Source organism: Pelecanus crispus, chromosome 8 (genome assembly GCF_030463565.1).
Source record: "Pelecanus crispus isolate bPelCri1 chromosome 8, bPelCri1.pri, whole genome shotgun sequence".
NCBI lineage: Eukaryota > Metazoa > Chordata > Aves > Pelecaniformes > Pelecanidae > Pelecanus > Pelecanus crispus.
Genome location: NC_134650.1, coordinates 45,117,298 through 45,188,387, shown reverse-complemented (window position 1 = coordinate 45,188,387; position 71,090 = coordinate 45,117,298). Strand labels below are relative to the sequence as shown.

The window sequence follows — 71,090 nt, the reverse complement described above, 5'->3', positions numbered from 1 at the left end:
TACACATCCCAAAGCAAAAGTGAAAGGCTCTTACTGGAAAGAGAATTTAACTGCTACAAGTTCGCCTTCCTCTTCACTCCACTGCTGTCGGTAGGGTCCTTTTCTGTAAGGTAAAGCACTACAATTTTGTACCACTCCTCAACAAAGAGCAAAATGTTTCTTACATGTTTGGAAGTGGATGCAGTAGGAGACACTGCAGAATAATGACGCTACTGTGTGCTAAAGTAGAACAGTAATGCTATTACAACTCCACACTGGACACAGATACTACTAGCTGTATTTTCATTCCATAAAAATCAATGTGTGCTACTGCTACCAAATAGCTTTCGGTTCAAGTCAGTTAAATGTATTTCCAGATAGTGTTCAAAAAGCCTTGGTCTTAAGTGTAGATAAATGAAACTATAGACTGCTGCAATACCTGAGTAATCCATTGAAACTTATTTTCCAGCGTCTTTGGGGCTCTACATATTCAATAGTGAGTCCTCCTCCACTCCAAATCTCTTCAGATTCATCACTCACCATCATGTTTGGATGTTGTGGGTGCTAAAAAGACATTTAAGGAAAACATTTCCTTAATTCAATTATGGGGATGCAACATAGGTGAATTCCTGCTCTGATGGTCCTCTGCGGGAGGAACATTGGGTTGAATTAACTTTTCAGTTCTACCTGCTTCTGGTAATCAGATTATCAGAGAAGGAAAATTGCATCTAAAACACCCGAGTTGTAAGAGAATACATCATTGTTTCAGATAATACAACTGAATTACTTGTGAAGGGAGGTGACTGCAAGGGCTTAGCTCCTTAACCTAGTGACTCTGTCAAGTTTAAGGCCAAGCTGATGCCGGGCTTTGGGGGTAAATTTATTTTTAGACTGAATTTGATCAACCTCTAAAATGATTTAAATTTCTAGTGCATGCAAGCTCCGAAAACTCTTCAGCTGCCCTTTGAAAAATATGTCTTGTTTCCTAAAGCTGCCACCTTTCTGAAAGAGAGCTTATGCCTGTTGCTGTAGGGAAGGATCCAAGAAGGTCCTGAACTTGTCTGGCAGTTCGAAATGACAAAGCCACATACAAATACAAAGTAGTATTGTTATACTAAATATTGATATTGATATACTAAATATTTCTAGAAAACCAAATAATGCACATCAATCTTCTCTGGTTTGGTTTTCTGCAAATAGGACATCTCCTACTTTTTCTGGTCACGACTACTTAGCAAAACAAATTTGTGAACGTAAAGATAGTTGAGTGCAAAGGGATTTATGTCAGATTGTCCCTCCTTCTTTACTACATAGTCAGCTATTAACAAAAAAGAAAAACCACAGGCAAAATATATGACTATATAGAGCCACCCCAGACCCCCCAGACCCCCTATACTGACCCTATGACCCCCCAACACCCCCTATATCCCCCCCAGCCCCCCTACACGGCCCCTAATACTGTCTTCCTTTTAGCAAGAATGAAACAGATGTACATGTAACTCGCTAAAAGCTTTCCTGTCTCTTTGAAAAGAGACATTTCCACAACGTTTTTTATAGCATTCGCTCATTAAAAAAGAGGGAAAAAACCAACCTTAACCATGCAACATTAATTTATTAACCACATGCTGCACATTATCAGAAAGACTGAATGCTCAAATTCTTCCTGGGAGACTTACAAGACATTTTTTAGAAAAAACACTGTTTTATGCACATCATGAGAAAAAGGGAATGAGTGTCAGATACCTACTCAAAAAATTAGACATAACCAGTAAACTGGCCAGTTCTACCACTGTCTTTAGTCACAGCACCAATGTCTTACTGTTAGGATATTAATGTAGTGAAGATGCAGAAAACATTAATTTTTGCTTGGGGTCCTAACACAGGTTCAAGACAGGAGTTAAGCATTGCTTTTGAGTGTCACCCCACATCCACCACTTACTTCAAACTCTCCTATTCCATCCACCCTCAGGAAGAGCCACATCTCACAGATCCCATTAGGACGTTTGGCAAGACGAGCAATCACAAAGGTCTTGTTGGTCTCTGCAAAGCCGGTGAAGTAAACCGAATCAAGCGCCTAGGGAAAGGGAAATGGGTTTCAGCTCCAGCTAGAGGCAGGAAAGGAGGGGGAGAAGATGAGTAATCCTTGTTTTCCGTAGGTTTCTTCTCAGGAATGAAATTTTACTTTCACTTTGTATATTTAATAGCAGGCACCACAGCAAACAGCCAGAGAGTTTTGCTAGCAGCAGTGAAGCCTCATTCCTAAGACAGGACAGCTCATGTGCTCAGAAAACATTTAGTTAATGTGGCACACAACATTCACATCATTCATTGACACAAAAGCACTTTTCCTTTCTTGTTTGCCCATTTCCTCATCAGGGCAGACACAGAGAGGGAGCAGATGAGAAGCAGTTTTAGAGAGGGAACATAATTATTGCATGATAGCCATGGACAAGGTAAAATATTATCCTGAATTAAGATGATTATTTTGCAACGAGAAGTTCCCTTGACCAGAATACTTATGAAATGTTTCCTCAAAAAGAGTGCCTGCAAGGAACAAATGGAGCCACAAACATGCTGTTTCCCCATCTAGCTCCAAATTGTATGTAGGACAACTTATACTTAGGGGAAACATAGAACTGAAAAGGAAAAAGGAAGAGAAAGAAAGTAAGTCATAGGAAACCCAGCACTTTACTAACATGATTAGCAGCTGGACTGGTGCAGGGCCAGTTAACATCTCAAACCTAAAAAATTGTTAGGCACAAAAGTCCACAACTTCAAATCAGATGTATATTTTCACGTATTTGTGCAGAACTCACTCAAAGTGAAGTTTTAAAAGCTGGAAAGTAGAAATTAAGGTTTATGTATGCATTTCTGGGCAGCAATGAAGCTCTGCTTTTGAAAATTATTCATCGTAAAATGCAAAAAAATACTAAAATCAGATTATTATTGCCCTTGTGCATACAGATAAGGGGGGATTTTGAGGGCACAGAGTCTGGAAATGCACACAGAGTGTGCCTATTGGACGCCAATGCAAAAATTCAGAGACATCATTTCTGGAAGTATTTTCTAAATCTCTTTTCAGAGCTCTCTTGGAAGCGTTGCTCCAGTGCTGCTGCTTGAGGGAGCAGAGAGGAAACCACAGACCCCTTGGCTATATCTCAAGCCAGCGTGATGTGGATGTGAGTTTGATTTGGAAGATGGTGCCACTCCTGCCCTATCAAATTTGGGCAAGATTGGCAAAACACTTCAAAACGCTCCAAGCAGTAGCTTAATTAGTAGAAAGGAGATGCTAGGGAATACAGCCTCTTTTTTAAAAGGCTAAGCAGAAGCTTCAAAGCATTTGTTAAATAATATGACTTCAGGATTCCCAGAAGGCTCCAGGAAACGATAGCAAGAAGTTGATTTTTCAGAAAAATGACTTATGGTCCAAAATCTCAGTTGGCATCTGCAAGCCAAATCTTGATGAGGCAAGGAAAACCTAGGGAAATCCTGTCTCCTCAGCCTTTCTGCTCCTCCCTCTCACCACATAATACAGCAAAGCCCACCCAAACCTCCCTGCCAGGCACAGTATTTTGACAGGATGGTACATGAACGCAGGCAAGGTACAGGTTGTAGATGGAGGGTTTATTATTTATTAAGCAGACGAGTACACCTGGAAAACTAGATTCAATTCAGCAAGCGTGCGAAAATAAAAGTCTTGTGTGTCCCACAGTGCGTCTGCTTTTTCCCACTGCTATCAGCTGGTCTGATTTGGGGCAATCCCGCTCCCTGCAAGGGACAGCCGAGGCGACATCCATCCCCACCCTGCCCTCCCTGGGATGTGCTGAGGGTGGGGGGATGGATGCGGGTCCCGAGGCTTCGGGGCTCAGGCGGTGGGGGGGTGCCAGGGTGCAGGCGACGGGGGTTCCTAAGGGATGCAGGTCCCAGGGGGATGCAGGGTGCGGGGGTGCAGATCCCTGCGGGATGTGGGCTCTGCAGATGGAGGTGGTGTGGGTGCAGGGGGATACGGGTCCAAGGGGAATGGGAGTTGTGGGGGAACGTGGGTCCCAGGGGACGGGGGTTCCAGGGATAGGGAGGTGGGGGTGCTGCGGGTGGGGTGCCAGGGGAACAGGGGGGTGCCGGGGTGCAGGGAGTTGGGGTGCCAGGGGTGGGGGAGCCAGGGGTGCCGGGGAAGGAAGGGGGTGTCACGGAAGGGGGTCGCGGGGAAGGCGCCGCCGGGGAAGGCTGTGCCAGGATTTGGGGAGCCAGGGGCGCGCCGGGACACTCACGTGGGGGTCGGGACGGAGCGGTCGCGGCCGCCGTGTCTCGGCGGGCCCTCCGCCGGCCGCCCGCTGCCTCCAGGCGCCGTGCAAGAGCAGGAGGCAGCCCAGGGCCCAGCGCTTCAGCGGGGCCCAGGCGCCGGGCGCGGCCGCCCGCCGCCCCCCGAGCAGCGCCCGCAGCGCCGCCGCCAGCAGCCCCGGCAGCCCCAGGAGCCCCGGCGGCCCCGGCAGCGCCGGCAGCCCCGGCATCGCGGAGCGGGGCGGTGCGAGGGCCGCGGAGCTCGGCGCTGGCTCCGGCCGCCGCCAAACCCCGCCTCGGGGCCGCGGAGCGGGGCCGCCCGGCGCCGGGGCGGGCATTTCCGCGGGGGCTTTGCCCCGGCTGTCGGCGGGCTGGGGTCGCTCTGGGAAAGTTGCATTTGCTCCTTTTAAGTTTTCTTTTTTTCTTCTTTAATTTTTTTTTTTAACTTTTTCTCCCGAGAAACGCCGTCTCGGCGTTTCGCCCAGCTGGATGGACGCGCTCAAAGGGAAGTTCAGGCGGGTCCCCCGGAGAGGCGCAGCCGAGTTTCGAGGAAATCCTCCGGGATAAGTGCGGTGGGGCAGGAGAGGCGGGTTTGGGGGCCTCCCCCCCCGGGACTATCGGGGGGATACGGGAGCAACATCAGCGGCTCTTCCCCGCAGCTGAAAGTTGTGGGTGTTCATAGGATCATGGAATCGTTTAGGTTGGAAAAGCCCTTTCAGATCATCCAGTCCAACCATTAACTCAACACTGCCAATCCACCACTAAACCAGTTAAGGGCAGAGTAGCAATTTCATGTTTCCTGGCTTGGTGGCTGGAGTATTTTTAATGAAAGTAAAAACTGGGAATCATTAAGATTGGAAAGGATCTCTAAGACCATCAGTCCAACCATCAACCCAACACCCCCATGCCCACTAAACCATGTCCCAAAGTGCCACGTCTGCCCATTTTTTGAACCCCTCCAGGGATGGGGACTCCACCACCTCTCTGGGCAGCCTGTTCCAATGCTTGACTACCCTTTGCGTGAAGAAATTTTTCCTCACATCCAATCTAAATCTTGTTTAGGTTGGTAAAGCCCTTTAAGATCATCCAGTCCAACCATTAACCTAACACTACCAAGTCCACCACTAAACCAATTAAGGGGAGAGTAATTAATTTCATGGTTCCTGGCTTGGTGGCAAACCTGGCATGGTTCCCAGCGCTTCGATTTGGATCGCAGTCCCTATTGCAGATTTCTGACCCTGTTTCTTCGGGCTCTCAGCGTAAGCGGGTCCTTCACTTGCTCCCGCTGCCGGCTCCAGCCAACGGGCAGGGAAAAGGCTTGGCAGCACGTTTCACCCAAGGCACCAAAAAAAAAAAAAAAATTGCAGCAGGCATCCCATCAGCATCTCTTGTAGGTACTATTTCTGGAACCGTATTTTTGAAGGCTTCTGGCTGGCTGCACAATGGATCTTTTTATTCCTTTTGCAATTAGCAAGCATTTAGTCTCATTTCCCTACACTAAAATAAACCCAGCCTCTCAGGAGTGGTTGAAGTCTAGCTGATCTCACTTTGGAGAAAGATGGGGCTCTCGGAACCTATGTTTGCTTTTGTTTTCTGAGCTTTTTGACTCCCTGTTAGCTCTACAGACTTCTCAGTGGACTTCCTGTTCCTCGAAAAAGCATTTATTGTTCATTTTTATGCCTGATCTCAATCGTCCCTCAGTTTGGTTATAAAACCACCTCTGCTGCGGTTTGTGTGTAATGGATCAGTGCTTATGGTTCTTTCGATTTTCTTCTTTGAATACAACTTAGTTTTAACAATCTTTTTGGCTCTGCTGCTTCTTTTTGCCCTTTGTCGAGTCTTTTCTGATACTGATATGCACTTACTCTGCCTCTGTGATCATGTTTCTGTCTATCCTTCAAAGCCCTTCAGTGTCTTAGATGTTCCTTTTACCTTCTTCCCAAAAGGCTTCCTTATTTTTACGCAGTTCCCCTTTTCTGAGACCAGGCACAACTGTTCTGTATTGCTTTATTGCTACCCATAGACCACATCAAATCAAAAGTAGAAGGGCAGGAACTAAAAAGCAGAAGGCACCAGAGATTAAGACAATGAAGTTCAGAAATTTATTTCTGCAAATCGCCATTGCTTCAGTTAATATTCAAGGGGTACGTCTTAAAGTTAACCACATAGAGTAGGCAGAGAGCCAGAGAGCTAACATGGTTATTTTCTTGCTTCAGATTGTGTCGTGGAGGGACTGAAAACAGTCTAGAAAAAGGAGATGTGCCACAGTGTTATCACCCTGCACCTGCAGCACAGCAGATACGGTTCAGTACAGAGAAAGGCTGCAAAGGGAATGGATTATGAAAAACAGCTTTTATTTTTAGTTAAAATTTAAACACAGTATTGACATAAAGCAATACTCGATGTGAAGAATCCACACAAATGACAAGCCTTTGGGACTTCACAAGCATGCGCGTAATTAAACCCTCAGCAGCACTGGTCTGCTTGAGTTGTAAGGGCCTATGGCAAATGACATTCTTGTAAACTCTTCCTTTTTTCCTAATGCAATCCACGAGCAGCTTTACTGCACTTTGCCAAAGTGCTGGAGCCCTTATAGAAATCATTTGAATGTCAGTATTTGTATTTCTGAGGGCAGCATAAATGGGGCATGAATATTTCATATGTTCCTCTAATATGTGAAGTATTCAAAAACTCCCATAATCTGAACAACGCATCGGTTAAGGTATTGTGGCTGTCTCTATGCAATCTGTAACAAAGATAAGCTCCGTTCCTTCCTACGAGGACAGGAAGCATGGAAACAATTTGCTTCGTGCAGCATTATGTTTCAACGTTTCTTAGGTAATTTGTTTGAGGGCTTGAAGTTATCTCTGGCAAACAATTTATCTTGGCAATATTGCTTGCTGTGGAAATGGGTTCCAAACCAGCAGGGCTTGCAGGAGAACCAAAGTCCTGACATGCCCGGTAATGTTTTTAGCATGGCAAAAACAACACTGTGCATATTAAAACAAATCTCAGATCTGCTCCACACGCTTAGCAAAAAAGTGGGGAGGAAAACATTCAACTGATTTGTTTGGTTTTAAGTTCAGGAGGAAATGAGGAACCTGCGACTGATGCACTAAAAATACAGAGAACAAAGCAAGCTGAATTTCAGAGTTTCTGGTTAGCATAAATTTGCTAACTTGCTCTTAAGCATCTGCAACATTGACCATCAAACTTCTCATTGCGTAGTGAACACTTTAAAGAGCACTGCCTCTTTTAAATCCAGCTGCGTGGCAAAGGAAATTGGTATGCTAGGACTATATTCTGTCAGAAAAAATACTTCGGCACCCTGAGAAATCAAGGGCCTGCAAAATCAGGTGAAGTGTAGCTCTGAGGTCCAAAGTAGTTCTCAAGATCCTTGCACTGCAGTGAGCACTGACTGTATTTGCTGTGCAAAGCTATCCAGACTCTCTAGCAGTGTTTGAGCAGAAATCAAAGCCAAGAGAAAAAAAAAAAAAAAGCATCATGGCTTTTCCTCCTCAGAGAGCTGCAGATGTAACTGGATTTTCAGAACTACATCCAGAAATGATGGCTAGACTCACGTCTGTAGTATGAGACCTGGACATGCCTGTACTTCAAGAAAGCTCAGATCTGGGAGAGAATTTCCTCGTTTCAGTCTATATGTAAGTTACGTGTCATTATATGTGAGGTTTCTTTAAAAAATTGCCAGACAACTGCTTTGTCCATACACCTTTTCTCCCAGGATTTGCATCTGGAGATAACGCTGTTTGCCAATGTCATATGGCAAGCATGACTAACACTATGTAGGCTGCCCCAGGGCTGCAGAAATAAGCGATGCACCATCCAGTGGACAAATGCACTGTGGTGACAAGTTGTTAAACATCAGTTCCCCCGAAATCAATTGCAAAACTTCCACTGAGTTAGAAGCTCTCAGTGATAAAGCATGTGCGGGAAATGCTGGAGTGTAGAACCTCCTGGGCGTGACAACACACAGCGTCCCGTCTAGTTGAGCCTGTTAAAAAAACTCAACACGGTACCTAACTTCTTTGGAACTTCTGGGTAACTGTCACGTATCGGCCATCCTGAGATAAAAGCACAAGGCAGGCAATGTGTTCCAGTTTTCTCAAGGGTTAAGCTCACTATAGTCAGCGCTGCGCCACCGTAAGTATGTACCCAAGAAAAAAATGCTTTTCTTCCTTTAGTTTTTATTCCTGGATAAATGACATGTAAGTTATATTAAGGGAAAACATGGAGGGAGAAGGAAGTTTTGGAAAAAGATCAGCTCCAAGGATTTTTTTGTCTATAGATATTTACATACTTTCATTTGAATAGCAGAGAGATTGGCCTTAGATTAATTTCTGGTAGCATGTGAAACCCAGCTGTTGGGAAATAGAAGACTACACACAAAAGCAAGCTTTTCTGAAGTCGCTAATATTTCAGCACAGAAGCAGGAGGAAATGCAAAAAAGAAAAAAAGTAGAAACACACATAGACACGTGGGCAGCTGTATTTTATTGCACTTAGCATACCCAACGCCTTACGTGCTTGCTGCCCATGTCCCACTAGATGGTGATCATGCTCCAAGAAAAAAACAGGATGCAGGAGCGTGCCTGAGCTGTCATCATTTCTTTGTCACATCCTTCAGCTTTTTTACCTTTATGTGTTTTAAATGTATCATCAGCTCACACGCTGCAAGGTTTGCTATTTTGCGTCTCATTTTCAAAGCAACTGGGTATATATTTTTCCTAATACTCAGTGGAAAATTCTGAATGAGCATCATGCTGTAGCATTTCCATGTAAAACAATTTGTCTAATTTAACTACTGACACTGAAGCTTAGATTGACCAAATTTAGTAAACGGCCACAGAACAGCTTTTGACTTAGGTGCCAAATCGCCCTCCTGAGACTCCCTGAAGTAACGAGGGACCGTAATGAAGTAACATCACGAAAACGTGTGTAGACATAAAGCAAAACCCCTTCCTGGAAGAACTGAAATAAAACCCACTGGATCTGTGTTCAGTTATCACAGGCAGAAGTGCAGCTGCTGGATGGCCACGCTGCTGGTGGCAAAGACTTCAAAGGGATGGAGGCAGGACGGCGCCTGGGGTGCCCGCTCCCCGGGGGAAGCAGTGACACCATGGCTTCGGGCAGGCCACGGGCCGTGCTAAGGGCCCGGAGCATGGGGCCGAGGCCACCCTGTCAGCAGGCCGCACGTCTTCGCTCCGTGACCCCTTGTTACGATGGCGGTTATCACCTCAGGAGCCTATGAATCCAACTTTATCCTCAAACCATGATCATAGCATCATGGAATCGTTTAGGTTGGAAAAGCCCTTTCAGATCATCCAGTCCAACCATTAACCCAACACTGCCAATCCACCACTAAACCAATTAAGGGCAGAGTAGCAATTTCATGTTTCCTGGCTTGGTGGCTGGGTTATTTTTAATGAAAGTAAAAACTGGGAATCATTAAGATTGGAAAGGATCTCTAAGACCATCAGTCCAACCATCAACCCAACACCCCCATGCCCACTAAACCATGTCCCAAAGTGCCACGTCTGCCCATTTTTTGAACCCCTCCAGGGATGGGGACTCCACCACCTCTCTGGGCAGCCTGTTCCAATGCTTGACTACCCTTTGCGTGAAGAAATTTTTCCTCACATCCAATCTAAAGCTCCCCTGACGCAGCTTGAGGCCATTTCCTCTCATCCTATCACTTGCTACGTGAGAGATGATTATTTGAAAAACCTGAGGGGGAAAAACGTCTGGCTGAGGTGGCCGGAGGGGGCATGGTTAGGGGACGTTAGGGCAACGGAGCTGGGGCAGGGTCTGGAGCACAGGGCTGATGGGGAGCGGCTGAGGGGGCTGGGGGTGTTCAGCCTGGAGAAGAGGAGGCTGAGGGGAGACCTCATCGCTCTCTGCAGCTGCCTGACAGGAGGGTATAGCGAGGTGGCTGTTGATCTCCCAAATAGTTAGCGATAGGGCGAGAGGAAATGGCCTCAAGCTGCATCAGGGGAGGTTTAGATTGGATATTAGGAAAAATTTCTTCACAGAAAGGGTAGTCAAGCATTGGAACAGGCTGCCCAGAGAGGTGGGGGAGTCCCCATCCCTGGAGGGGTTCAAAAAATGGGCAGAGGTGGCACTTTGGGGCATGGTTCAGTGGGCACAGTGGTGTTGGGTTGATGGTTGGGCTGATGATCTTAGAGATCCTTTCCAACCTTAGTGATTCCCAGTTTTTACTTTCATTATAAATACTCCAGCCACCAAGCCAGGAAACACGAAATTGCTACTCTGCCCTTAACTGGTTTAGTGGTGGACTTGGCAGTGTTGGGTTGATGGTTGGACTGGATGATCTGAAAGGTCTTTTCCGACCTCAACGATTCTGTGAGTCTGTGACTCCATGGCGTGAGGCAGCTCCCGTCTCGGGACGCGAACCCGCGCACCCCGGCGGCGCCGCACGCACGCGCACCAGCGCACCCTCCCCGGCCGGGCCGCCGGCGCCAAGGGCGTCCCGCGCGGAGCGCGCATGCGCACAGCCGGCCCCCCGCCTCCCTCGGCGGGCGCCTGCGCAGCGCGCCCAGGGGCCGGCCCCGCCCGAGGCGGCGCCTGCGCAGTGCGGGGCGCTAGGCTTCCGCCTCCTGCGGCGCTGCCCTTCCCGCTTCCGGGAGTCCGAGGCTCCGCGGAGCGCCCGGCGACGGGCACGGTGGCGGCCACGGCGGACCAGCGGCGGGGGCTCGGCCCCGGCTCGCCCCACCGCGCCGCCGGCACGGCGCCAGCCGCAGCTCTGAGGGCAGCGGGGCCGCCGCCGCTAAGGTAAATCCACCCCCCGTTCCCTCCCCGGGCCACCTTCCCCTCACGGAGCCGGTTCCCCTCAGGGCGCCCGCCGCCGCTCCCCCGGGCCCGGCCGCCGAGGGCTTTCCCTGCGCTGCCCCTGGCCCTCGCGGAGGCCCGGTCCTGCGGGGAAAGCCCGCGGTGGCGCAGTGAACCCCGGCGAAGGACGAGGGGGGAAGGTTAGCGGGGCTCAGCCTCCTCTTCGGGGGCAGGGCGGGCTGGGCGCCCTGTCAGGCTCCGTCCCTGCTGCTGTGTGGTGTCAGTTCTTACTGGGGTGTTTCTAGGTCTTGGCTGTGCTCCCGCCTCTTTTCGGGTTAGTTAAACAAACAAACAAAAAAACCCTCATCTGTCAGCAGCCATGGAAATAAGCACAAGGAGGTGTCCCTGTGCCCCAGCACAGTTGTGTTGCAGAGTCTCAGTTGCCGCCGTGGGAAGCTGAAAGGGGAGGGAAGGGCACCCGTTTGACACGCCACGCTTTTCAGTAACGTCTTAGCACTTGCTCTAGGCAGTACTGCTGATTTATGTGGTGCTGGTTTTCCTCATTTCTAGGAGGGAAGAACAGCGCTTACAGGAAGTGGGAATGCAAATAGTTCCCACTCTGAAAAACGAGAGGGTAGGTTCGTACAGCACAGCACGTATGTGATCAGTGCCGTCAGAAAAGGGTTGGGAAATCATTGACCATTTTCTATACTACATATGCAGTTGTATAATGGTATCAGGATGCTGAATTACAGTGATGTAACTGTTCGCTTTGCTGAAGACATAATTAGGTTGAAGTCACTGTGGCTGTTCACATTAACAGACTTAAATTAGATCTTTTGAAGTGGACGCTCTCTGACTTTGAAAATGTACAGATAAAGTAAAGCTGTACTGATTCATTAGTAGATGAAAGTGATGTAAAATTTTAGCAGTTTTAGATTAAATAGATGAAAGCTATTTGTGGCTAAAAGAAATTGTTAATACTTTTCATCCCTCTCAAACTTCCTTGGTTTCGCTCTAAAGCAGTATATTTTGTATACATCTGATGGATTTCTTTTATGCCTTTTATGGAGACAGAACTTTTAAGGGAAGTAAATTGAAAGAATACTGTAGCAGTTGAAAGGCTGAAGATGAAGACTATAGAGGAAATGTGAGGCTTTATATGTGTCTGATATGAGGAATCATTGAAACAAAGGCTTTAACGCTCATTTAATTGATATTGAAAATTGCTAGTGAAAATAGTTCAGCTTTGGTCTATGACATTACTTTTTGGAACCTGGAAGGAAGAATTACATGTGGATATGGGTATATAACTGACAGAAGAATGTGCTTACCAGCTTGATATCACAGTGCAATCGGTAAATGCGATACCCAAGCTATCTTCAATGGAGTGTGAGGATATAGCGTATATTGATGAATACAAAAATCAGAATTAGAAATTATACTCGAAAGTAGAATGTGATTCATCCAGTTGCAGTGGGCAAAGGAGTAAAACTTTCGGTTTCCACATAACAATACTGATACTGGTTTAAGTGTCTAGCTTTCTGGAGTCTAATCTGAATTTGAGTTTGTGGCCCTGTTCCAAAAGGGGTAAGATACAAAGTCCAGCCATAGATTGTGTTCACGTCCTTCTCTCAAGTAAAGGTTGTTCTTTAATCCAGCAGTGTTCTGTCCTTGCTGTTGTTGCTCAGTGAACTCTTTGTGTATCGGATAGCGTGTATTTTTGCTGGGCACCGAAGTCTCATGAAATGTATTTTCTTTGACTTCCACATCTGCAGGGAAAAAAATCTGTTACCGAAAAGATACCTTGCTGACATCTCGGATGTTATTTTCGTGCTTATGGAAAAGTGACTTGGTATCGCAAATCTGTTGGGTTTATTGCTGATAGCAAAGCTTTTTAATACTTTTATAAATACATGTTCTGAAGAAATGTGTAGGTTTTTTTCTTTCATTGTGTAGTTTTTTCTCTTTCATTTTGCATAACTTGTTTTACCCTGAATTCTCATTGCTTGTTTTTGAGGATGTTTGTAAAGATGCCACTGGCGTAAAGATGTAAGTAATTAGATGACGAGCTTCCCAGCAAGACATCCATACTTACGCTTAAGTACTTCTTCTATATAACCTTTTTCTGAGATTATTTGGAAGAAGCATATCCCCTTTTCAGAGCTGAAAAGAAACAATTCCAGTGTCTTCCTGTGGCCTGGCACTTGCTGTTTAGTAAGAGACTGGCATAAGGAGAATCATTACAATGGCTTAAAACTTGACTATGTTAAATATGTACTTACTGAAGATTGTTTCTTGAATTTGTTGCCAGGTGTTTATACGTAAAAAGCATCACATTAATTACATGTTTCCAATGCACATTAATTATGTGCTTCCAATGTAAAAATGTTGCTGTGTGCCTGCAGTAGAGCAGATACGGCTCAGTACAAAGAAGGGCTACAAGGCCTAAGCAGGAAATTCATGAGATAAATATGGTACAGAACATATTAAGTTAGAGCAAAAGCAACAAGGATTTAGAGAGATGATGAGCTGTGTCACTGAGGGTGTGGGACAGATCTGGGGATAAGTTAATAATAATACTTTGGGGTTGTATCATGGGTTGCCGTCGCAAGCTATTTCAGCTGCTCTTTTCCAGAGTTGTGTGCGCTGTTACATGCGTTCCCAGGTTGTTGAAATTGGGCACATGTCTCTAATTACAGATAGCAAAAGTTGAGTCTGTCAGGGCTAAATTGGGATTGTAGTTGATGGACTGGTTCTTCTGAATACTTGCTACTCTAGCAGTTCTTTCGCGTGTTCTGGTTGCTGACAAAGTTCAGCCTTGAAGCCCTAGTACCTAGCAGAGTTTCTTTGTATGGAGCTAGGCTGTTGCTGGGGCTGAGCTAAGGGTTTTTCGGTACAGTTGCTGGATGATGTAGTTATTGGAGTAGTTCTATTTGTTTGCTAGACCAGTCACTGAGAAGTTGAAACAAGCCACAGTTTACTTATTAAATGGCTTTGCAGTTTGATTGCATGTATCTGTAATAAAAAATAGGTTACTCACCTAAATTAGGCATGATTATGTCTAGACGTTATCTGATGGGTATTTATCTGTCGGCAATGAATGGTCTGAATTGCCCATGGAATTGGATACAGTAGTAGGTTTGCCCACTTAAGGTTTACTTAAAATTTTTGCAGTTATTGAAGTTAATGGTTACACTGTAACCTTTTAGTGAGATTACAGTGCTGTGATTTTGATTTGCCATCGATGCTGTGCTTTCTAGGTAGGATTTAAATCCATCGTATGTAAGCGCTGCAGGATTATTACTCTAGCGTGCAATTTTTGTTAGTGTCCCTACAACTATTGACTTACCAGTGCGCATCACAAATCTTGAAATAAAAGTATTCTCTTTACTGTGTTGTAACTGAAATATGAGGAATCTTAGGAACTGTCTGTTGTATAGCTTGAAGGAAAAAGCGACCAAAAAAGATCTAGGCTTTGCCAGCTGATGGATTTTTAGCCTGTATATGAATTCTTATCTGTGTATCTGTTTAAAAAAAAAAAATAGAGAAACATTAGATTTTTTTTTTTCCCTACAACGTTTTCCCTTTCTTCCTCAAAAAATAGCACAGGAAGGGACTGTGCTTAACCCTGAAGTGCCCTTTTTTTTTTTTATTTAATTGACAGTGCAGGGGCCTCATGATACAATAGTTGTATCATTCATCTTCTAATGCCCTTGGTAACCTTCTTCCAGTAAACTTAGAGAAGGGAGATTTGCTGTTGCAGTGGAATTTCTTTAGCCCCATTAGAAAACTAAAAACATCTTAGGCACAATCATTTTACAAGATGATCTTTCCAGTGATCATGAGTTTGAAATGTAACTTCTTCAAAAGGTTTTGTTTTGTTTTGTTTTTTTTATTCCAATAATATAGCTGCATTTTGGGCCTACATTTCATTAACAATGAGGTGCAGGTCAGATGAGACACTCTCAACCTGGGAACTTCAAATAACACCTAAGAGTAGAACGGCATTGGATTAAGTGTAATATAATCACCTGTGCAAACATACGAGATTTTGCATGAAACATTGAATAATTTAGTTTTATCTTCCAGTGCTAGGTAAAGATTTTTAAACGGTCAAATGAAAAACTGTTGCTTGGCATGTTAGAGATTAAAGTGTCGTGCTTTTTGCAGGAGGCTTATGCTATAAGTATACAAGAAAGACTCAATGTAAATTTGGTTAGGACAGGCATTGAAGTAAATAAATTAATAGTCTAGAGGAAAGCTGTGAGCATCTCGGTGGGGGTGCTTAGCTCTTCATAAAGCCTAAGTGCTTTTCAAACATTGATCCTCTTCCCCTTGAAGGGGACCAAGGTCGGGGATAATGGTGTAGGCAGCTGGAGAGGAGAACAAGATAGAGAAGCAGGGGAGGTGGAAGGGGAGGGAGAAATCACATGAGAATGACTAAATCTATTATTCTCGCAAAAGCTGAACTGTGGTGGCACTTCCATGTAAACCAATAACTGATGAGGCTACAGTAAACACTGAAGTTTTGCACAGAATTGCGTTTAGGATTAGGGAACTGACTGAACACATCATGACCCTGTCTTGTCAATGAATTCTCTGTTAACACTTTCAAATGATTCCTCTGACTTTAATATTTCACCTGCAGAGGCTTAGCGTGTCTTCTATTGCTTGTCATCTTCGACTCAGGGAATGGGTGGGTGACATTGCAAATTAATGTGATACACTCAACCTGTCGTCTTCTTGTGTGTTTCTACTTAGCTTCCACAAAATGCCATGTCAATGACAACTTAATGATTGTGGATTTCACAATATTGTGAAAACTTGTTTAACAAAAGTATGAAAGCTTATTTATAAAGCAAAACAGAAAGCAATCAGTAGCTTCATGCATTTATATGTGCATAATAAGCATTTGCATTACAATTTAGGCTTGCAATAGAATATATGAGTTTGTTTGAATAAGACAAGAGGCTTCTTATTTTCAGGGGAAGTCTGCATTCATATGGTTTCCCCTGAATTGGGAACATTTGAAAATGTATACTGAAGAGCTCCATCAGTAATGTTGTATTTGGAATATTTTTTGGTAACAAAATAGTTTCAGAAGCTTTTCTTTAGAAGTAAGTGGCTTCATATTTTCTATAGCTATTAAATGTCAGAGTCCTTACATTACTCTCAAAATATGTTACTTTAAATTAGCCTTCCAAATAAGTGAAGCTTCCATGTCACAAAGCTTATATTAAGTACTAGAAAATAAAACAACTGAAGAAATAAACCTAGGTATTTCTTTAGCCAGCTTTAATCAGACACAAATTTGAAATTCCTACTCCAAGCTAGTCGTTTTATTCTGTAGTATATAAAACAAAGCCAGACAATCTTCCTTGATCTTGTATTGGGGATTTAATTGCCAGGCAGATGTTACAGTTTGCAGCAGTAGGACTGGGTGAGAGAACAGCAATGGCAGCCAGTGTTGTTGTGCAGAGCGGGGGTCCCAACTTAATTTGCCAGAAACCAGTGCAGCAGCACTTTCTGTGCAACGTGCATGTGGTCACTAACTTTTCCAGTCAGAAATTCAGGCCCACACCTCTTCTGTTCTCTTCCCCAAATAGAAATCTAATTCAAGGTTTTGTACTGCAATCCTGCTCCAAATGCCATGTGGTGATTTCCAAAAGTTAACTGCTAAAATTTTCAAGCTTTGAAGTACCTGGTTTTCTAAAAAAAATAAGTTCCTCCTCCTCTTCTTTCATTATGAAAAAGGAAATGTACACTGTTAAAGCTACTGATGCTGTCTTACTTTGCAGAATCTGTGTTGGATTTGAGTATTACGTCCTTGTGAAAAGGAAGGAATGTGACTCAAGATCGTGGAACATTTGTATTGTAAAATTAAGCATGGTTAGAACAGCTTATGCTAGCATTTCAGTCCTTACTGATTTGTGTATCATAAGTGGTATGGTAATTATTTGCCTATGTGGTGGAATTCTAGCAAGGAGAACTTTCTAAGTGCATATTCCCTTTGGATAGTTGTGGGCCATTTTCTTTTATATACAGATTCTGGAATGAGTAGCTTCTTTATTTTAAATTTGCCATAGCTTGGTCTAATTAGAGTTAAAACAATTTTTTTTCCTGTCTTACCTTACAATTATACAAATAGTGGTAGGCCTGCATGCTTGTTGTTAATATCCTGCTACCAAAAACCTTGCTGTAAGCTCTGAAGACAATCAAGTAAGATTATTATTTTTTGCATTCTCTCTCTCTTAGTCATAAAGGAGTGGCAAACAGGAAAAAGAAGTAGGTCTTTGGATACATTAGTTTGTAATGCTAAAATCTGCATAGCCAACTCAAAAAACAATGAACGAGACAGATATAATGTTACTTGAAACACTGTTTAGAGTTTTTTAGTTTGTTCTTTGATAGCTTAATCTAAAAGTTTTTTTCCTCTTGATTGGAAGCTTGTTTGCTGTAAGTACATGCGGCGTATTTCAAAGTACTACTATCTATGTATATTATTTGTGCTTAACACTGTCTTCCTGATGAAGCAAGAGTGGTTTACGAATCAGTTTGTTGATGATGTCTTTTCAGATTACGTCAGATATGACTATGTGAGTAGCCTAGGATAGCCCAAAGGAAGGACATGATGTCAGAATAACACGCAAAACATTTGTGAGGTATGTGGGGTGTTTTTCTGTCATGCTAAAAAAATTCTTGGTTGTCTTTAATACAGTTAAACCAAATGAATACAGCAATTTTATGGCATTTCATTTGTATGCTAAAGGAGTTGCTTGTAGAACTGATCTCAAATCCACATTTGTCATGACACACACAAATACTGAATTTTTTTTTTCCCCAGAATCTTGATGTCTCTTCTGATTTAAGGTAACTTGTTGATTTGAGCAGCTGAAAACTTGCCTTGATTGAAACATAATTGTATATTTCTTCTTCTGAGGTATTGCACTTTAGCTGGAAGGAATTCCAAATTGGTGTTCTGTAGGAAGCTTCAGAGTTGGGAGGTTGGTTTTGATTCATTGATTCCTCTCAAACACTTCAAAACATCTGTGCAGCAGGAGGTCTTGAAGGAGTGGGGTTTCTAAACAGTCTTTTGGTGAGAAAAAAACAAAAAAGACATTCTGTTTTTGAAAAAATGTTCCACATTACTTAATGTATTGACTTTTTTAAACAAAAAGGTAAAATTGGGGAAAAAAGGAAAAAAATGGAAAAGGCGCGTACTTTTGCCATTGTGAATTTAGTGGAATTTACCCTAAATTTGAGTTGACAAAACCAGAATTTGCCAGTGAAAAAATATTTTGACAAAATACTAATATGTGAATGCACTGTATATGACTGTTTCTGCAGTATGGCCACTTGTCTCTTTCGAAGAAGTTTGGCTCTTTAGAGCATTTGTTGGGTATTTTGTGTGCGTGCTAACTTTGCTTGACTGTCAGCTCTTCATATGCTTCAAGGCTTAGTTGAAAGTTTATTGTATGTACTTTTTTGCAGGTCCTTTTTTTTTGAGAGAGAGAAAGTTAGACAGTAACATTTCTTAGAAGTTATATATGCCCCTTTTTGATGAAATAATAGCTGCTTTGCCTAGTTATCTTCATGTTCCAGCTGCTAATTATGTAGGCTTCATGAAGCTTGACTTTTCTTTTAGAAGTCTTGACCACAAGGGGTGGTTGGTGTCCCAAAGTGCTATTGAAATTAATCGGCATAGATTGTAATTTTAACTGTAAACATCTAGAAAGATTAGAATAACTTAAAATGGCTGAAAAGAGGGCCTTATCTAAGTTAAGCTTGAATTGCTTTTAAGGGAGGGGAAGTTTATTCTTTTCTATTCTTTTTTCTATTCTTTTTTCTATTCTTTTTTCTATTCTTTTTTCTATTCTTTTTTCTATTCTTTTTTCTATTCTTTTTTCTATTCTTTTTTCTATTCTTTTTTCTATTCTTTTTTCTATTCTTTTTTCTATTCTTTTTTCTATTCTTTTTTCTATTCTTTTTTCTATTCTTTTTTCTATTCTTTTTTCTATTCTTTTTTCTATTCTTTTTTCTATTCTTTTTTCTATTCTTTTTTCTATTCTTTTTTCTATTCTTTTCATATGTGACTACCTTCATCCATGGCTTAGTAGCCACATTCTGGTAAGACAGGGTGCTTTTGTGTTTAAAAAAAAAAAAACAAAACAAAAACGGGGGCGGGGGAGGGACACCCAACAAACCACACCCCCCAAAAAACCCCAAACAAAACCAAACCAAAAAACCCTAACGTGTGGATAGAAAACACAGTGTAACTACTAGAAATTGTAATGTTGCATTGTTAGCGACTAAATCCAAGCACCAGAGCTGTGTTTCAGTTTGTTCTGTTTCACAACCAGAGAATGTAGCCTGCACTTGACTGTGTCCTATGAGTTTCTCGGCTAGCTGTTTTAACTGTTGCTCTGGTGACTCTACACTGCAATCTGCATATACTTGTTTTCATTTCTAGTCTCTTGGATTATTCCTGCCTAGTTCTAGCATTAAGGCTTAAGAATCAGAAAGATTTACTGGGCGCAATATGTTTATCTGATTCCTGGTAGATAGGACTGAGCGTTTTTTAAAGGGTTTAGAAATACATAGCTTCATCTGAAAACTGTCTCAGTGTGAGTCTCTTTACCTGGTAATGGTCACTTTGACCATTTTAGACTAACAAAGTGATCCTATAGCCAAGGTTTCAGGATGTAAATGGAAGTGCCATAATTCCTACAAGTCATATATAGGCTACCATTAATTAGTAAGGGGGAAAAACTGAGACTTCTGCGTGGCTGTCATCAGTCAATATAATGCTTTCAAGTTTATCTCAGACATGGTCTTTAATAGCATGAATCAATATGATTTTTAGAGCACAGTATGCTTTTAAAGTAGCAGGCTATTCTTAATGCATAATGTTTAAGCTTTAATTTGTCTCCTGTTTGTTGATAGCACTTCAGTTCTGCCATTTCGTATCTTTGCTTGTTAGAGATGTCTGGAAAAATAATTCTGGTTTTATGAAAACTATTAAGGTTTCAAGTCTTGTTTTTTGTTCCACATTGGAACAACAACAAAGCCCGAAAAGAGTTTTCATTAAACTAAATTAAAGTGTTCTTTGAAAATCTGGTTCATGTAATCTGTTGCCACGCTGATTTAACCACTACCATTTGTTTCCCTTAAGTTTGGTCTGATCTGAGACAGCTTTGTAAGTTATCCAATATATCTTTGTAACAGGTTTGGGTTTTTTTCAATACAATAGCACTTTTGTCAACAAATTTAGCTGTTTTCTAACTTGCTCTGTTTTTTGTTGTGAACAATGTACTAGAACAGCTTTATTTCTGTTCTGTTTTTTCCTTCTGCTCTTCCCTGGGTTGCTGGAGCAGTATGAAAAGGCAGCAGTCTGTTGCCATAATTTGCTGTTTTCTGACAGACATGAGCTGTAATTTAATGAAGACTTTGCCATTTTAGTTTGAGATAAAAGAAGGAGGTTGCATTTTTAGCAAAAGGGGAAGAATGGTTTATAGGCACAGCAAGACGGAAATGAAACCATTCTAAAATCCCTTTGTCAAGCATTGACGTTTCATGGTAAAAAAAAGTTAGGGAATTAATAAAACTCAGTAAATGGCTTAAAAAAATGTTGACGAAACTTTGTAAATTAGTATCTTTTGATTGCAGAAGTATTTCATCTTTACGTAGTCATAAAATTGTTCAGGTTCTGATAAAAAAAAAAAAAATCTCAGTAATCTATTTTGAACTTGGATACATTTTATCTTACCAAAAGAAAAAACGAGAGCCACCTGTATTTCCAGTTTCCTCATGCATAATAAGGGTGTCCTTGCTTCCTGCAGGGCAAGGCCAGAAAACCATGCAGTCATCAGGGCACAGATTCCGTGATGTTGAGCACCACCCGCTTCTTGCTGAAAATGACAGCTACGATTCCTCTTCCTCAGAGGCTGACATGGCAGAGAGGGTTTGGTTCATCCGAGATGGCTGTGGTATGGTCTGTGCTATAATGACATGGCTTCTGGTTGTCTATGCAGACTTCGTAGTGACTTTTGTCATGTTGCTGCCTTCCAAAGACTTTTGGTACTCTGTGATCAACGGTGTTCTCTTTAACTGCTTGGCAGTACTAGCTTTGTCATCGCATCTGAGAACTATGCTAACTGATCCAGTAAGTATGCGATCGTTCCTTGACGTTGGATTGTTCTCTCCTGTAGCTCATCGTCTGCAGAGAAATTTGGAGGAGTGGCATCAGTCTCGTCCTGCTAGGAAAAGTAGTGTTAGATGCAGAACCCTCAAGTTGAAAGGGTGATATCTGTACTTTTCCTGTTGTTCTGTTAATGAATCCATAAATAATTTTTGACTTGAGCAGGCAGTATAAAATTAATTTGTAAGGGAGAAGTAGGCTCATGAGAAATACAGTTTATTTGTTAAATACTAACCCAGGTTCTGAAGAAACTAACAAAGCTTTGGTCTTTTCTGTCCTAATATTTCTTACTTTTTTTCATCAGATACATTTTCAAAACTTCATAAGATGATGTAGCTTCATCCCGTTGTGTCATTTGAAATGTGTCTTCCATTTATGGCACATGAAAGAACTTTTAGAGGTAGACATGCTGAAAAACCTCAGTCACATGTTGACATAAAGAACTACAGTCCTACATGGTTCATGCATTATTGTGTTTAGGTATTTGGAGTCATTGGGAAGGGAGATTTAAGCTGAACCCACACTGGAACAGTGTAGGTTTAAGAGGCCTTGAAAGTACTCATTTCTTAGGACTTCTACTCTTCAAGAGTTCAGGAGATGAAATTATTTTGTACTAAAATCTATTACCCTCTTTTAGGGAACAAATCTGGGGAGAGAGGGGTGGGGGAAAACCCATCTGTTTTCTCCAGATTTTTGAGACAGTGACAGTGTATACAGAAGTTATGGGAACGTTAAAAAAAAATACTAGCAGGGTGTTGTAGTTAATGGTTTTCTAGGTCTTTGATTTACTTCTGAGCCCACACCCAGTGATGAAATGTTATGACTTCTACAGACTGTGACAGCTAAGGAAGTTAATGGTTTATGGATAGATTGCTTAAAAATATGTCCTGGTAAAACTCTGTGTCTTTCTAGACCTGTGTTGTTCTTTATGGACAAAACATGATAGAAACTGAGATGAATCACTGCCTTTTATCCTCCGCTCCTTTCCTGCTGTCTCCCAGAATGGAGGACACGACTGTGTGATAGAAACTAAGATTGAAGGAAAAAAAGAATAAACTGCCTCAAAACATGTGAATTAAATTTACTCTTAGAACTATAAAAATAGATTTGCCATTGAAAGGAATTGGTGACCATCTGAGACTATGAAAGAAATTTTTGAAATGGAGCATATTTTTATCAGCAAAATGCTAAAAGCATGGCCTGAAGTTATTGTCTTTAGTGACAGGGGAATAGGTGAATGCGAGATGTGTTTTAGAAGCATAAATTTACCTGGAACAGGATAAATTTGTGCTTTAGGAGTTCTCTCTGAGATAATTCACCATGCTTACATCAAAGTATTAACTTCAGTGAGAACATTCATATTGCAAAAACCACTTCAGCAATACAACATGAGTGTTTAAGAAGTGCTCTTTCAGTTCAAATCCCTGCAAAGGACAGCTGGCTCCAGTTTGAAGCACCACTTAGCCAAAGAGCTCATCTGAGGCAGAACTTGGGCTGTTTCTCAGGCAATACAAACACAAGATTGTTATTCCAGGCAATAGGCAACAAAAACTTTCTGCTGAAGTAGAGAGGTGTTTTGCAATTGAATCTGAAGTGCCTGCTGGTTTGTTAATTCTGTCACAAAAACTTCCTTAAGGTATCTGTGTAAAGTGATGATATTGCCAGTGGGCTTTTTTTGAATGAGAAATAATTATAGAATATTGTAGGTGATTTAAGCTGACCTGGAGAAGGTTATCCCCGTGTGAAGTAAGTGCTGGCCTGGAGGAGCAGGTACAGAATGGGCATTGCACTTTCATTTTGCATCCCAGTTTCTTTTGCAATCACTTCCTGTCACAGATAAGCCTTTAGGTCTATAAATAAGCAAGGTGACAGTGGTACTTTCCATTATTTTCTCCTTACTAATCCAAAGTTAGATTCTGCTCTCGCGAGGCTTTAGGTTAATATTGTTACTGGAAGAAGCAATCTTGCCTACTATTGCTGTCCATTCATCATCTTCCTCATTGTGTTGGAACAGCTGCTAATGTAGCTCTGTGGTGAACTCAGAGAACTCATCACTAAAAAATAATTTGTCTTCCTGATGGGTTATTTTTCTTCTGGATCAGTTCCTTCACCTGTTTACCATGTAGCTACACAAACTTTCACAGTAGCAGAATGCAGCAGAGGATACTAGATGTAGAATAAAGAAGCCAGTGGTGGTTTATGGTGACAGTGCCCAAGCTAAAAGATCAAGTATAAAGGAAAAAAAGACTGTTGCTTCTTAAAAATGTGTGTGCGTGGGGCAGATGGCTAAATCTTAGATTCAGAGAATTGAAATAACATCTTCCAAGTAGTTGTTGCTGATTTAACTTTTGTGGATTGGCGTAATAATCGAGGGTCACAACAATTAACACATGCTGCCATAAGAAAGCATGTCTCTCTTACTAGTGCTCATTCAGAGTAACTTCTCGGCAAATACTGTACCTGTAGTGCTTGTATCTGCATGTAAAGATGTGTCTTCCTCCTCATTCTATGTATGCTGGTGACAGCAGATTCTGTCAGAATTATGCTATTACTTGGCATAGATGAGTGTTGCTGAAATGAAACTCAATTTGAGGTCAAGCAGAGGTAATTTATTCATTTGGAAATGATTCTGGCTTATGGCAGACTAGCTTTGAGTAAATGAACTTATTCCAGCAATTATCCTGAGATTACTGGTATGAAGTCTATAAAATGTATTTTTAAATGTTCTCATACCATCTAATCTTTCTCTCCTTTAATTGAAATGATTTCAGGGGGCTGTACCCAAAGGAAATGCCACTAAAGAATACATGGATAATTTGCAACTGAAACCAGGAGAAGTGATCTACAAATGTCCAAAGTGCTGTAGTATCAAACCTGAACGTGCACACCATTGCAGGTATGCCATAGTTTTCTTTGAAGCAGTTACGCATAATGAGTCTTGGAATAATGTTCCTGATATTTGTGTGCTAATTTTTTTCCCACAAATTTCTTTTGGCATACAGTAAACTTCTAAATTCCTATGTTGCAGAGTATTTCATAAATATAATTATACTATGGCCAAAAATTAATGTGGATGAGGGGAAAGAAACAAGAGACTCGAGAGTTTTTAAAAATAATCATACTGTGGTGTCTTAAATACTTTTTGATCTGTGAATATTTTTTCCTGTGCATCATTCTAATTACTGTGTCATGCTGTTGATAATGCAGGGCAAAGGGAAGAATCTCAAGGAAATTTCTGATAGAAGCTGATTTAAGAGATGACTCCTGCAATGTTAAATTAAGAAAATACAAATTAGTTGTAAACTGTCGCTTTAATTTGTGTCTACTTCTTTGTAGTGCGTCATTTTAAGTTATATGTGAATTGGCAGATTGTTTTCCCAAAATTGTAAGTATAACTGGTTAAATGCACTTCTGCTTATTGAAGATTCATTTTAATAAGGACAGAAGTGATGATAATTTGAACTTAACATACTATGGAAGAGATAGTAAATGTATCCATTAGTTAATTCTCAGTCTTTTGAGTTTTCAGGCACTGTGGGTGTGCATTTGTAATGTTTATTGTGTGAGAGCTGAAAATAGATATGCCTGCATAATTAAGACTTACATAAATATGTAAATGTTTCTGGTGGCTCTCTCTAGGTGTGAGGAGTGATGTGTGTTGAATTGTGTGGCTTATTAAATTTAAGTCTCTGAGTTAGTGCCCGTCAGAAGAACAGAGTGAAGTCTTGTCAGGACTCTCAAATTATTCTGTAAATTTGTGGTTTCTAAATTAAATGTCTCAGTGTATGTCACTTATCTGTGTGAAAGTTACGGCTGAGAAGTTATTTCCGTTATAAATACTCAGCCTTGGCGCTGAAATCTTGTTCTTTTCTCAGATATGGGGTTTTTTTTAATCTGGAGTGTGAAGGGAAAAGTTTCATGTATAAATAGACACGCATAGAATTATCTTCAGTTAGTTTATCTGTGTTGTAGCTTAGCTTTTGCACGGATGCGGATACCAGGCCTGCCTTCATGTGCAGTGAGTTTGGTTCTGGCTGGCTTTATTAGCTCTAGTAGAGTGCTACATGAACACAGCTGTACCCATTGCTCGGTGGGCCTGGGGGTGGAAGCAGTGCAGCTGCTTTCTTGTGGCAGAATAAAAGCTGTGAATCTCTGGGGATCCAAAACAGCTTTGTGCAGTCTGTTCAGATATCTTGGCGTTGTGTTCATGGGATGTGGTAAAGGGACACCAGAGAGCTTCTGCTGAATGTAGGTTGGATCTTGCTAATTTTCTGATCTCAGATTTAGGCTGGTTCCTACAGGGACTTCGCAGGTATCTTTGTAAGGTGTTTCCCACATCTTTGGTCCTGATAGGATTTACTCATGTGGAAGTAGCCCTAAATGAAGGCATCTTATGTTGAACTCTGCATATGAGTAAGGAAGCTGGAGTGTTGGAGAGCCTGGAGGTGCTGCAGCTCTGTGCCCCACAGAGTCCCTTGGGTACATCTGAGCCATCATCCTCAGCAGGCACTGTATTATCTTGGATGTTCCAGTAGCCTGTGGTCCCAAATAAGGTGGTGTTGATTGAAAAATTATTGTTTCTTTGTGGAAGGAGGATAAAAATAAGCTAAGTAGGGACTTCTAATACATTGTTTATAGCAAGAATTTGAGTGACACTTATTGTTAAAGCAGAGCAAGAATGGGTAGTGTTCACAGTGAAGGAAATCTGTGATACTTTCAAAGGGTTTGTTTTCACTAACCGCTGGTTCAGGGGCTTAGCTTTGCATGTCTTGGGAATTGTTTTATTTTTCTGTGCCTTGGTAAAATACACTGTGAGATTTTCCACGTAAGGTCAAAGGATGCATTTTAATACTTGCACAGTGCATAACTGGCTTCACAGAACATCTGAAAGAGAAAGCCAGCGCCTGAAAGTGTATGTGCTGTCCTTTTGTAAGCCTGCTGTCATGTTTTTCTCAGCAGTTGTATATCTGGTTTCATTGCCTTTGTTTCTGTTACTCACACAATGCGCACTACTAGTAGTTGCTGTGAACTTTTCTAAAGTAACACAAAGGATTTTTCTCTAATTTTTTTGTATGTTGAATACATACTGCATAGACCAGCTTACCAGAATCTGATTCTTTGCCATAGATTTAGTGCTGCAGAAGTGTACCAAATAGAAAAAAGGTTTGTTTGATTATACTGCCAACATTTTATTGGCTTACAAACCCATTCCAAGGACATTAAAAGGATGGTCTAGTCCCAAGTAGTCAAAGTGGCAATTTGCTGATAGAAGAGACTTGAAAATGGAAATTGAAGTTGGTTCCTGTTGGGAAATAGTTACACTCAAAGCCACAGTGTATGTTTTGAGTAGTAAATTATTAACAGAAGAGGCTCTTATGATGTAGTTATGAAAATTGTTGTGCAACACTGCAGCAGCAGTTCTTTTGAGGAAGAAAAATAGTTTCATAATACACATTAGTGATGGGAAAAAGAACAAGAAACCTTTATTTACAGCTAAATATCTAGCCTTAGTAAAATACATTAAACTGAGATTTTACTAAGCAGTTAACATTTTCAGCGTAAGGAAGAGGCTTACCCTGAGTGAGTGCTGTTTCATTTTCACTGAAGGAGCACATCTGTCATTATTTCTCGCCTATTCTGTGCCTGTGTTTGTGTGTGGGGAACTGTTATTCAGAATCAAGTCACTGAGATGTTTGCATCAGTCTTCCTATGCATTTCTGTTACCCAGACCAATTTCTCTTAAGCCATTAGATGTGTCTTTCTGAATGTTATTTTTGGCATTCAAAACTGTACTTGCACCTGCCTGAGCACGTTCAGCAGCAGTGCCAAACTGGAGAAGACCTTCCTTTGTCCACAGCTCCTTGTTCTCACTACGGCATTGCTCCTTCCTCTTGCATAGGCGTGAGTGTTCATGCATAGTGAAATGACCCAGGTTGCACCTAATGGAGTGACTTTCCCAAACTCTTGCCATATGAACATCTGTGCTTGGACAAGGGAAGGAATAGACTACAAGTGATGGGGGTAGGAAGAAGGCAGGACCGCTGTTCTCAGCATTGCTGCGAGTTTGGTGCTGGAAGCATTGGCTGAATTGTGGTGTGAGATTAGACATGAAGGCAGGCTTCCAGACATCTGATGTCTTGGAGCGCTCTGCGTGGGCTTGTGAGAAATACTGAATGAGCAAAAGTGTGTCCTGCCCACCTCACATCCTCCAGTGTTTGGCTTGATTGAGTCTGGATATGATTTTACTCAGTACTTCACATCAGTATTCTTTTTAGAGTGACAGTACATATTCAGTGTTACATTAGGAGGCTTGCATGGTTGTGGTGACTGGAGTTAGCTCACCTGCCCACAGAAATTGGGAAATTAATGAGGGGCTGACCTTACAGGCAGCAGGCTGTGAAATGAAAATCTTTTGGAGAGCCTTCTGAATTCCTTCTCTTACATGATACCTGTTTCTTCTGCACTAGAGAATGGTTGCGGTGTTTAGTTATGGTATTGGGGTTTTCATGTGTAACTGGCAATATTTAAAAAGTAATTTGCATCAGAGGATGAATCATCATTAATGTCCATAAAACAAGAGGCAGTGGGAACATAGGGGCTGGGTTATCATTAGCTCAGGGCAAAGGGAATTTCAGGGGAGCAGTGAGAGATTTGGGATTCTCTCATATAACTTGCACAGGAGTATGTTCTGCCTTTTGCTGAATTACCTAGTAACCATGCATATGCAATGATTTAAAAATTATTTTATGCCTTGGAGCATTGATTCTCCCCCCACCCCTCACTCTCCACCCCTTTCTTCACTCTAGTGACAATCATCTGGCTTTACTTCATGGCTTGTCACTGCAGCACTCACAGATATCACGAGTAAATAAGCATGCGTTAAAAACAAAGGGGTTTGAATAATAGTGCCTGCATTTTTTTAGGCTTATTTTGCTTTGCAACTGCTGAAATGAAAATGCTTAATATTTTGGATGTTCTGCAGCACACTTTGAGTGTGTGGTTGTCTTAAGCACAAAGCTAGGAAAATGAAATATCAGCTTTACTTAAGCTATTGATTTATGGAGGAACTTCAACATGTGTTGCACCTGTTCTGTTTCTCTTGTATAACTGTTCATGTTTGGCTGCAGGTGGACCTGAACATAAGGGAAACGAGCCCTCTGGTGCTGTATGGCCTAGCAGATGTAAAATGGACTTACTGAAATGTTTGACTTTTCTTTCTGGAAATAACCTTGACTCAAAACTGGGCAGAAACTAAGCAATTAATTGCAGAACTAGCAAAGAACAGTAGCATTTAAGTATTCATTAACAAGTAGGCAAGGAATGTGTGCTGCTTATAGTTTCAATATTTTTGTTTTATGTTGGGGAAGTGAGGTGTGACATTGTAAGCTGTTCTTTAGTCAAGATTTTTATTGCATGTATTTAGAGTTGTGTGGCCCATTGAAACCTAAAGAATGATGAAATCTCTCTCAAAGATGCGAATTTTTTTTTCTGACTCACAAACTAAATTTACAACTTGAAAGTCTGTAAACTTGAAATAATTACTTTGCCTAAAAAAAGCTTCTCCAGAAGGGAAGGGTTTGGGTTTTTTTTTAAATACTGAATCTAGAATGAACTGAAGCTTTGCTCATTCAGTGCCACAAGTGTCTAAAACAAGTTACGGTGTTCACTTGATTGTGTGTTTGGATATGCAATGATACTCATATTAATACTGTTTTTCTTATGTGAAGATGGTCTTATCTACGCAGTCAGTTTTGTAACAACCAAAAGCTGAGTTGTAAGTGAGCAAATAGTTTCTTTAAAGAAATGCAAATAAAATCAATGTTTGCAGTTTGTCAAGAAAGATTTCAGCACGTCATCTTGTGACCACTGGATACCCTTGTTTCTACATTAAAATGCAAAGTATTGTTTCTCAACAGAAGTCTCTTTTCCTTTCCTTTAGTATTTGCAAACGATGTATTCGAAAGATGGATCACCACTGCCCGTGGGTGAATAATTGTGTGGGGGAGAAAAATCAGAGATTTTTTGTTCTGTTTACGGTAAGTGAAAATCAACAGCCGCTTGATATCAGTATGAATCTACCTTGATTATAACAATTTTGGTTGTACTTACTAGTGACTAATAGCTTAAGGGCACAAATGTTTTGCGTTGTTTTTTTTTTTTTTTCCTTCTATGCAAGATACTCTCCAAGCAGGAAAATACTTCTGTTCATACTCATTTTAACCTGTTTCGTAAAGTGCTGTTAGTTTAAACTATCTTAATTTTGCTGTGTGTTATATAGTAACAATTAGTGAAATGGTACTGTGATTTAGGGAGATAATCCTTAAACTTTCATTGTTGTCCACACTTTTAGATTCAAGCTTAAGTAGAATTTGTTTTTACATTATTGTATTGAATTAAAAATTGAAATAGGAAAATATATCCACTGTGCAGTGGTGAAGGCTGACTGAAAGGAACGTTTGGTTTGCTACCTGGCAGCAGTCAAAAGTAAGCGCTCTCTCTTATTTCCAGATGTATATAGCCCTAATTTCAGCTCATGCGCTCGTACTGTGTGGGTTTCAGTTTTTCTCCTGTGTCCGAGGGCAGTGGACTGGTAAGCAAATACTTAACTTTCACTGTCATAATCTAGCAGAAATTAAGGGAACATCATAGTGTTCCACCTATTTCAGTCCCATGTACGAAATATTACAGGACTTTGATCTTTTTAAAGCGAGGTCCTGAAGATGTTTCATACCTGTTCATCCATCTCTCTCTCTTTTTTTTCCCCCTCCCCCTTCTTTTTCTGTTAGTCATTCACTGTAAGAGCTGTGGCTGTCAAGGGCATTCTCACCCTCTTCCCACACAGTAAAAAATTACCACCTCTGTAATAGCAAGAAAACAGATAGCCAGTCCTCAAACCACCTCAGCACTATATTACCTGAAGCTGCCAGCTGGGCTTTGTGTGTCACACCACAGTTCTGTGAATGACAGCTGAAACTTAAACAAATTTCTCCCTCATTCTTGTATTGGAGCCAACTGTGGGGCTCCTGTAGAAATTTCATAAATTGTCCCAATTGTTTGTTTAGGGCTCCGACTTGCATTTCTTAATGTTCCAGTGTGCCAGAGCTCATTCTGATCTTGTGCTTTTGACAGAACATGGTTGACCATATGTTCTTCCTGGTACCTGAAGCAACAGGGGAATCCACGTGACTGGTTTTTGCTGAATAATCCATTAAATGGATGGAATCTTAGTCCTTTTTTACTTGAAACATTTTGCTTCCTGTATACTATCCCATTTCTTGGGATATCAATATCAATATCATTTGTTTAACGATAATTGAGTTAATCAGTTGATCAGAGGATCTCCAGAGATCTGACTGTAAGTCAGAACCCAATTGCTTTGTGTGGTGAATTAAAAAACAATAATAAAGCAATTGCAGCAAAATGGAACATCTGGATTAACTAGCAAGTCAGAGCTGACAGTGGTGATGGTTTTTACGGCATTTGTCATGCATGAAACTTCAAGCTGCTTTCATCTTTATGTGCAGTTCCAAGTATTTAAATTGTCTCATATGCAAACATTTATTTGATATCCTTGAAATATTGAGGCAAGATTGTGGTAATGCAGTATCACATGCTTTATAGGAAACCAAAAGTGTTACTTCCTTAAAATTCTTTATTTCCTTGGGCAGCAAATAAAACTAGAAATTAGTGCTAGAAATTAGAAATTGGTTATAATTGTGAAATGTTTCAGGTGTCAGATATTTAGCTTTTATTGCTGTTTGTTGAAGAAGGGATGTCTCAGTATGAAAATGCTCTATGGGGGGGGGTGAATTTTTTTTTTTTTTAATAACTACATATGTCACTTTCACAGAATGCAGTGACTTTTCCCCACCTGTAACTGTGATCCTGATGATCTTCTTGTGCCTTGAGGGTTTTCTGTTTCTCACTTTCACTGCAGTCATGTTTGGCACCCAAATCCACTCAATATGCAATGATGAAACGGTAAAGACCTCTACTTCTGTATGCTATAACAGTTATTCTAGGAAGATGTGATTAGATCTTGTTTTATTTGCATGAGGGGAGGTTCTTATTTTGGAGAAAACCCCAAATCTGAAATAGCTCATCATTTTTATTTTCTATAGTTGTAAGGATTAAAATACATTCTTGGGGGTTGCTTTCTAACAGAAGTTCTTGCATTATTTGCTTTTCTGACATAAAGTTTATAATTAGGTTTTCAATTGCAAAGATTGCACAGCTTCTGACTTCAGTTTGGTCCTGTACTTCTCAACTATCACAAAGTCATGATGTGTGTCATGAGAAATGTCTGCTTTTCTCAGGTTTACACTTAAACTAGCTACCTTGTATCAACCCTTCATACTTTCCTCTACTTTGATACACTTTATTAGAGTATAACCATAAACTCATGGTTTTATAAAACTGTAAGTCCATAAAACTGTGGACTTCTGGCTCCCTTGCCCTTAGATCTGCAGTGTCAAGCCTTGAGATGATGTTTTGTGACAGATAATTGACTGGAAACATAAGGAACGTGAATCTTGTGGCTTTTCAGAGTTTTCTCATGTGAGACTGTTTAAAAGTGTACTTCTGTACTGAAGAGTAACTGTGAAAAACAATTGGTAAATATCCAGCCTTCATTAGTGGGAAGTACAAAATATGATCATCATAATAATGCATTTGGGAGAGTAAGCTTAGCTTCAGTAATTGCAGTACCAGAGCCTTCTTGGAAGCCTTATTGTCCGGTTTCATTAACTGAATAAACAACTTCTAGTGTAGGTATATTGCCTGCAGATCCTCTGCTGTAACATCAGCTTTTCTGGTTTTTGTCTTTTAGTTTGAGGTGGGAAGAGGTAAAGGTTAGACCAACCTTCTTGTACACATTTTATGTTCTAAGTCTTGTGCCCTGTACCCACAGGGCTAAACCAGCCATTCTTATTTCTTCCTTACTAACAAAATAACAGTAAGAAACTAATCAGCTCACTAGCTATAAATTAAAAGAATGCAGAATAGTCATTAGTTTTGATAATTGCTGTTAGACTACTAAACTTCAGACTTAACAGTGCATCACTGCATGTCTTTATATACAGGAGATTGAAAGACTGAAGAGTGAAAAGCCAACATGGGAGCGAAGACTACGTTGGGAAGGAATGAAATCTGTTTTTGGGGGTCAGCCTTCACTCCTGTGGATCAATCCTTTTGCAGGATTTCAAATCAGGCGACTTCTACTGAGAGGAAAGAAAGGAGGACCTGAATTTTCTGTTTGAGTCTAATTATGCTGGAACTTGCGAGAATACTATATAATATTTATTTGGGGCCAGAGAAGGCTGTCTACATATAATCTGTGACCAGGTGAAACTGATACCAGACATTTGCTTGTAGCAAGCAGAGTTTTATACGTTTATCGTCACAGACATCTCATTAACTCTCAGAGACGCGAACTGGATCTGTTATGGTCTTAACAGCAAGATAACAAAGGAAAAGCACGTGGTCACACTAAAGAAGCCAAATGTTGTCATGCTACTGTAATTTATTTTATGAAATTAATTATCCATTTTTGTTAAACCCTTTTTATTTGATAAATGTTTTGGGGAATTACCTGTGTGTTTTTATAAAAAGTATATACTTAGGTGCAGTTGTCAATCACAAGGAGGAGCATTATGGTGAAAGTTGATCTCAAATGAGACCTAGCCTTCTAAATCCAGTTTTCAGGGAATAGTGGTTTGTTCGGTTTTAATTTCTATTTCAGTTTGTCCTAATAAACAGAGCTGTACTCTTGTGTCCCACTTCAGGCACACATTCCTCATATGCAAGTGATTCAAAGGACTGGTGCACACAACAGCATAACACATCAGAGGCACTGTTACACCCCTGCCAAATGTCTTCCCAGGCTCACAAAAGCATGTCTTGTGTTTGGCAGTATTAATCTCATATGGCATTTAGGTAAGTTCTAAATCTTCAGTAAACAACACTTTAACAGCTGTGGGCCAATTTCTGCCCTGAGATATGCATCTCCAATTCTTAATGCATTGATTCTAGAGGAACATAAGTGTAGGTGTTTGAGGATTGTATCTAGTCCTCTGTGCAGGGGTAAGTGGGACCAGTGACTGTATCCTCCTGTGTGAGATTAAAATGAATGTGCTGCAGATTGGAGTTAACTGACTGAAAACAGTTGTCTCTGTAAGGTCTTGCTCTGCCCCGTTTTTTATTGTACAGACTTTTCACGTAAGGAAAGCTGTTAACTTAACGATCCCTTGAACAAAGACATCAGAGGAATGAGGGAGGTTGCCTTTTTCTCAAGTACAACATATCTTAAAACGTGCAAAGATCTGCAATAGAAGGAATTCTTTTGAATTTAACCATTTTCCAACCAAAACTACTTTCAAGAAATGAGAGCAATATACATCTAGAACTGCTTTATGTGGGCCTGACAAACAGTAGTGCTAAGAAATGTTTATAAATCTGCAAGTAATGAAATGTAAGCTGCAAGTAATGAAATTCAGCTAGAAGTGGATTCTTTAAAAATCATATTTAGACTATTTTTTATATTGTTAATCTGTTCTATAAATTACCGACAGTATAAAGGATAAAGCAGGAGCCTTGATGCATAGCTTGAAATCGTGCCTAGAAAGTAAATAGCTCCCTGTTCTGGGACTTGCCTTAAAATTGTCCTGTTCTTGCTTTTGCTTTGCCAGTAGCACTGACGATCTTTCCCACCTCAAGCAGTTTAACGTGCTGAAGAATCTTGCATTATAAAGTTTACGTCCTACAGAAGCTATACTTTCTTTTTTCAGTGACCTGCTTCTCCATTTCTTCGTAACTGTTTGTGGCATCTTGATTCCACCTTCATCAGGTTTTATACCATTGGGCGGGTGAAATTAGTAAGGGATCCATTTATTATCTATGGCCCTGCGAACAAAACTGTGCAATACTATGTAATACGTTCACTTTGCTTGGGGGAGATGGTGTGTAACACTGGACAATTTCTAGGTGGACGCATCCACTGAAATTGCAGTCAAATGAACAAAACTATGTCTCGTGTAACTGAGGGGAAAGTTGGAAGTTCCACAAGAATCTTTGCACATTCAGTTGCACATCTTAAAGGTTGGGAAGAAACGTGTCTGGCTTTGTCATGAGGCTCTTAATGTGTATATTGTTTAATAAAATATCCTGATGAAAGTCAGAAAATATCACTTCAAGCGGTTGAACCCTGTGACTTAGCAAGTGTGTGCGTGTGTGAAATCAGGTTTACTTGGCTTTTCAAACCCTTGTTACGTTGTAATTTTTTTAATGTAAAAAAAAAAATAAAGTAATGAATTGAGGTCTTAGTTGATTAACTTCTCGCTGTATGTCACTTTTTTTGCGCACGTATGTGCATATTCACATATATTTAGATTACAACAACTTCAGGGTAATGGTCTTGTATCCTTTGGCTTGTAATTTATATGTACATGTATATCAAGTAACAGATGATACTGCTCCAAATTAAAGATGCTGCTCTGCTTACTAAGGGTTTTAAGCTATGCTGACTGCTCAGCTGTTCTTAGGCATTTCCTTTTCTGCATCCTCTGGTTTAACTGCCTGTCTTATTAGTACCTGTTTGTCTGAGGCGAGTGGGAAAACACAGGGTGAATGCTTCCTGTTTGAAAACTCTTAACAAGGTATCTCGGGCTTTGCACCTTCAAGGTGTTTGTGTAAAATACAGGTTCGGACTCCCTAGTTTCTCTGTGCAAATGTTGACTTTTTCCACTAGTTCTGTAGCTTCATATACAAAGACAGCCGACTATGCAGCCTAGAAAGCAACAGTTCAGGTAGTTGCCAACAGAACAACTGACGCAGCGAGGGTGAGGAGGAAGCAAGGTGTACAAAGGCAGTAAAAGGATGGAGAGACTGGAAGCAGCTTATTTCCCATTTGCAACAATTCTAAAAAATACGTTGGTACCTTTCCTTGGTATATCATCACGCTTTTGTACACTGCTGTTTCTGTGGAGAAAATAGTTCCAAATACATTCATATAAACTTTGTGCCGCTGCTGCTTGTATTTTTGAGCAGATTAATGATTTGATTATATTTGTATGCCACAACACTTAGCCTGTGCTGTGTACACATACATTTTAAGGAAGAGCTTGTTTACTCTCCAAATGGAACAGACAACTCTGCAGATGGATCCTGCTAGTTTACCCTGTTTTATTTTCTTGTTTAATTTCTAGTAGTAATGTCAGGTTGTTTCACGAACCCTTTCTGAAGTCTTAGATGGCAGCAGTGATGAGCAAGAATTCATTTATGGACTTCTTTATGCCTATCCTGTGCAGAAGTGTTGGTTTCTATGATTGTCTCACTTCTTTCAATTGGCACTGTGTTAATATGTGAATGTATTCAATGCTATTGGAGAAAGAAAGTGGCAGAAGAGGTTTTGAAATACGGAAATTGGGCTGTAAAATGATTCTTGAATCTGTTAATAACACTAAAATGAGCACCAGCATTACAGTTCTGTACATTTTTTAAAGTGTTATTCCTCTGAACAGAGGAACAGTTCAACTCACGCAGTGTACTTTCTGGTTGAATATGGAGTGGTGCTTCTTGATTGACGAGATTGTTAAATTTTTTTGCTTGTGTCACTCTTTTTTTTTTTTTTTTTTTTTTTTTTTTTTTTTTTTGTGTTCTGAATTTCTTCATGGAGAAATACCATCATTCAGTTTCTGCAGTGCTTCCCAACTGTATTGCAGTAGCATATATGCTACTGTAATGCACATTCCTCTTGTCATACCCAGATAGAGCTCTGGGAAATAGCCAGCATGCATCAAAGCAATCACAGTCTTAATTTCTTAATAACCTAAGTGTAACTTTGCACCTCCACGACATTTCTGCAGTTTGTCTTAACACTGTAGTGCAGGAGAAAGTTAAAATAAGACCTAGATTCAATATTAATGAAGCCAAATGTTAGAATTGGCAAGGAAATGGATAACTTAGAGAGGAATAGGTAAGACTTTATCCCCTGCCATGCATGATTTGTGGTGTTCTGACAAAGCAGCTGGCATCTTGCCAAGCAATTGAAATATTTTTACATGATGGCTTTGAACCTCTTGTTAACAAAATCACGATTCCAATGAAGCAGCAATCTAATAAAATAGTCACTTCCAAGGTATGTTTGCGTAAGAATACTGGTTTAATTTAGAGTGAGGTTTGACATGGGGAAGCCAGGAAGAGGTTTCTTTTATGAATCTGTTCTGGCCCTTAATACAGGCGCCATGTGAGACAGTAAATTATTCTTGCTGTAAACCTTCACCACACTTCAGCTGAACACTGGAGGCTGAGTCTGGTATCTACTCGTTCGTGGACAATTTTATTTTCTTCTATCAGATACTATCTTAGATTGTTAATTACCTCAGTTCCAAGTGAAAGCTGGGCTTTGCAGCCGTAGGTGATTCTTTTTGATGAAAAATAAATCCCTAAGGTGAAAATCCCTAAGGTATTTGCGTTGGAGAAATCAATAGAGAAACTTGAAAACTTGGTTTTGAATGCAAGAAAAAAGGCTAAATGTCCATGTGGAATATGAGAATATGGAATTTATTTCCCCCATAGATATATTTTCTTACCATTAATAAGTATAAATGTACATTTAATTTCTAGAAAAGTAATGTAATCTACACGATGGAGGAACTGGAAGCAATGTTAGGTAAGTCCAGGTGCATCTGTTGCGCAGCAGGAATGCCTGCAGTGGAACCTGGTTTCCAGATCTAGCTGCTTCAAATCAAAGTTATCAGCATATAATGTCAGATCAAATTCATCGCAGACAGTAGAAAAATAAAACATTGTGATCCTAGGTGAAATTCAACCCGCTCTTCAATGGTTTTCAGCCCTCTCGTGTGCTGTAGAATGGCAACTCTAAAATACCTCCCCAACGAATCAAGGGTAGCCCGAGTGCAAAGCATTCCCCATTTGATGAAGGTTCAGATGCTCTTCCCAAGATGGCATTTCCATAGTGTCCTCCATCCGAGGATCTCAAAGCGCTTCGCAAGCGTTGGTGAAAAAAGCCTCACAAAGCCGTAGCTGGGCACCGTTGTCTCATTTTTGCCATGAACAGGGATGCACGTGGGTTGAGAGATTTGTGCGATGCGGCAGAACTAAGAATTGTTCATCGTGTCCTACGGGTTGGTACGGCTGCCCGTAACCCCTCAAGAGCTGTCTGATGGAGGTCATTGGACTTCTATGCAGATGAGCATAAGTTTTATAGAAGTCAAGCAGTCTGCTTTCTAATGAGGTTCAATTTATGCAAAATAAAGACTGCACCACAGTGACCGTGCTTTAGGCAAGTTTGAGGTTGCATAGTCATCTATTGGGCGTATTTTAAATAGTTGTAATGTGGTTAATAGTTGGTCACCTACTGATGATTAAGTTTTACATTAAGTGCAGAAGCACCTTAAGTTTTAAATTGTTTTTTTTTAAAACACATGCCTCACAGGAGACCTGCGTCTCCCTTGTTTTGCTGATTTAGAGCTTTCAAGTTTAGGTTGCAGACATCACAACAATATCTGAAACTGCAGCAAAATCGTATTTGTGTACTGGGAAAAGGGTTGTTTTGCCATTTTTGTTACGACTATTGCTTCTTCCAAATATGTTTGCAGAAGATACAAAGCAGTGATTTGGTAAGTCAACAGCTTCTTGAGCTTCCTGCCAGTTGTGGGTTTTACCAGACCCAGCAGCCACGGTCTGATGCAGACGTCCTTGCTGCCATCTTGGAGCTGCATTAGATGTGCACACCAAGTAGTAGTAGTAGTAGGACTCTAGATATACTGGAAATTATGGGAAATAACCAAATGTTGGCATTCCTGATCACAAATAACAACTGACCAGCATTAAATGTTAGCTGGTCTATGTGGAATAAGACACATCTGTGTGGAATAAGAAAGTATTGGGCTGCCAAGGGCTATGAAGATATTCTTCCTAAAGCTTAACGTGCAGCCGGAGAAATGGGAGTGTAATTAAATTTTTTATGGGAATAGACCTTTTCATACTGACAATGCAAGACACACTGTACTCATTAATGATTACCAGGAGCTGCGTAAGGCATTTGGTTTTATGAAGACAGCGGCCGAAGGCTTTAAAAGGGTCGTGATCACACTGAGCTAGGTGATAACGAATGCAATCGGAAGCCCTGCTCCCAAGAGCTTACAGTCTTGATCCTACTCAAAAGAGCATTAACCCCAACTGCTTGTGAAATGAGTGGTCCAAAGACCTGTGGTGAGGCTCCTGCTGCAGTCTGGCACCTGGTGTTCGACTCATGGACACAAAAGAGTGTGACCAACGGGTCCAGCTACAGGCAGGGGGTTGCTGTGCTTTGCCTCTGCAAAGAGAAAGGGCCAGTTTCACTTTCAGCACGGTCTCCACATTGCTCCCAGCTTCTCCTTCCACCTCTCCCTATAAAATCTCCTGCTTGGGTATCACTGTCTGAGGTAAGAGCTGTGCTACGGCGCTGGGTCCTGCACTAGAGCCTAGTTTATAGTCTTCGCTGCCTGTGCTTGTAGAAGGAGATGGAAGGGATGTTTCAGGAGATGCTGTAGGAGAGAAAAGAAACAGAATTAACGGGGACCTGGATGCAGTTCAATAGAGCAGTGCCCAAAAAAAACCAGCAAACCATCCTATGGAGCAGGAACTTGGAGGATGGGGCAGGGGGATCCATCCCAAGTTCAAGCACGTTCAGGCAGTTTCCTTGCTGGTTTGTGATGAGGTACAGGGTGGACTGATAGGCACGGACCAACTCTTCTCAGTGTTTTGCACTTGGGAAATGCCCCCAACTGCTTTTTAATCCTTCCTCTCCTCGTTGGAGGAGAGCTCAACCTGCCGGCCACTATACTTCATTTACAGAACATAGCACCATTCTGATCTCCCTTACTGCAAAGCAGCTTAAAAAAAAAGAAAGCTAAACTACATGATGCCAACACTTATATGGCTGAGAAACAGCAAAATATGCTACAAGAGTAGCACTGGCAGAAGGAGACTGTGTGTGCAAGATATTGTGATTACATGGCAGCGGTTGTTAAATTGCAACTCATGTTCTACTTTTTTTTTTTTTTTTTAATAGCATGGTCCATTTGCTACTACAGTGGATAAATGTCTTAACAAATAGCCATTGCCTAGCAGCAGTGCCCAGAGTGGTTGAAGACAGTCGTATTCAGCTCATACTGTGTTCTGGTTGACAGCAACTGAGACACTTTACGTAGGGAAACTCCTGCCACTAATAACTGTGTGTGCTGCTTTGTGGTATTTCCCAGTGCTGCCTATGTTCGTAGAAACACACTGTCAGCAATCCTGATTTTTTTTTTTTTTTTTTTTAATTTTGTTATGTTAAGTAGCATCTCAAAAAACCTCTGGATCATACTGTTACGTGAAAATCTCATGCTTCTCTTTTGGAAGCATGTTTCCAGACTCCATGGTAAAGAATTCAGCAAGGGGAGCTGTGAACTCTGAGTCAAGTGTAATGCTTAAACACATAAATAAACCTAAAGGTCTTTTTCTTAACTGCTTCTCCTATTCAGTCCCTTCATTATGCTGACACTAATAGTGTAAAAATGGACACGTACGGTTTGGAGCAGTGTGAATCACAGAGCTCATGTTGCTTGAGAGGACGTGTCCTGGCAGCGGTTCCAGGTTGAGGTTGGGAGGTCCTGACTGGTACTGGAGATCAATGGTGGTTCCTGCAGTGGAAGTGGGAAGAGACACCATTCTTTGCATACCTACTGAGAAGCCAGATGCTCCGGGCCAAGTCTCTTTTTTTTTTCAGAGAATGCGGGAGACCTCTGTGGGTGGGGATTAATGTCCTGGCTTATCTTTTTTTCCTTCCTGCTCCGCTGTCCTCTTTGCTCTCAGCCTTCTCACTGTCTAGGGACAACCTCCCAGGATGGCTGGGGTTTCAGCTAATAACTGACCGCACCATCCATCTGTCTCTGTGTGTGTCCCAATTACTGCTCTTGTCAGGGTTTCCTATACAGCTGGAACTTTTGCATATTCCTAACAAAAAAATGTGTTGTCTTGCAAACTGCATCAGTTTGGTAGGTTTCCTAAAGTTCGAGGGCCCCACTGGTGTGAAGCACCACAGTGTACCCATTTCTATAAAACTGTCCCTGGGTCAGATTTTCAGAGATAGGCTGGAAAGAAATGTCTTGGGGATGGGACAGGAGTGAGAAGACCCATGTTCAAGCTGCAGTTCAACCTGAGCTTTCACCTCCCTCCTCCCAAGACCAAGTTCTCTCTACCATACATCCTCCAGAGGACACAAACCCAGACATGAAGCTCCATAATGTCTTTGAAATAAAACAACTTTGCTGTCCTTTCTCAGCAGGGTTCGTACCTCCCAGCAGCATCTCCTGCAGCAAGCTGTCGATCCTGGCCACACCGAAGAGCTTCACGAACTGGACTTGCTCTATCATCTGCCAGGTGATGCTCTGCAGCGGGGGCAACAGGAGGAGGATGTCGCTGAACCGGCCTCGGGAGTCGTACTGGCGATCATTGATATAGTCCTCCAGGTTGACTTGGACCTGGAAGCGCATGTTCTTCACCTTCCCGGGCTCGCTCAGGCCTTTGCAGTCTAGGAGGGGAAAAAATGAGGTTAATTGCTGGCCTGTGTAACCAGAAAGTGTTATCCTGTCTGTCGGGCTCTGTAGAGGGAAGAGGATGAGATGCCAGTGATCCTCTGACAATTATCTCTCAGTCTCCAAGTTTATCTGACAGATTAACATTGGGCTGCCACTGTTTTGTATCTCATATGGAACAGGGAAACAGTAAGGGGAATTTGAGGGAAAACGGGAATTTGAGGGGAAACAGTAAGAAAATAAGAGTTTGCTTCAGATGGATATGTCTGGTTACTGCCATTAGTGAAGAGGAAGCATTTAGAAGTTGAACCATATTTGTCCTTCCAAGGAAAAAGCCTGGAATTTCCCCCTGAAAACTTTGAGTCCCAACTACTGCCACTAAATCTGTGCAGGTTTGGTACCTATCTGTTGCAAATACACCTGCTGCAGCATCAGATTCTTGTCTTGGCTTCCTGTCTTTGACCTGTGGTCGATCCATTTTTCATGGACCACTGGTCCAGTTTTGCTTAATTGTCAAGTAAATGTGCACTCTGGGTAGGGTGAAGTGACGGGATTTACAGCTTTCCACTCCTGCCTCTCCTGCTATCTAAAACTGAGATTTCTGGCTCACTGGACCATTTCCTTCACTGTCTACAAAGAATCCACAAGCACCACATTTTAGAGATGATCATGCCAAGAGATTAGACAAAGTGGTTAACAAATTATTGTATGTTAGTGTGTAACTCCATGGACAGGCCTACTTGTTAATATGAAAACATTTCACTTCTCTAGAGCTTCACACTTTCATTTGAGATGAAAGCACAGCACCTCACTGTCGCAATGATCTAAATCTTCACTGAGATACTGATTGGCCAAGAAGGTAATTTGTCAAACTCAGTTTAATAATGCGATCCTTATTCAGATTTGCAGCAGGCTCTTTGGTGAGCCAAAGTTCATGATGTTTGTAAAACTCCTGTATCTTGATTTCAAATCAGCAAAAAATAACTAATGGAAGATGTTTTAATTTCTCCATGCTAATAGATGCCAAAGACAAAAGGCATTGTTCTGGACTTGGGATCATTCCCCTGTCTCTTCTCCAAGCTGCAAGGCAATACACACTAAAGGGACTCGAGTGTTGTACTGCAGCGGTTTCTGTGTGTGCTGTAGGCATGTAGAAACAGGAGTGTTTGGGCCGAGACAGAAACCCCCATGTTTGTGGAATGACAATACAGCAAAGCTTCAAAACAAGCTTTTTTTTTCCTCTGTGTATTTCCCTGTTCTCCATCCTGTACGGATCAGCCCTGCCCTTGGTTGGTACTGGCTGCCAGCAAGATCCATTAGCAGACACCCTTGATATTTCTGGGTACTCCGAACAGTCCAGCTCTCTGTGGCTTTTAATGCTGCTTTCTGAACTCTGATGGATGCTCTACACTGCCGCTCAGTTGACTCACTTATGCATAATTCACTATAGGCATATAGGTCCTTAATAGTCATCTCCTTCATTTCAGACTGATGGGCTTTCCTGAAGCCAAGCTACAGAAGCAGCAAAACTCCTCTAGGGTCTGCAGAGTCTTGCACATCAGTCTGGCTGGAGTTACTGCTTGCTAAATAGTTAAGTGTTCAGGAATAGGTCACTCCTAACATGTCCTTGCTGCACTGCTAAGTATTACTCATTAGAGCAGAGGCAGGGTGAAATGCAAAGCTGCTGCCAAGGGGTTTTCCTGGTTATTGGAGAGCCCTCAACTCCTTTTCAAGCCCCATGCTTGGCAACCAGGAAGGAAGCTTACCGGGATCAAAGAAGATGATGGCTTTAAGGCAAGCGTACTCATTGTCATCAATCTGGATGTCCCGCAAGGGCTTCACCAATTCATCCAAGATTCTGGTGGCCACACGAGCGATTTCCAGTTCTGGACAGTGCATTGGGATGATGAAGTCATTCCCTGGGGACACAAGAGAAATTTGGCATCAGATTTTTTGCTCTAGCTCTGCGGGCAAGGTCTCATCCAGAAGTTACCCCAAGGCATGTTGCCAGATGGTCCCGGTGCCCATGTGCAGCAGGTTTCCAGTGTGCGGCTTGATACTCAGATTCATGGTTGAGAAGCAAGCCGTGGATTTCATTCTTTGGTCCTTAATTATCTCATTTGCACATGTCGGTGCACCCACACTGTACACAAAGCCTGCTCCACGTTCTGCTCTGGTTTACCCTGTTATACCTAGCATCTGTTTGCAAGTGGTGTTGCATCTTTATTTTTGGTGTGGTTTTTTTTAAACAAAGTTCTCCCTCCCTCTTTTTCTTTAATGCATGGCTTTCAAGGTCAGTATTCTCATTTCTCCAAGAATAATCCCAGCTGTGGTTTTGGTGACAGAGAGCTACATGAAACAGAAATTTTTAATAGACCTTTCTGCTAAATTTTTAAGCACCGATACCCAAATACCTCATTGCCTGTGTCCTGGCAATTTCAGTTACAAAAACAAGGCAACGCAGTTTGATATTTAAATATTTTAATTTAATTTAATTTAAGTACTGGGGGCTTTCTTATGCACAATTTCAAAGCAGTAAGGGAACAATTTTAAAAGTCCCAGTTTGCTTGCTCCTTTTTAGACTTCTCCAGAGAGCTTCTCAAGCACTTAGTCTCAAGCCAGATGTGCAAACCATGCCCAGGAGTGCAGAGATGATTTCAGGCAGGCAGAATACTTGGCAATGACTTGGGTATGTGAATTATAAAAGCAGGAGTTTATTTCACTACTTTACCTAATAACAGAAAATCAGTGTATGGTATGGACCGCTTGGCTACCCCGAGGAGCAGGTGTTCCCCTGCATGGGCTCTGAGCAAGGCAACCTGGAGATGGCACAGAAGAAAGAAATAATATTATGTTTGAAAAGCAGCGACTGGAACGGTGAGCTGTTGCTGTTTCGAGTAAGCCACGTTTGGTGTTTGTTTAGATGTGTCAGATGTACAGATAAAGTACTATTAAGAGCTAGCAATTATTGGTATATCTTCATTTTTCAGAAATGCTACATTCATGGCAAACTAAATAAAAAGTTGTTTTCAACTGAAAGAACAAAGAAGGGCTTGAGTAATTTGAGTTCTTAGGAAATAAATGGCTTTTATATTCAACTGGCAGGCACCAATAAAGGGAAAACCAGTCTTTTTTGACTACGTCCTTGTGCAGACTGGAGTGACCAAGTCTATTATATTTTGGGGGACTTTGGCTATTCAACTTATTTTTAATCGGTCCCTTGTCCTCTATTATTCTTTCTCTCCTGCTAGTTTATGGCTCTGCATAGGGTGATCTGTATGTTAATTCTCCTGTTGAGAATCTGATTCTCCTGTTGAAAGATATGGCTGGGAATTCCTATCGAAGGCGGTGGGTTTGCAGGGAAGAGGCGTTTGCATTTTACCTGGTCATCAAGTGGGAGCTCACAAAATGCCGGGATGTATTTTGCCCATTCAACCAGCACCAGAAGCTGCTGTTTCATGGATTCACACACATCGTTGATGGTCGCAACCTTCTTCATAGCAATATCCGCGCTGTGCACTGGACTCAGCGATGAATACTGAAAGAGAAACAACCCGGTTGCACTGGGACCAGATCTCTGCTGCTTTGTCATCGTCGACAGCAACAGTTCATTGATAACATGGGGAGCCTTCACAGACATTAACCTCATCAGGTCGTTGACAAGACGTTTGCCATTGTGGTTGCGCACGTGTTTGCTCAGCGGTGTGTGCTGTCCAGCGTACAACCCATGGTGAAGCCTCCACGAGGTGGTGCTCGGTCCCAACAGACACCCCTCCCTCCTCCGCCTCCTTCCCCACTCTCTAGGCTGGCTCAGGACAAAATCTGATTAATATTCCCGTTCCTAGCAGTAGCCAGCAGCACTGCGTCTCAGCTTCCCATCAATCACTTAAGCCAGCCAAATGCACGAAATGCGTCCAGCCTTCCTCCCCGAGTAGCTGTCTGGGACACAAAACACCCATTTTGATCTCTAAAGAGCTGCATGGCAGGGAGAGGGTTAAAACGTAATAATTTTTGAAAAGGAAGTGGACGTATCACTGAATGTAATATGCAACATCTGGGCCATATGTTTCAGTGGAGAAAGGATATTTGCATAAGAATTTAAAGGACGCGCAGGGTGAAATTCATTGTGGAACACGAAATAAGAAGGCAATCAGTGTTAGCTGAAGCCCAGCTATTTTTTTAGCTTTATTTTTCTCCCCTCAAATTGTTGCCCTGGTAAAGAAGTTACAGGAAAAGATATGATCAACTGTGATGGGAACATTATGTTCTGAGCAGGACAGAGTGTGCAGCAAGGAGAGGTAAACTTCTGCAGGGAATGCAATGAGTTTTTAGGGGTGCAGCAACAATTTAGGCTGGGGGAAGAGGGGACCTGGGGTCTGCAACATCCCTCAGCCCTTGGAATTTCAGCTTTGCCACACGCCAAAGGCTGCGTCTGCTCCTTGCAGGACATGTTGTCTGGATAACGCACCAAGGTTTTTTACTGTTTGCTTTTGGATACCTCCATTTTCTTCCCTGTGGCTTTGTGCGAGAGCCATCCAAGGGCAGAAGAAGATCCAGCCCTGGTTGGTTTAGTGAGTTCATAACCCCGTATGGAATAGCTGAAGGCCAGGTACTCGTTTGGAGGGCTGTCCCCACATTTCATACCTGCTGCGCCATGGCCTCGGCCTGAGTGAGCACGCTGATGGAGAGCGAGCCGTTGTCCTCGTAGCTGCTCCTGCGAATGCTGATCCTGTCGCGCTCATTCTGCACGGCTGAAAGGAGAGCGAGCAGTGGTTGCGTTAGCAAGAAACTTCCCGCACAGCCGATGGCTGCTGTTACTCGTGGTCCCCAAACAGGAGTGGATGGGGCTTTAGCGCCTGCAAGACCCTCCACCCTTGTTGGATGCTGGAATAAGATTAAAAAGGCACTGAGGAGAGGAAAAGACCACCAGTGAGGGAGAAGACCAAGCACGGGAGCAACAGGGAGATAAGGCCATTTGGCAGTCAGAACAACCCCTGTGGGACATTAGCTGGTCCCACTGGGTTTGACACAGTTCAGGGGGAGTTTGCAGGTTTGATGTCGACCCTTTTCACTTGGCAATGCACCCACACTGCTGGAGTCCTGGCCTCCGATACCCTTTTTGCCTTGTCTGCACTGAGGACTCCTCCCCTGAGCTCCTGGTACAGCAGGAAGCTCTTGAGGTTGCGTCTCGTCTTACGGAAGCACTGGAAAAACCATCCTCTGATTCCACCTCAAAGCCGCCTTGAAGCATCCCCTGCCCCAAGGCATCGCAGGTGGTGGTCCCCAGGGGACCACTCATGGGGAGCAGGAAGAGTCACGTCATTAAGGAAGCTCCAAAGAAAGCAAGCTTAAATTCACCGATCCCACCATAAAACCATTCCCTCAGCCTTGCCCATCACGCTGCTGATTTCAATGAGCCTGTAACCCCGACGGCGATGCCGGCGTGCAGCTGAGGGAACAAACCCAGTCAGGGTTTGTCTCCGGCTCTGCTGGCACCCTGTGCAAATCACTGCTGCAGATTAGCTCAGTGTCCTGAACTGTTAATAACAGTGATACAGCCTTCCTTCTTGGGCACACTAAAGTGACCACCATGGAGTGAAGGTCAGCCCTGTTTTTTTTGCAAACAGAAAGGTACAGCCATGCCACAGTGAATTAGAAAAAAATGCTGGTTTTTTGAGGTCTATTCCACCCTTTAAACCATCTTTTTCCCTGAAGCACAAGCCATATCTAGCCTCATGCTCCGTCAACCCTGCATGTTGAACATAAGGGATTTATTGCATTTCAGCAGCTTATTTTTGCAACACAGGCTCCAAGAACTGACTCACCTCCACTGCAGCCATCAAGTAAAACAGCAGCAGAGGAAAAAGCAGAATTTAGACTTAGAGAAACTCTGTGTTCAGTGTTAGTTTTTCCCCCCGAGCCTTATTGCTTCCATCCAGCAGCAAACAAGCCCACATGGGGCTGGAGGAAGGAGCCTGAACGTAGACTCAGCATTTTCCTGACAGCTCATACATCTTGGCTATGTAAAGCTCAGAAAGGCAATTGTCAGTTCTTTAAAGCAGAGGGAGCAGGAAGATTTAGCATGTGGTGATAATGCAGCACATCCTTCCTCCTTCATCCAGCAACTCGAGTCTCCTTTTGGTTTTATTTAGGGGGAGTGACTCAGACATAGCTGTCAAAGCGTGACTCACTCTGTGCTTTAACCCCTTGGATGTGAAACAGTGCGGTTTTGTCTCAAAAGAGGCCACTGGAGAAGATTTTTCCAGCAATGATTTTTTGCAGAGTCAGCAAAATCATTTCGCCATTCACTCTTTTGAGACTTTGCCTCGCTGCTGGGCCTTGCTTTAGAGCAAGCGTCACTCTGCACGGGTCACGTTTCTCTGAATATATGAAAAGGAGGAGATGCGGGCATCATTTCACACACAGGGTGGGAAGGTGGGTTTTTTTGTCAGCTGATGTCCAACCACGGGTCTGTTTTCCTAACCGGCCTGTGATGAGAGGCCAACAAAGTGAAAGGGCAGAAGACAAGCAATAGTGACAAAAATCAATATCTCCCATTATCGGCAGGAATGTAGTATTTACTTTCCAGGATTTGGGGCTCCGCCTTGCTGTCAGTCGGGACCCGCTCGCTGCTGGGCTGGGTGTGCTGGGGGAGGTCTGCTGGGGTCCAGCCACCAAAGCCATGTTGCACCTCGGAGTCAGCCGTGCCCGAATGGCTGCAGAGGGCTGGATGGGTACAGAGATTTGTAAAAGATGCAACGTGCATACATATTACTGGAGCCTTTTCCGGCTATGGGTATTGTGTAGAGGCAATTAGACACCAATTTACAGAAAACAACAACTACAGGACTTGGGAGGCTCTGCTAACACACCTTAGACAGCAGCATATATTACCCTGTGCATGGGGGGGGTGATGGAAAAGGCTGTTCAGCCAGGGATCCCCACCGGTCTGAAGGTGAAGGTCATTATAGGAACCATAATCTATGACGAATCTTCAGAACAGATTAACTCTTCACAGCTTTTTTTGGTATACCAGAAAGACGAGCAGCAGCATCCAACATTGAGTTATTGAGCCCACCCGAATCCATGTCATCGCTGGTGTCCTTGGAGAGTTCCCACCCAACCTTCTATGCCTGGTTTCATATCAGATGCTCCCCCATGTAGCTCTCCGGGGGTGATAGGGCTCTTTTTGCCCACTTACAAGAAAAGGTATGAATTTTGTCTTTCCAACCAAGTTACACACTTTATGTAAGTCCTGCAAACCCAGGCAGACCTGGTCCTAGTCCCCGATGACAGACTCCTTTAAGAAGCCCCAGCCTGTTGTTCTCCTGGGTCCTTTTATGGCACATATTTCAGTGCTTCCCTCATGCTCTGATAAGCTCAATCTTCAAGTGTAAGTGGATGGTACAGACCGACTTTCTCAAGGTGATTTGGGTGTTATCACTGAAAGTACCCAAGATGTGACGGAATTAGATACAAAAGGGAGTTAATGTTTTACCTGCCACAAAATTAATCTATTGCTGTGTGGTAATTATATTGCTATATTTATTATGCTTGTAAAAGGGAAGGGATAGGTCATTCATGGTGAGGCATCGGGAATGCTTGAGGGGTGTGCTGGCGCTGAGGGTGCTTGGGCTCAGACGTGATCGGTCAATAAAACTCAGCAAACTTGCAGGAAGGACTAAAATCCCAGTGCTAGATCCCACTGTCTCCCAGGGACTCCTGTTTCCAGTATAGGCCTGGCAAAAGCTTTGCTCGCCCATTTTTTTCTCTAAGCCTGTCCTTCACACAGCGCTCCAGTTCCCAAAGCAAATAAACACCGGGAAGGGCGGCTGCAGCCCCGCAAGAGGGGACGTCAGTGGGACCAAGCCCCCACGATGCTGCCGGCCAGGGACAGCGTGGCCCTAACCCGGGCTTTTCCCCGGGGAAAGGGGAGAGAGGGCAAGATTGTGCTTTCGTCTCTCTCCGGGGAATTGTCCACAGCTCCGGCCTGTCCTGACTGTGGGAAGTGGTCGGGAAGACAAACATATTCTCCATCTGACGCAGAGGGGCCGTCGGAGGGGTTTTGTTATTCAGAGCGAGCCGGGGCCCTTTTGCCACGAGCGCATCAAGGATGCCGGTGGACAGGCAGGCTGCGGAGCACGCACGGTGGCTCTTGAGCAAACAGCGGTGTGTTTGTGGAATTGCAACAAACCCATGTTTCCCAAACATTTTGTCCTTGCTGCCTTGCCACGTAGGTACAGAGCCTGTGATGAGGAACCTCCCGGGAGTCCAATAAATACAGGCACAGGCATGGATTGGAAGGGGACAGCAAACCAGTAACTTTCCATGGTAACTGCAGAAGTTAAAGCCCTGCCTACATGGGAATTACCGGTTTCATTATTATTCCACTAAAAACATCCTCATTTAATGCCGATGGAGTTGGAAATGTATTAATAAATGGCATAAAGAGAGAACAAGAGGAGGGAGGTGCGAGTGCCCCAGCACGGTGCCAATATTCACCAGCGCTCACAGTGTTTCTGTTTCCTCCAATAGATTTACCCCTTCTGCTGCCTGATTAATTTATATGCACAAATAATTCTTTTTCCCCAAGCTATCTCTGATTTTGTAGGTGTGGTATATTTTGTTTGCAAATAAATCCCAGTGGTGCATGCACATTTAATCATCTCACAGCTTCTGGCCTGATTTATGACTATCACAAAGTGGGGAAGATCCTTTAACTTTTCCATCCAGCTTTGCAATAAACTGCAGTCTCAGCCTTCTAAAAGCTGGCAGAAGAGATGTGCAAACGAAAGGTATGAAACAAGATAGAGGTCCTGTGAAACACTAATAAAGCTGTCCTATAAGCCTGTCCAATTTAACAAAAATATATAAAAAAATAGCCTCAAATCCTCCCACTGTCTTGTGGCCATAAGTGATACAATAATTCTTTTAATTCTGCATAAGACTAAAGGAGTTCATGTACATTCATAAATTACTTTAAAGTGGATGAGAGGTTAAATATTAACCCCTCTTTTTTTTTCAGCAGCAAAATGAATCCTGACAGTGCAGTGCTAGCATTTCAAAAGGCTTCCAAGTTTTCAGATGCTCAACTCCATGTGAGCAGATGACCTGGCTCACTTGAAAAATCACACCCTGCTAATTTATTCAAGGTTAAATATGATCTCAGTAAGATGCTAAAAAGAGTATCCTGATGTTTTCTTTGGATGTTTAATACCTGGTCCACTCCTCATTCACTGATGGCTTAGTGACCAAAAACCTGTCTGGTAGCATCGTGCAAAACAATAGAAATCAAACCTTCTCCTGTGCAAAGAGAGAAAATCAGAGAGGACAGCCAGAAAAATCCCCAAAGCACCCAGACCATCCTGTGGTACAGTCCCAGCCTTAACCACAAAACAAGTATAAAGGAGTGAATGTCCTGTAAAGATCTTAAATCCTGATCAGAGTGGCATTTCAGGAGACAAGAAGGGGTTTGCGTTTGAGCAAGCCTTTTCCTCTCACCTCATCCCAACTTTAATAATTGTTTACTTGTAGGTATTAAAGTGAATTATTGATACCAAAAATGTAATTGGGATAGGAGTGTTTCTGAATGAGCTAATTTCTAGGACATCTGGGGAATGGACTTTCCACAAGACTCAAGTTTTGGCCCTTCTTGCTCTCCCTGGCGCCGATGGAACCTGGATCCCATCGTAATGCACAAGTCTGGAGGTGTAGGGTTCATGTGTGGGACAGTGCTGGTCCTTTCTGAAAGCAGGATCAAATTCAGAGTGTACAAACAAGACAACCTAAAGGACCCTGCTGATGCTTTTCTCAACAACCTCTGCTCAGCTGCCCCAAACTCATAGTGAACCTATAGCCTGACTGCACTGTGCTCCCAGCACCAGCCTGTGCTGAGACCCTCAGCCCTGCACCTACACTGCTGCCCATGGAGACAGCCAGTTTAAAGCTAGCTCGGGTATTTGTATCGTATCACTTTTGTTAGGCAGAAATTTCCCTTCTACCAGGCCAGAAAATACAGCCTCATTCAATCTTTTATGCACTAGAGTTGTTTCCAACAGGGGAAAAAAGAGAGAAAGAAAAATCCAAATGTGTCACGTCACGTCTTACAACACAGGAAGATTGGAAAAAAAATCACCCTGGATCAAAAATTCCAGTTTATCAGTTAGTTTTGCTGGGGAACAGCAAGTTTTCCGATATTGCGCACACACCCGTCAAGCAGTGGGTCAGTGGGATGCTGGCAATGGAGAGCTTGCAAGAGTGACACAACCCTGCTAACCCCACCCCAGGTGTATTGTCACAGACAGGCTGGGGAAAGGATCTGTTCCAGCTTCTTCCCCTCTCCTGTGAATAAACAACGCTGTTACCACACCCTGGAACGTCTGATTGCTATTATATGGGCTGGCTGAAAATTGGTGTGCCAGAGAACGAGAGTGTCAAACTCTTGCGTGCCAGTGCTGGGACAATGGGACACGCTGAGTGTGGACGTCACAGCTGTGGTCTCCCAGCATGAATTGGTGCAGGACACCAAAAAATTATACACAAACATTTGTAACATCCTCATACTGCTCTATCCCAAGACATGGGTTCTCTTTTTCCCGAAAGCTTCGCAATACTGTTTAATATTAATCTAGAACCACCCTAAAGCAAATAACTGTGTTCTTTTTGTGCACACAATTGTGCAAGAAGATTTCTTTCACAGTCCTGCACAGATGCTTTGGATAGAGCTCTGGTCAGCTAAGCTAATTTCTGCAAAGCAGTTGCTCAAGGTGCTTTAAAATCTTCCTTACCAAACACATGAGCAGTCTGCGAGCACACAACCTGACTGCACTCATAAAAAAGTTCCAAAGAATGCGACTATGTGGAACTTGAAATGAGTCATCTTCCATCAGGCTGCAATCAATAATGAAGGCATGAGCCAAGGTTTTATAACTTTTACCATAAAACCAACAAAAATCATGCTTCAGCTCAAAGAATGGAGCTGATAACCAGATTTCAACCTTTCCAAGCTGTGGAGCTTACTGCATTGGCAATTGGTTCCATCCCCATCTAGAACTGACCAGATATGCTTTGGTTTGGTCTTTATTACTTTGAGGGCTATTGTTTGTCCATCTGCTGTATTTACTCCATTTCTCCTAAATTAAACCATCAGGCATTTTTGCTACATCCATGACCTATGCCAAATTGCAAGACACCCTTGTTCTCCAGGGAAACATATGGTCAGAAGATTGGAAAGATTTTTTCATCACCAGTGAAATTGTATGAATTACCAGAAATCAGTGACAAATTTCCCCTTGGTTCCAGTGGGACCATGATTTCACCCCATGGATAAGGGGTGTTTAACTCGATGGCATGGAAAGAAACTCTCAAGTTCCTTTCTAGCTCCCTCACTCTAGCTGTTGTGGGGCTGGCAAACAGCACAAATGAAGGGTGAAGAGTGGCGAAACTATCACCCAACTACCTGCACGTCGGGGGATGTACCATCTGGTTTGGGTTGGGCCCCTACTTCGCTAAGCACTCAGTGTGCAAAGACAGTCTCTGCCCAGAAATCTTGGAGTAGGTAAAATAGTATCATCCATGCTCTCCCACTATGCAAACACTGAATGATAGAGATCAGAAATGTTATGATAAGTCCCAAACTTTCCCAGGGAAGCTGGCTGTAGGGAATTAAGGCACAGGTTAACAGAAGCGTTTTTTCTGTTGCTTAGCATTAGGAACTGTAACATTCAGTATTTCCTCTAGCGCATTGGGAGAGCACTTCCCGATGGTCACTGGTACCCAAATGCTCTACAATGCTCCATCTCCCTCTTAATACAGCCAATGGGAAGTGCAACAAAAGGCATCAGCCAATATTGGATTGGCCCTTCAGTACTAGGGCTAATAGTGGCTCTATAGTCGTGCTATACCCACCACAGGGACAGCACTACCGAAGGGTTTGACTCTGACTCAGGTCCCAGCTTGGGGGACACAGAAGCTGTCTGCCTCTGGGAGTGCTGCCTGTGTGCCCTGTGCCATGGAGGAGCCTCTCTCACACCATACGGCATCGTGTTCAGGCTGTACTTTGCCCTAAGGGTTGCACCAAGCTACATGAGCGTCAGCCAAGTCAACCACCAAATGCAACTCTGCAGCAGTCAGTTGTCGGCATTTAGGAGATTGAGGATGGCAGGTCCTCGCTGAGATTGTCACAGCTAGGATTAGGAGTCACTCTAGCAGGTACGTAGCAAGGGAATTTCTGTTGCGAAACAATTAGAGGCTAAATAAACCCTGAACAAGCCCATCTCTTTCCCAGTATAAAAATATCCTAAAGAGACCGGTGTCCCAGGATGGGTGAATACTGTTGCAAAGCTCTAATCGAAATTCCCATCTGGTAAGATAGGAAATGGGGCTTCCACCTTCTACAAGAAATCTCTCACTGCAACACACAAGTATCATCTCCCTGGGCCAGGGCTGCCGCTGCTCTCCATCATGCTCTGCAGTGGGAGTAGGGACAGAGCCAGCAGCAGGCAGTTTTGAAATGCCTCTTTGCACCTACCTTCTTTCTTCATGCCAGCTCTGAAGCACTTCTTCAGCCTGCAGTACCTGCACTGGTTCCTCTTGTCTTTGTCTATCACACACTGTCGGCTGAATCTGGGAGAAGGGAAATAAAACATGGAACAACCAGCCTGGCATCTGCATCCCACTCACCTCGAGCAGCCCCAAATACAGTCCCAGACCTCACTGAGCTACGCATTGCTGGAACCCAGAGAAGAGCCAAAGGTTTGCAAGGTTGAGTCAACGCTGGCTTGGCCCAGTTCCTCATCTTCCCCACCGCCGTTCCTGCCAGCTGGGAGCACAGCGATTTCAGACCACCCACCCTGCGAGGACTGTGATGGTTTTGGCTGTGAAAGCGTGACCATGACTCAAAGTTGTGCCAGTGCCTGGCAGTGTAGGAACTCCATCTCCCACTTTCAGACAGTCGTTGGGTGTTTGGCGTCAGGACTCATTTGATCCCATTTGTTAACACTGTCCTACTTTGCACGGAATAATTACACTATGGACCACAAGTTCTTTTGTGTCTTCAGCCTAGTTTGGAGGCACGTGGCCTCCTAATTCCTATTCATTTCAATGGGGGATTTAGGAACCTATGTGCTGTTCAAGGGGTGGCCCACGTAGGCTTGGCAGCTCTTGCCACGGTGGGTGAAGCGATGGAAGAGTAATCTGCCGCGCAGAGGGGAGATGGCGTGGGTTGCTCCGGGACCATCATCAGGTTGTAAAAGCTGAGGCACTTTCCCAGACTGGTAAAAAGCCAAAGGTACAAAGGCCCAAAGACTTTCCAAGGAATTCACGTCTGGGATAAACAACAGCGCTCTGAGCTGGGCTAAATGCAGTGCAGTTCACCAAATAAGGATTTGCAGACAAGCGAGCATTTGCCATTTGCTTGGCTTCGATGCTGTGGATCTTCCCTGAGCTGCCAAATATCACAGAGATTCATGGATTCCTGGGGAGGGGCAACAACTCCTCTCCCAGGAGACTGATAGCTGAAATTTCAAAGAAATCAGTAGTAGCTGTTGCCTCCTCCTGCAGGGATCCCACGGTTCCTGGGATGGGCCCCGTGCAGGTGGAGACTGCGTCACCCTGAGTTTCTTTCATGGCTGGTGTGTCCTGGAGTGATAAGGACCCCAGGAGCATTTTGAACAAACAGGGTGACTCACGTTGCAAAAATTTGGAATGCCCTTAAAGGAGGAAGAACTCTGGAACAGAAAGAAAACTTCCAGGTTTTAATCAGAGATGAAGGGCTTGAGTGTATTCGGTCTTCCTCCTGTGCTAAAGTAAACACCATTTTTCTAAGATCAACCAAGATAGCTGCCATATAATTTATAGCCTCCTCCTGGTAAAAAAATTCTCTCAAATGTATACCTGTGAGCCAAAGTGGACATGAATCATTGCTGGTCCACACTAGGTTCTCAGAATGATTGTAAAATCATCAGTGACATGTCAGCGTACATAGTTTAATGTATTTCAAAAGAAAAATGGAGAAGCTGTGGGGGAGGTGAAGGCTTTGAATGTGACAAGTTCTTGGATGCTTGTTGCTTTTTACCAGGAAAATCAAGACTGTGTTTGAGTTGAAATCTCTGGAGCTTTGGTCCTTTGCCACCTTGGCTTTCCCTTGCTGGGCTGTGACGAGGTCATGGTGTCACTCCACACCCAGAATCTGTACTTATATATTATACACGCCAGCCAACCCTCCGGTTTATAAGTCTCCCTTGATTTACACTGTGGGGAAAGCAGTGACAGTGAACTCGTGAAATGGATTGCTCGGTGTCACAAAAGGTGTCAGGGTCCAAGATGAGATAGGACTTAGCTTACTCCTTAGCTCCCTCTCTTCCAGCCAGAAACTAAACCACAGTATTACTGTTAGCATTCACAGCATGGTAATTTGGCATTTGGGATAGGGGCCTCATTGTACAACCTGACCTCCACCCCAAAATATTTACAGCATCAATAAATTGTATGTGTTTATTGCAGAAGGGGCAGGTACCTGCAGGAATAGACATGGTTCTTGCGGACGCTCCTCCTGAAGAAACCTTTGCAGCCGTCGCAGCTGGATGCCCCATAGTGTTTGCCGGTCGCCCGGTCCCCACAGATGGAGCAGAGGGAGCTGATGCCATTGGTGAGCAGGTTGGCGTTTGCTGATTCAGCTGTGATGGCCTCTGCAGGCAGAGAACAGGCACCATCAGACCACTCTGTGATGGAAACCAGAATCAGCTGACAGTAAGTTGCTTTTTTTAAGCGAAGCGCGCACTGACCCAGCCTCACACGCAAGTGTGCACACACAATATGTGTTGCTAGTAAAGCCTCCAGCCTGATGGCCATGCTCTTCTCAACCTGAACTGAGAGTAACTCAGTTGCTTTGCTTCTGACACCGGTGTTTTCCTTTGCTTCAGTGAACAGAGAGATTTCAAGCTGCATAACCCAACATGCTCATGAGAATTTAACAGTTACCACTACTTTTCTTGACAGATGCAAAGAAACCTTACCTGGATGTGAGAGATATGCTTCTGAGCGATGGGGAGCCACCTCCCCAGTTAGACACCTGGACAACATGGTTCAAAGCTAGTGCCCACAGAAGACACTGGAAAGAACATCATTAACTCGAATAAGGAGAAAGCAGAGAAGAGACAGCAGAGGCAGGGAGGATGAACTACTTCATGCATATGACAGAGGTGTTGGAGATAAAAGGCTGCTCTTGAGAGCTCCTCTGCAGCTGGAAGACAGAGACAGCAGCTCCCACAAGGGTCACTTTAGTTCTCCTAGGTCTGGTTCCTGCTCTGAACTGCCCTCTGAAGAGGCTCATTGCTTTCCACTGGAAAGCAATAGAGGGGTGCAGGAAGATGGACCTTTTAAATTAGGGACCTAAACTTAGGTCATCTTAATGCCCTCTGTCATGCCTCTGTTTGCACCCACTCATTTGGGGCAGGAATAGCTCTGCCCTTGCCTGGCCTGTGTATACACTGCTGAAAACTCCCCTTTAAACTTCTCCCTTGGCCTTAACCACCAGACTTGCTGCCCTCTTAATCCTCCTAATTTGAGGCACAGCTTGGGGAAGGGGGAGAAAAAAAAAAAAAAAGAGACACTTGAGAAGATGCAGATGACAGTGTTTACATCTCGCCGAGAGGAAGAATGTTTGTGGAGTCTGTCCTGACCTGGGCACTCACTGCAGGACAGTTTTATGAATTTAGTGCACCTCTGGGAGCACGTTCTTCGCTCCAGGGGAGCTGATCTCGTGCTACAGTGACCTCAGCAAAGTCTCAGGGACAAGACGCATCCTGCCTCACAGAAGAGACAGGCGGCGATGAGGAAAGCTCAGATGTTGTTCTATTGAGCAATGACAAAACTTAGAGAAAATTACTCAAAGGAGAGGAATTGGCATCTGGTCTGGACAGTCTAGAGAAAGTTTTCTAATGCATGATGCATAAAAATAGCTTTGGGTAATCCACACACAACATGTATATATACAGTGAGAGAGAGAAGGCTATTTTTGTATATGAATACACATCAAAAATTTATAGTGAAAATATTTGCTATTCAATGAAAATTGTAATCAAAAGCAAAAAAAAAAAGCCAATAAAACTTTAGTTTTTAAACAACTGGAAAATTTTTTAGCTAAGGCTAAGACTTTTTTAGCTAAGACTTCACAAATGCAAAGGTCAGACTTCCTTTCACCCCCTCAAAAAAACCTTTTGGTCTATATTTCACCTTCTGATGTATGGATGAATAAATAAGTAGGTTGTAGCAAGATGGGAGCAACATGACAAGAAAAAAATGACAGCATCACAATCCTTCTTAGGTCATAATGACAGGAATTGAGATTTACCTGTTTGCAAAATCCATGTAAGATGCTCCCACCTCTGACATTTGTCAGTAAGTGGCACTTGGGTCCTTTGGGAACATTGTCTGCATCAGAGGTGCTTAATGGTAATTTACATTGATTTTTAGTTTTTTTACATTGATTCTTAATTTTATTTTGCTTGATAACTCAGTCTTAAATGAGCTGTACTAGAATATTCCTTCGAGGGCAACCGTACTGCTAAACATTTGTTCATCTGTTGCTCCATCTATTTTTTTGAAGGAACATATGACCATAAACAAACGTGCCGAGTGTGCTGGATTCCACTTTAAAAATTGCACAACAAAAATAAAGATAAGAAGGCCAATTTTCTCTTTGCTCCACTCGTGCTTTCTCTACTGACTTCAGAGGAATCAAGCCAAGGTCATACAGTTTGGATCTCCAATGGACCCTTCATCCTTCATCTGGCTCCAGATTGCAAAATGTTTCTGATGCTGGAAAGCATTTACTCACCAGAGAAGAGTTTTTTCCCTTATGTGAGTAGAACATGTGAGGAGCTGCTTGCTGATATAAGGAAGAAATTAATAATCTGGCCTTAAACCAAGTATTACTGGAAGAAGGACCATCAGAACTGAGCATGAGAGGGCCCATGGAAGTTAGCAAACCAAATTTTGCCCTTGCTCGTACCCATGAAAACACAGACAAGCCCATGGGTTACAGCTCAGTTGGGTAACTCTATGTTAGGGCAGATACGTAGCTAAAAGTTCAGTCCCTGTCAGGTAACCATGTGTCCTTTTGAGCTTGGTTGAACGTGAACAGAAACTTAAAAAAAAAATAAAGCAAAGCAAAGCCCTAAACCAGTATGCACATGTTAATTAGGATGATAAATTTTAATTACAAAATTCAGTCACCAACTAACAATGAGTTCCAAATGAGAATTAGCTCAGAGAAAAGCAAAGGCACAACCGACATCGCGTGCATCAGAAGACTGTTTCAACGTGGCTTTCCAACCTACCCAGTATTTGGGGAATGTCTGGGTTTTCCCTGGACAGATCACTGCTAGGAAAGGCAGCGGAATGCCAGGATCCCTGCCAGCACAGTTCCTGGCCTGTGAAATCAGCTGAAAACTGTAGACTGTTTACTTCAGCCCTGCCTGACACAAGGCGATAACCCGCTCAGAGCTTCATTTAACATGTTGTGCTTCTCTAGAGGGCTTGCTACCTGGAGCTCAGCACCGTACTGAGGTGGGCTCAGGGGCTGCTAGGATGGATGTGGTCAGAGTTCAGCTGGCTCACAACAACTGAAACAAGCTCACAACTGTCCTCACCCCCCTGGAGAGAGATGTTCGGAGATGTGTGTTGATTATAGACGCTCATCACCATGGTATAACAGAACAGTTCCTAAGCTGTGCCACAGTGCTCTGAAATTTTTCCTGGAGAGATGCAACTGATGACATTCTCCAAGAAGAGACCATAACTCATCTTGACCTTGCATGGGTCCCAGGCTGAGCTGAAGACCTGTGGTTGCGGCCAGACTCCTCACTAGGACTGCCCCGGACATTCACTGGCAGAAAAATCTGAAGTTTCAACCATCTTTTGAGGGTTATATATAAGCAGCGTGCAGATTGGGAACTACAGCCTACCTAATGCTGATGAAAGTATCCCAGCGGCTTCTCCACCTTTGGGGTCAACATAGCTCGCAACCGAAATGCATACGGATTTTTGTTACCTACTGCCTCTGTATGTAAGTCATTACCTAACCAGGGCTGAAATGAAGGTGCCAAGTTTTACAGAGATAAGAAATGACAGTGAGGATGGTCTCAGTGAGGATGCTGCTGGGGAATGGTATCTGGCTTCCACTCAGAGCTGGAGCTCTGCACAATACCTGACCACTGCAGACCTCTTTGCTGCTTTTCCTTTCAGTTATGTTACTGGCTACATCTCTTCTCAGTGCACATTGTATAGGAGAATTACCTTGCAATACTTTCCAGAATGGCTTTTGCTTTTATCTACCCGGAAATCCAAGCCAGTCTTGGTGCACATAATTTGCAGCTAACAAATCCCCGAATTGCATGTGCCGGGCTAGAATGTAAAGAGATCATAAATGCAGGTTTAGGGCATGCATACATAGTCAAACTTGGTGGCCAAAGCCAGCACAAATGTAGGGCTGGACAGGAGCTAACACTGAAGCCTTGGTCATGTGCAGGTCAGCTGCTTTCTACATCAGCTTTTAGCAAATAGAGTGGGAGCTTTTGATATATAAAGCATGGCTTTGATTTACTGTTCCCAAATCCTACAGTAACAATGACAAAGAGGCCAGCCAGAAAGGCCAGAGCTCCTCGCAAGCACGCGTGCAACTTCAGGGACGGTCAGGCACTGTCAAAATATCTTTGATGGCTTTTTCATGGTCTGAATTGGGTCAGACTGCAGCAAGGCTGGGCATGGTGTTTCACCAGCGTTGTGCCAAAGTCCCAAGGATCAGCGTGGTGTTTGAGTGCTGAGATGGGAAAATGAGCACTACCATGGGAGAAAGTGTTTGCTGACACTCGACTAAAGAATTAGTGCAATATCTCAATAATGCTTCATATTTTAAGCAAAATGACAACTCTGACAAGAGTGTGAGGAAATGGGTATTAACAGCACATAAAAACCAAGTGAGAATATGGCTCGTAATGCCAGCCAAGGTAAAGGAAACAAGTTTGTACAAAATGGGAAAATTTCTGCAGTTACAACACATATTTTATAAAGGAAAGACAGGATTAACATTGATTTTTGTTCATTTCCTTGTGCCATTCTTTCTATTTAAAACAGACAATTTTTAATACTCCTCCTCTATTCCCATAATGGATTCTATTCTTTATTTTGAATTAGTCTAAAAATATTTGGCAAATTACGGGCTTCTTAAAGGTGGAAGATCCAAAATATATATCTAGGCAAATCTCAAAATGATAGCAGCTTCCTGAAGCACCAGAAGTGCTCCACATCATTAATCAACCCAAAACGTTGATGAAATAATATTCCAAAGAAGGAAATAGTTTGTTTTAAGAAAGCATGACCTTATTTGAAAATATTCTAATTTTCACTTTGAAAATTGTTCAGAATGTAAGAAACAAGTCCTGAGTCCATTAAAATAAATATTGCACCCCTTCCTGTTCATCTTTATATAGAGGGCAAAACCCCCATTAGATTTAGTAGGGGAAATAATACAGAATAATCTTGCACAGGGGAAAGATATGGTTTAAAACAATGCAGTATATTTAAAAAATACCTAAAATGAGATTATTTTGTGACTCTAACAACTTTGAAAATATTTCTGAAACTACTGAGTATCTGTGTGAACTGCTTTTTTACGTTACCTATGGGAACTGAACTCGGTGGTTAGCGATATATTTCCATGCATGGACGTTTCAGGTCTTTTTTTAAATTATTTTTACAAACTGTAGAAGAGGACACTTACCCAAGACAAACAAGCTAATTTCAAAACAGCTAGTTCCTGAGAGAACCAGTTACTCATTAACAGCTAGACAAATAACACAATACCGATCTAGATAAACTTCAGAAAAAACTCAGCCTGTCAGTTCCACAGCATGAAACAACAGAGAGCCCCAAACAGGTTTTGGTAGTTAATTTGCAAAATGATATTGAACTTTGAGGAAATTTGTACCACTCTAAAATGTTAAAAGTATCTTGTTCAGCAGCATGTAACAGAGAGAAACATCTGGGTTAAATAACGTTTCTGGAGTAGGATGGCAGATGGAAACCTTTCTGCAAGAATAAGAAATAAGATCCAGTGTATCTGGAGCTGGCAAAAAAAAACCCCTGAAAATCTTGTATTTAGGGACAGACAGAGCCTTTCTTGAAGTCAACTTTAAATTCAAATTTCTTTGGGCCTTTTAATTCTACTTGTATCCTGAGCTGCCCCCATACCCCACAATGATAAATCCAATAAGTTTATATTGTAGGCAACAGCCCTACTGAAACTGATTTCTTTTGATGAGATGGCTAATGAGCAAATGTGAAACCCTGAAAATCCCATCTGAATTCCACTAAGCTTCTTAAATTAAATGAAATGAAAGCTCTCCAAAGGCATTACTAACGTTGGAATCTCATTCGGTTACATGATTGGTTTCACGCTATATGACTAAAATGTCCTTTATTCTTCACACAGTGGACAGTTAATTTCACAGAATAGTGTTTGCTTTATGTCAGAGTACTTTCGACTACTCAAAACCTAGATATCATGCAATACGCTTTATTTCTGCAAACAAAGCGGAAGTCTTTGCATATAAACACTCGTGCCTCACAGCCAAGTTCTTTGTGTGCTGTAAAGGCTTTTAGACAATCTTGGTAGCCAGAAAAAAATATAAGGCAAGTAACGATTCAGATATTGCTTCTTAATCCAAGTTCCTAGGAACAAGTTAAAGTGGACACATGGTGTATTGTCTGAGTAATAGGCAAATGCCATTTGAGATGGCATTTTTTCCCAAGGATTAAATATGAACCTAAGACATATATGGGAATGAAACAAGCATTTTAAGGAAGAAATATTAGTAATAACTCCTCTCATAAGTCGTACAGGGGAGAAACCCATGGCATACCAAGAAGAGCTCTACCAACATTTGTAATACCTTGTGGGCTCTTCAGGACAGGACACACAGCCCACCAAGGAAAAGAATAACTCAAAATAGAACCAGTGAGTGAAGGAGTCCCAGTTCAGACCAACCATAACTGCAGATGCAACAGAATTTGACAGGTCAGCTGCTTAAATACTACCCTTTCCACCCTTTGCCCCACACCTCCTAGGTGTTCAGCTTTATAACAAATGTAGTGGAGGTTATTCAAGAGGAAGCGAACAGAAATCTCACCTGTGTTATTGGGAAGCACCCGAAGGTTGTCAAATTCCAGCATGGTATAAGAGGAGTCCAAGGAGTCAACGTAATCTGGCATATCCATGTCCATGATGGACTGACAAAGCTTCATTATTACTTGTCAACAGCAAGAGAAGCGGCAAAAGAGCCCTGCTGTCAATCACGGCCAAGGTTTCCTCTGCAAAGAGAGACACCCCAGCCCTTGCGATGACAAATCATTACCCAGCTCTGCCCGCAGTCCCCTCCCCGTACCAGGAGAGAAGGGACGAAGCCATTCCCTGTCGCGCACGCAGTCCCCTCCCTTCCCGGGGTGCATCTGTGCTCTCTCAGTCCTGATAATATGATGTAGATAAGACCTAGACTCAAACGACTTGGATTGCATCTTTGGGTCAATACAGCCTGTTTTATGGCTGTTCCTGCACAAACATTTTGAAAAGGGCCATGGAGAGGCGTTCATGCACATGCGCCGCTTTTCCAGGGCGAATCAGTGGTCAAGTCAAATAACACCTGTGCCAATGTCACCTTGTTCGGCTGCCAGCCCTTGGTAGAAGACCAAATGATGTCACTTGAAGCTGGTGAAGGCAATGAGGCAGTGTCACTACTGACTACAGACCATCAAGATAGGTCAGCATTGAGAACCTGTGGCATTGCCATGAGATACCAACAGTGCTGCACGCCGGATCACACCTTGAGTTACTACTGGAAGGGAAAAATGAGGCTTCATTACAGCCGTCCACATGGTTTCACCCTGCCCCATAGGCAGAAGGCAGGTGACTTCTCCCACTCACCACCCACTGTCCCTGTCACCTGTGTCTCCACCCTCCTGACTCCAGGCAGCCCCAATCTCCCAGAGCTCCCATTGAGCAAGAGTTCGGTTGTGGTTGCGAGTACTGGGGCAGAAGGTTTCAAGCAATGGCAAATGATGAAAATGGAAAAGGCTGGAAGGAGCCAAGCAGACTCCCTTGCAGATTTGTGGTGTTGCATTTCATGCTGATCTATGCCTGGCTTTTCTGGGAAAGGCCTGTATTGTGGAAGTACAATTCCAGTTTTTCCCCACAGGACTGTGGTGGTTTGTTTTTTTTTTTAATTTACTAAATTTTGCACAGAAGTTCTTTCCTTGTTAAGACTCATGAGCTGTACTGCAAAAGTCTGGAAATAAAACACAGCCATGCAAAGCGATATAGCTTGAAGTGTTTGGTTTATTCCTGGTTTCATCTTCCACATGCCTTCCCTGCCAGTACAGTTCCCTTCTCCAGTGACGTTGTTTTGTGTCAGAGGGCCTTTCCTTTCCCTGAGCGGTTCTGCAAGATCCAGTTCAACATCCTGTTGAATCTGGAGGAAAAAAAGAGTCTTGAGAAATAGGGAGACATGTTGCCAGAAAAGGAGCCTTGGCCAAAAGAAGAGGATTGCCAGACTGCCTGAACTCTCACTGAACCGAGGAGCAGGGCGGCCCCATGTATCCTAGCAAACTCCACATAGCAAGAAATACGCCAAAACTGAGTTTTGAAATGTCTTAGACATACTCATTTTGATTTCATATCCATTTTACTTTTTTTTTTTTTTAAATATATTTTTCCATATCCTGGGGACTTACAGTGGGCATTGCAATGGGTTAACTCTAGATAGGCTTTTCCCCTACAAAGATTGGGTGCAGGAACACTTAGCTTTATTTTCTTTATCATTTCGGGGGCATAAAATAATTTCATGTGCCATAGATACTTTTTTTTTTTCCTTCTTTCCTTTTTTAAGAACACGTTGTAACTAGTGGTACACAAATTACTCCTTGGTTAGATAAGACATTATGTTTTTATCCTTGGACTATGCCCCCAGGCTCTCAGTAATGCCAGCATCAGCTAAGTTAGCATCTGATTAGTCATTCTTGCCTCTTACTCAATGTCAGTCTTGATTATGCCTATTAATCTGGCACTTTTTTTTTAACTGAGCTATGGGCACAATCCTGCCTGTTTCTCAGCACTCTACTACTATTGCAGCTAAGAGTTCTCAGGTTTCTACAATTCCAGGGGTTTCTTGTATGGGTTTCTCACTGTTAATATAGTCATATTGGTATTCACCATTGCTTTTGGGCAATTGTGGCCCAGAGAGAAGATATTTGGGCTCCTGCCTTCATATTGACAGGCATTGGCTTCAGAGATCCCTCAGTGTTCTCGATTTCTCAGTCCAAAGTGAGGGTTAAGGCTTATTTCCAAAGAAAGCTGGGCAGTTTCATCCTGGGAATGCGAAGAGGGTATTGGGAATGAGAAAAGGTTATGGAGCAAATTTCGTAGTTCAGGACCAGATTTCAACATCACATCCGTATTGATAATCAGGACTGACTTGTTATGGAAGGTAGTGTTGGAGTGATACTACATGGCATTTCTATTTATTTCAAACAGATGTCAGTGCCCTGTTCCAAACCACTCCAGCACAAAAGCAGCCCTGAAGAGTACCAAAACTTTGCTGAGGGCTGAACAGTTTCTTCTTTTTCCTTTCCCTCCTTTCTTACATCACTTTCTGAGTCACAGCTGCAATTCAACTGTGACCTATTCAAGGTGGGGACTGAGTTTTATTAACATCAGGAGAAATGTAGCTCACATTGAGGTGCCCTCACATCTACTCAGCATGGTTCATTATCGCAATGAAGTGGACATCTGTCCCAGCCGAGAACCAGAAAACCTCTAGCTGGTTTCTTCATTACCTTACAATGATTTAACCTGATATAGTGGACCAGCTGGGGAGCTAGGGAGAGAACTCTCTCCAGTTGACCTCAAGCAAGCATTAGGCATGCAAACCTGATCTTGGAAAGCTACCTTTGATGTGAGAAACAGGATGGTGGCAGGTGGCAGAGGGCTGGTGTTTGGCTCTCAGTGCTTTGGCATCATCCTGAAGGACAGCAAGCCTGCAGCCCCTTTGCTCTTCTCACCAGCGTCTTCCAGGGTGTCCACAGGACATGCATCAGCCTCGGTCGGTCTCTGGTAGAAACACATGATGAGCACACAAGAGGCATTTTGGGGACAGGAGAAATCTTAAATCCTTCATGAAGCTGGGCAACACTAAGGAAAGATTTGAAGGTAGAGATTTGTGGGGCTGATCAACAGCTCTCCGCTGAGACACTCTTCCCAGGACTTGAGCTCCACATGGGACACAGACACAGCAGCTCTCGAGGAGCTACTTCAGCCACATCTGCATATGTCTGCGGGCTGTGTGCAGGTGCTCTGGCCTTCCCTGCAATGTGCCAGTATGGAGAAGAGCCAACCAGGACAAACAAGGGCTACTACATCAAATGCACGAGGCTCTGGGATAAAACTCCTAGCTTCTGGTGGGACCCAAGCCAGGCTCTGATCTTTCTCCATTACCCATTTCTAACCTTCTCTCAGTGCAGAGAACAGATGGGGCTGCTCAGGTCCTTGCATAAGCCAAGTGCTGACCATAGGTAAAGGCAACTCCAACATGACTCAGAGATATTAACCCCAGTAAGTAGATCTATGGGTTTGAAGAGCTTTCACCAGAGCAGATCAGGAAAGCAAAAAACCATCTGCCTGTCCCATATTGCTCCCTTTTCTTACCCAGAGGAGGAGGAGGAGCATGTGCAGGGAGCGTGTGCTCAGCGCAGATGCCCATGCTGCTGCTGGGTCTGCAAGAGGGGAGCAGCCATGCAGCTGTGGGCCACATGAGAAACCCCACTGGCAACAGCAGCAAATATTCCCCCTTGGGGTTGCTATGCCCCACACACCAGTCTTAGCGAGCAGCCTTAAAGAGGGGAAGAGCTTCTATGTAAGAGCAGTCCCTCTGGGCTGAAGAACTGACACTTGCGTAGGTGAGTTGACCACAATGCATTGCATACAGAGATAACTGCATTTTTTTCAAAACACCTTGCTGTTTTTCCAGCGAGGGGACAAGACTGGGAGCATCTGTGCTTTCCTTGGGTGCTTGGGCATTGATTCACCTGCACAGGCATCTTAGGTGTGTGGATAACCAAAGGCAAAACTGGACAGTATAACACAGTCTTCCCAGTTTGCAAATTGATGTCAATCCTCCTCCATATGGATATAAGCCTCTTTTTAATATGTTTCCATTTATTCCTTTTTTGACTCAATGAGACTGGATATAACTGGAGGGTGCAGGGGAAAGGGGAGAAGGGAGAACAAAAATAGAGTTATGTTTAATAAAAATATTATAAATGGTCAAAGATAGTGCTCTGGGAAGGGATCAATATGGTTTCTCATATGTACTGCAGAGAGGACAGAGGGCAGGCTCTGACAAACACATGGACCCAATAAGACAACACGCTTATTCCTAGAAATAAAACTTGGATGCTTTTGGGAATGCTTGTTAGACATGATGAAGTGCAGAAAAGATAAGAACTCTTTGATTAATTAAGAGAGAACACAAAGTACCCTGAGCAAGCCATCAGAAACAACATTTCTTTGGCAAGGTAAGTGGTGGCAGAAGATGTTTGCAAGCTATGGCAGCTGCACATCAATCTCTAGAGACTGGTTTTTAAAGGAAAGTAACTCTATGCTGCATATGAGGAGAGGTCTCTGAGACACTAAAACCTAACAAAAGACTTGTTGCTATGCAAAATGATGAGGTGGACTTAAGCCACTAACTGTACTTTTTGGCACAGAAGTTTTCTTCTTTTATTCTGAGAAGCACATTTAAAAGCTCTACCACTGTTTTGAAGATTTTCTCCATCTGAAATGCAGCAATAATTATACTCTTTCCTGAAATTGCAGGGATTAGTGAGCATAAATCCACCGATGTTCAGGTGGTTCTCAGGTATCAGAAGCAATGGTAGCCATAAAATTACCTACTTGGAGAGAGTCTGTCTGGATAAAAACAATAATTGAAAGACAGAAGCCAGTAAGGCCTTTTTTCTGGGTAATGTATAATTAGAAACAGTATGCTTCTGAGATTATAAGCAGTGTGAAATCATATCATTAGCATATAATTACAATGACAGACATGACAAATTTATCTAGACCAGATGTCTATTAAATCAGTTCCTTCCTTTCATGGGTGCAGTTTCTTATGGTATATATCGCTGAATGATATTTGTGACACAGCAGCAAATTCTCTCTTTACATTTTCAGGTATTTCTTATTATGATGAACATTACATTTCCACAGTGCTGTGACTTTCACAGTATAGTGAGGGGCTGCTTGTTCTTCCAGCTGTTATCTTCTAAAAACATTTTGTCTGTGTAGTGACTATTCATAAGATAAATATAGTTCAAGAAATTTCTTGGGTAGTGTCTTTCTATTTTTCAAAAAAACCATCAGGCCAATTAATTTACAGTGTTTTAAACTCACTGTATGTTTAAAAAGCAGGACAGTCACGCAGGTACCTATTAGGAGTGTCAGTGTCATGGCAGCCTCAGCTGAATGTCACAGGACTGATCATGGAGGATGCTGATGAGGTTTAAGGCTGACATTCAGCATCCCGTGGTGCTGGGCAACAGCTATATGGACCATCATCAGTTCCAGCCTCATCCACTCTGGAAACCCTGCAGAGGGAAATTACTCCATCAGTGACACTGAAACTCAACAATTTATTTCTTCCAGTGCTGTGAAAGAGGTATGTGAACAAGGAAGGGGAAATGAGATCTGGCTCCAGTCTTACCCCCTGCTCACTTCTCTACAGCCTCCAAAAGGCCCCTCCACCCCCAACTAATACCATTACCATTAAAGCTAATATTAACTGATCAAGAAACAACATGTCCGTCCCCCCCCCCAAAAGAGAGTTCCAAAGAAAAGAGAGTTAGCCAAAACCCTCAACACATCTTGGGTTTGGCTTGGTGGCAGTTTTGCATTAGTGCTCGTTTCATCCCCTGCTGGAAACCCATCCTTCAGTAGCTGTGCCTCAAAGACCTCCAGGTATGACAGAGATCCTTTAGAGTCCAAACCCACTAAATCTGGGGTTGTTTAGATACATACTAAATTTCTGGAGCCGTCATGAGTCACGCCCTGAGGTGATGAACAAAATCTGAGTAAAGACATAGGCTTTCCTCTGCAATGACTTGACAGCATCTCCAGCAGGGATGGCATTAACCATACAGCCTTCTTCAAGTCCCCATGATGGACAAGACGTGATGGGCAATGATGTGATGGGCATGGGATAACATTACCCATCATACAGGAGGATGGAGAGGAGAAAAGCAAAAGATCAGGACTTTCACCTCATTTCTGTCCAGACAAGCAAATTTTGCTTTACTGCTGCCAAACATTAATTTAACATTTACTCATTTTACTTTTAGATCAATTAGATTTGATCTTCCATAAAAACTCTTTGGGGAAAATAGAAAGTTAAGCAAACTCCAATCACTATGCTGAAAAAATGCCTTTAGGATGATTAAAAAAAAAAAAAGAACAAAACAAAAAACCCACTAAAAAACTTTTTCCACCAGGTTTGAATGACAGATTCTCGTCTTTACAAATTGTCGAGCACAAATCACACAAAGACCCTACTGCCAGCAATGACTTCAGGTTGGTTAATTAATGAAATTCCCAGTTATTTCACTGACGTTCTGACTGTTCAGTGCAGAAGAAACCTGAATTGAATTTGGGGAATAAATCTAAGACGGTTTACATTCTTCTGATGACCAAAGGTCATTCTTGGCTACAGTGTGTTTGGCCGAGGCCAGAGTTTCAGAAGCACTAAGTGCTCATTTAGATTTCTTAAAATGAATCAGCCTGATTTTCAGCTCTGTTGAGAAATGGGAGCTCCCGCTGGGAATAACAACTGGATTTGCAAAGATATCTTCATGCAGCCACAGGTCACTGGTGTTTTAGAAAAAAAAATCCCCTTCTTTGGACATCTGAGTAAAATCTGAATGAAACCTCATTTCCCAGTCTACATGGGATCTCCTGGAGTCCGATGCCCTTTATAAACTTATCCCTTGCTGGCCAGCGCTTTATGGCAAACACCTGATGCTTGCATGCACCAGTTTGAATTTCTCTTCTTTGTTTTCCATAAGCAGGAGTAAGTTCTTAGAAAGAGAAAATGCCTGCAATATTTTTGAAACAGCATATTTTTCTTCACATCAACAGATACCTCTGTCAGTGGGTATTCCTTGGGGATATTTCAGAGGACTTCTTGTCTCTTTTCCTTTCTTGAAAGAAATCAGCTGATCAACACTTGAAATAATTATGAAAAAAAGGGAACAAATTTCATTAGATACTTTTTTGGGAAAAGAATATTTGCTTGTTTCAAAATGTTTTCTCATTTGTAGTTGAGCTTTGAAAGTCACAGAAGAAGGGAGGGAAATGAAAATATTTAGCAATGAACAAAATGAAAAGTACTGAAAGGACAGAAACAAAACTTTTTCGGTTCTTATTTTTGTTTGCAAGCATCAGTCATGGTACCAGCTTCTGACTTAAATTTGAGACCCTTGGTAACTTTGTTTCTGCTCAGTGCATATGGCTGAGATTTCAAAAGTCATAATCAGCTTTAATTTACCTTCTATAACTGAGAGGAAAGTTATGTCCCAGGTAGCAAAACCAACAAATTTGGAGCAATAACACATTTTGTCTGAAAAGATAAGAATTTCAGAATAGATCGTATCTGACACCATCAACTCATGAAAGTATTAACACATTTGTGAAACTCCAGCTCACTCACCAAAATTAACATGTAACTTATTTCATTTAACTTATTTTAGTGTCTCACAGGTGAGACTTTTTGCACTGTTTCACTCTCTGGCAGGGAAACGCTCTGTTTCCACTTATTTCCTACAAAGATGACATTCACTTTTCCACATGAGTCTTTCCTAGGCTGGGCTTACATGGAAAAATCCAGACTCAAATAATTGCAAGAGTTTAGGCTGAGCTCTGCTCTGTCTTAGAGCAATTCAGCCCAAACTCCTCCAAACTGTCAACATATTCAACACTGAATAGAAAGCGGAAAACACACTTTGGGGCATGTTATCTGGAGAACTAAAACTAAAACATATGAAGAAAACCAAAGGAGAAGTACCCAACCATCCAGTCATTCCCTCATTCACCCTCTTCATTGCCCTTGGGATGAGATGTTCCCCACACGCTAGTCCAGATTTATGCCAGTCGGAGGAGTACAGGGTCGCAGCACACCACCTGCTCCAGACCACTGTCTACAGCACCAAGCAACTCAGTTCTCCTAATTTTCACCACCCCAGACTAAGGCTTCATATCTGAATTTGAAATGTCAGTACCTCTGCAGCCACTAAAGAAAAATTTGCATGTCGTAGAATCATAGAATCATTTAGGTTGGAAAACACCTTTAAGATCATCAAGCCCAACCATAAACCTAACACTGCCAAATCCACCACTAAACCATGTCCCTGAGTGCCACATCTACACATCTTTTAAATACCTCCAGCGATGGGGATTCAACCACTTCCCTGGGCAGCCTGTTCCAATGCTTGATAACCCTTTCAGTTAAGAAATTTTTCCCAATACCTTATTTAAACCTCCTCTGGTGCACCTTGAGGTTGTTTCCTCTCACGCTATGTGCAGAGGGTGATTGATCCCAGACTCAGACAGGTGTCCAAGGGACCAGGGACAAATTTCACAGCGATGCCAATCTCTCTAAACAGAGCGCATGGGGAGAGTAGGTGACTTACAATCAACCTGCAATTTTTTTTGGAAAGTGAAGTCACATAAGATGAATTCCCCCAGCCAACAGAGAAAATGACACACAGACCCATCACGAACTAGGCTGGATTCCTCATCCACAGGTGATGTCAACCTCTGACTAAAGCAAATACCCCAGCCTGAACCGGGGCTGGCAGCAGGACGGGAGAGAGGAGCCAGGGAGAAGGGAGCAGCGTTACCTCACCAGCTGCTGCTTGGAGTAGGTATGGGACTCCTCTGGAGCACTCAGCTCTCTGTGGGAAAGTTTTTTGGCTTTTCTTGCTGCAAACAACATGCCATTAGACAGGAGTAACCAACCTTGAAAAGAGTATTTGCTATGACTCCCATCTCCCCTGTGAGTGACATTCCTGCTGCTTCAAGCTTTTTCGGTTGCAGTGTTGACACGTCTTCAGATCTGTCATTAGCTCAGCTGAAGAGAAAACAGAAAC

The 71,090-nt window shown here is 42.6% G+C and overlaps 2 protein-coding genes across 5 annotated transcripts; one reads left to right on the top strand and one right to left on the bottom strand.

Moving 5' to 3' along the window:
* Positions 1-11,030: 11,030 nt before the first annotated feature.
* On the top strand, positions 11,031-34,568 carry ZDHHC7 (zDHHC palmitoyltransferase 7). 2 transcript variants are annotated; one of them, XM_075715163.1, is made up of 9 exons: positions 11,031-11,066; positions 17,643-17,728; positions 17,911-17,936; positions 20,906-21,228; positions 24,036-24,160; positions 29,204-29,300; positions 29,773-29,854; positions 31,115-31,245; positions 32,346-34,568. In XM_075715163.1, the coding sequence occupies exons 4-9, from the start codon at positions 20,923-20,925 to the stop codon at positions 32,520-32,522; spliced, it is 918 nt and encodes a 305-aa protein (XP_075571278.1). In that variant the 5' UTR covers positions 11,031-11,066; positions 17,643-17,728; positions 17,911-17,936; positions 20,906-20,922; the 3' UTR covers positions 32,523-34,568. The 2 variants fall into 2 exon arrangements, with proteins under 2 accessions (XP_075571278.1, XP_075571279.1); XM_075715164.1 differs by lacking the exon at positions 17,911-17,936.
* Positions 34,569-38,673: 4,105 nt separating this feature from the next.
* Positions 38,674-62,147, bottom strand: LOC104031234 (hepatocyte nuclear factor 4-beta). 3 transcript variants are annotated; one of them, XM_075715258.1, is made up of 11 exons: positions 62,033-62,147; positions 58,340-58,342; positions 55,360-55,531; positions 53,374-53,468; positions 45,489-45,595; positions 44,227-44,382; positions 43,576-43,663; positions 42,611-42,763; positions 40,604-40,840; positions 39,837-39,950; positions 38,674-38,810 (listed from the first exon to the last, which is right to left on the bottom strand). In XM_075715258.1, exons 1-11 carry the CDS (start codon positions 62,145-62,147, stop codon positions 38,674-38,676), a joined length of 1,377 nt encoding a protein of 458 aa, XP_075571373.1. The 3 variants fall into 3 exon arrangements, with proteins under 3 accessions (XP_075571373.1, XP_009481434.1, XP_075571374.1); XM_009483159.2 differs by lacking the exon at positions 58,340-58,342 and having other exon boundaries at positions 55,360-55,564; XM_075715259.1 differs by lacking the exon at positions 58,340-58,342.
* Positions 62,148-71,090: the final 8,943 nt, after the last annotated feature.

Excerpts from the sequence above, each read along its gene's own strand:
- ZDHHC7 (XM_075715164.1), top strand. The coding sequence starts at position 20,923 with ATGCAGTCATCAGGGCACAGATTCCGTGATGTTGAGCACCACCCGCTT. Across the intron at positions 24,161-29,203 it reads GAACGTGCACACCATTGCAG|TATTTGCAAACGATGTATTC; the intron begins GTATGCCATAGT and ends CCTTTCCTTTAG. Across the intron at positions 29,301-29,772 it reads GATTTTTTGTTCTGTTTACG|ATGTATATAGCCCTAATTTC; the intron begins GTAAGTGAAAAT and ends TCTTATTTCCAG.
- LOC104031234 (XM_009483159.2), bottom strand. The coding sequence starts at position 62,147 with ATGAAGCTTTGTCAGTCCATCATGGACATGGATATGCCAGATTACGTT. Across the intron at positions 45,596-53,373 it reads AGCTGGCATGAAGAAAGAAG|CCGTGCAGAATGAGCGCGAC; the intron begins GTAGGTGCAAAG and ends CTCTCCTTTCAG. Across the intron at positions 44,383-45,488 it reads CCGAGGCCATGGCGCAGCAG|TATTCATCGCTGAGTCCAGT; the intron begins GTATGAAATGTG and ends TTTCTCTTTCAG.